Source organism: Rhipicephalus microplus, chromosome 4 (genome assembly GCF_043290135.1).
Source record: "Rhipicephalus microplus isolate Deutch F79 chromosome 4, USDA_Rmic, whole genome shotgun sequence".
Taxonomy (NCBI): domain Eukaryota; kingdom Metazoa; phylum Arthropoda; class Arachnida; order Ixodida; family Ixodidae; genus Rhipicephalus; species Rhipicephalus microplus.
In genome coordinates, this window is record NC_134703.1 from 242,953,871 (window position 1) to 243,025,959 (window position 72,089).

Below are 72,089 nucleotides of genomic sequence, written 5' to 3' on the forward strand. Positions count from 1 at the left end.
GGTTATGTTAGGTTGAGTTATGTTAGTTTAAGCTAGGTAGCGTCGTGAAACCACCAAAAAGGACGTCATCTAACGAGATAGTGTTGTTTTATTGCATGTAGGAAATTGCAATAGGTGAAATGTTGTGAAAGCACAAAAAACGGCATGAACAAGCCAGATACTGCGTGTTGTACCATTACAAGTGTGAAACTGCTATATTGTGGTATTCTCGTTGAAGCGCACGCAAGCATCGTGAAACCCTAAAGAACGATGTCATTTAGCGAGATACAGCGTTCTGTACTGCAATAAGTTGGTGAAAAACTGTGAGGTTATGCAAATATCGTAATTGTGAACGAAACAGTGTAATAGAGCGTTTTTAGATACAAGTGCGAATGTTAGGTTAGGTTAAGATATGAACCGTCGTAAAACCGCATTAAACAATGTCACTTAGTGAGATGCTGTGTTTTTCACCATTACAAGTCGGGAACTGCGATATCTAATGTGAAAGCGCATGAAACCATCGTAATGTTGTAGAGAGCATTGTAAAGTAGTGAGTAAAACGTTTGTTAACGATAGAAGTGCGAAGGTTATGTTAGGTTGAGTTATGTTAGTTTAAGCTAGGTAGCGTCGTCAAACTACCAACAACGACGTCATCTAAAGAGATAGTGTTGTTTTATTGCGAGTACGAAACTGCGATAAGTGAAATGTTGTGAAAGCACACAAAACGGCATGAACAAGCCAGATACTGCGTGTTGTACCGTTACAAGTGCGAAACTGCTATGTTGTGATATTCTCGTTAAAGCGCATGCAAGCATCGTGAAACCTTAAAGAACGATGTCATTTAGCGAGATACAGCTTTCTGTACTGTAATAAGTTGGTGAAAAACTGTGAGGTCATGCAAATATCGTAATTGTGAACGAAACAGTGTAATATAGCGTTTTTAGATACAAGTGCGAATGTTAGGTTAGGTTAAGACATTAACCGTCGTAAAACCGCATTAAACAATGTCACTTAGTGAGATGCAGTGTTTTTCACCATTACAAGTCGGGAAATGCCATATCTAATGTGAAAGCGCATGAAACCGTCGTAAGTTTGTAGAGAGCATTGTAAAGTAGCGAGTAAAACGTTTTCTAACGATAGAAGTGCGAAGGATATGTTAGGTTGAGTTATGTTAGTTTAAGCTAGGTAGCGTCGTGAAACCACAAAAAAGGACGTCATCTAACGAGATAGTGTTGTTTTATTGCATGTACGAAACTGCTATAGGTGAAATGTTGTGAAAGCACACAAAACGGCATGAACAAGCCAAATACTGGGTGTTGTACCGTTACAAGTGCGAAACTGCTATATTGTGATATTCTCGTTAAAGCGCATGCAAGCATCGTGAAACCATAAAGAACGATGTCATTTAGTGAGATACAGCGTTCTGTACTGTAATACGTTGGTTAAAAACTGTGAGGTCATGCAAATATTCTAAATGTGAACGAAACTGTGTAATAGAGCGTTTTTAGATACAAGTGCGAATGTTAGGTTAGGTTAGGTTATGAAGCGTCGTAAAACCGCATTAAACGATGTCACTTAGTGAGATGCTGTGTTTTTCACCATTACAAGCCGGGAACTGCGATATCTAATTTGAAAGCGCATGAAACCGTCGTAATGTTGTAGAGAGCATTGTAAAGTAGCGAGGAAAACATTTTCTAACGATAGAAGTGCGAAGGTTATGTTAGGTTGAGTTATGTTGGTTGAGGCTAGGTAGCGTCGTGAAACCACCAAAAAGGACGTCATCTAACGAGATAGTGTTGCTTTATTGCATGTAGGAAATTGCAATAGGTGAAATGTTGTGAAAGCACACAAAACGACATGAACAAGCCAGATACTGCGTGTTGTACCGTTACAAGTGCGAAACTGCTATGCTGTGATATTCTCGTTAAAGCGCATGCAAGCATCGTGAAACCTTAAAGAACGATGTTATTTAGCGAGATACAGCGTTCTGTACTGTAATAGGTTGGTGAAAAACTGTGAGGTCATGCAAATATCGTAATTGTGAACGAAACAGTGTAGTAGAGCATTTTGAGATACAAGTGCGAATGTTAGGTTAGGTTAAGATATGAACCGTCGTAAAACCGCATTAAACAATGTCACTTAGTGAGATGCAGTGTTTTTCACCATTACAAGTCGGGAACTGCGATATCTAATGTGAAAGCGCTTGTAACCGTCGTTAGGTTAGGTTAGGTTAGGTTAGGTTTGGTTGGGTTAGGTTAGGTTAGGTTGGGTTGGGTTGGGTTAGGTTGGGTTGAGTTGGGTTGGGTTGGGTTAGGTTAGGTTGGGTTAGGTTAGGTTAGGTTAGGTTACCCTAGGTTAGGTTAGGTTAGATTAGGTTAGGTTAGGTTAGGTTGGGTTAGGCTGGGTTGGGTTGGGTTAGGTTAGGTTGGGTTGGGTTGGCTTAGGTTAGGTTAGGTTAGGTTGGGTTGGGTTAGGTTAGATTAGGTTAGGTTAGGTTGGGTTAGGCTAGGTTAGGGTAGGTTAGTTTGGGTTGGGTAGGGTTAGGCTAGGTTAGGTTAGGTTGGGTTGGGTTGGGTTAGGTTAGGTAAGTAAAGTTAGTTTAGGTTAGGTTAGGTTAAGTTAGGTTAGGTGAGATTAGGTTAGGTTAGGTTAGGTTAGGTTAAGATATGAACCGTCGTAAAACAGCATTAAACAATGTCACTTAGTGGGATGCAGTGTTTTTCACCCATACAAGTCGGGAACAGCGATATCTAATGTGAAAGTGCTTGAAACCGTCGTAATGTTGTAGAAAGCAATGTAAATTAGTGAGTAAAACGTTTTCTAACGATAGAAGTGCGAAGGTTATGTTAGGTTGAGTTAGTTTAAGCTAGGTAGCGTCGTGAAACCACCAAAAACGACGTCATCAAACGAGATAGTGTTGTTTTAAGGCGACTACAAAACTGCGATAGGTGTAATATTGTGAAAGGACACAAAACGGCTTGAACTAGCTATGTACTGCGTGTTGTACCGTTACAAGCGCGAAACTGCTATATTGTCATATTTTCGTTAAAGCGCATGCAAGCATCGTTAAACCTTAAAGAACAATGTCATTTAGCGAGATACAGCGTTCTGTACTGTATAAGTTGGTGAGAAACTGTGAGGTCATGCAAATATCCTAAATGTTAACGAAACAGTGTAATAGAGCGTTTTTAGATACAAGTGCGAATGTTAGGTTAGGTTAAGACATTAACCATCGTAAAACCGCATTAAACAATGTCACTTAGTGAGATGCAGTGTTTTTCACCATTACAAGTCGGGAACTGCGATATCTAATGTGAAAGCGCATGAAACCGTCGTAATGTTGTAGAGAGCATTGTAAAGTAGCGAGTAAAACGTTTTCTAACGATAGAAGTGCGAAGGTTATATTAGGTTGAGTTATGTTAGTTTAGGCTAGGTAGCGTCGTGAAACCACCAAAAAGGACGTCATCTAACGAGATAGTGTTGTTTTATTGCATGTAGGAAATTGCAATAGGTGAAATGTTGTGAAAGAACACAAAAAGGCATGAACAAGCCAGATACTGCGTGTTGTACCGTTACAAGTGTGATACTGCTATATTGTGATATTCTCATTAACGCGCATGCAAGTATCGTGAAACCTTAAAGAACGATGTCATTTAGCGAGATACAGCGTTCTGTACTGCAATAAATTGGTGAAAAACTGTGAGGTTATGCAAATATCGTAATTGTGAACGAAACAGTGTAATAGAGCGTTTTTAGATACAAGTGCGAATGTTAGGTTAGGTTAAGATATCAACCGTCGTAAAACCGCAATAAACAATGTCACTTAGTGAGATGCAGTGTTTTTCACCATTACAAGTCGGGAAATGCCATATCTAATGTGAAAGCGCATGAAACCGTCGTAAGCTTGAAGAGAGCATTGTAAAGTAGCGAGTAAAACGTTTTCTAACGATAGAAGTGCGAAGGATATGTTAGGTTGAGTTATGTTAGTTTAAGCTATGTACCGTCGTGAAACCACCAAAAAGGACGTCATCTAACGAGATAGTGTTGTTTTATTGCATGTAGGAAATTGCAATAGGTGAAATGTTGTGAAAGCACACAAAACGGCATGAACAAGCCAGATACTGCGTGTTGTACCGTTACAAGTGTGAAACTGCTATATTGTGATATTCTCGTTGAAGCGCACGCAAGCATCGTGAAACCTTAAAGAACGATGTCATTTAGCGAGATACAGCGTTCTGTACTGCAATAAATTGGTGAAAAACTGTGAGGTTATGCAAATATCGTAATTGTGAACGAAACAGTGTAATAGAGCGTTTTTAGATACAAGTGCGAATGTTAGGTTAGGTTAAGATATCAACCGTCGTAAAACCGCATTAAACAATGTCACTTAGTGAGATGCAGTGTTTTTCACCATTACAAGTCGGGAAATGCCATATCTAATGTGAAAGCGCATGAAACCGTCGTAAGTTTGTAGAGAGCATTGTAAAGTAGCGAGTAAAACGTTTTCTAACGATAGAAGTGCGAAGGATATGTTAGGTTGAGTTATGTTAGTTTAAGCTAGGTAGCCTCGTGAAACCACAAAAAAGGACGTCATCTAACGAGATAGTGTTGTTTTATTGCATGTACGAAACTGCTATAGGTGAAATGTTGTGAAAGCACACGAAACGGCATGAACAAGCCAAATACTGGGTGTTGTACCGTTACAAGTGCGAAACTGCTATATTGTGATATTCTCGTTAAAGCGCATGCAAGCATCGTGAAACCATAAAGAACGATGTCATTTAGCGAGATAAAGCGTTCTGTACTTTAATACGTTGGTTAAAAACTGTGAGGTCATGCAAATATTCTAAATGTGAACGAAAATGTGTAATAGAGCGTGTTTATATACAAGTGCGAATGTTAGGTTAGGTAAGGTTATGAAGCGTCGTAAAACCGCATTAAACAAAGTCACTTAGTGAGATGCAGTGTTTTTCACCATTACAAGCCGGGAACTGCGATATCTAATTTGAAAGCGCATGAAACCGTCGTAATGTTGTAGAGAGCATTGTAAAGTAGCGAGTAAAACATTTTCTAACGATAGAAGTGCGAAGGTTATGTTAGGTTGAGTTATGTTGGTTTAGGCTAGGTAGCGTCGTGATACCACCAAAAAGGACGTCATCTAACGAGATAGTGTTGCTTTATTGCATGTAGGAAATTGCAATAGGTGAAATGTTGTGAAAGCCCACAAAACGGCATGAACAAGCCAGATACTGCGTGTTGTACCGTTACAAGTGTGAAACTGCTATATTGTGATATTCTCCTTAAAGCGCATGCAAGCATCGTGAAACCTTAAAGAACGATATCATTTAACAAGATACGGCGTTCTGTACTGCAATAAGTTGGTGAAAAACTGTGAGGTTATGCAAATATCGTAATTGTGAACGAAACAGTGTAATAGAGCGTTATTAGATACAAGTGCGAATGTTAGGTTAGGTTAAGATATGAACCGTCGTAAAACCGCATTAAACAATGTCACTTAGTGAGATGCAGTGTTTTTCACCATTACAAGTCGGGAACTGCGATATCTAATGTGAAAGCGCTTGCAACCTTCGTTAGGTTAGGTTAGGTTAGGTTGGGTTAGGTTAGGTTAGGTTAGGTTGGGTTCGGTTGGGTTGGGTTAGGTTGGGTTGGGTTGGGTTGGGTTGGGTTGGGTTAGGTTAGGTTGGGTTAGGTTAGGTTAGGTTAGGTTACCTTAGGTTAGGTTAGGTGAGACTAGGTTAGGTTAGGTTAGGTTGGGTTGGGTTGGGTTAGGTTAGGTTGGGTTGGGTTGGGTTGGGTTGGGTTAGGTTAGGTTAGGTTAGGTTAGGTTGGGTTGGGTTATGTTAGGTTATGTTAGGTTAGGTTAGGTTAGGTTAGGCTGGTTAGGTTAGGTTAGGTTGGGTTGGGTTGGGTTAGGTTAGGTTAGGTTAGGTTGGGTTGGGTTAGGTGAGGTTAGGTAAGGTTAGGTTAGGTTAGGTTAGGTAAGGTTAAGTTGGGTTAGGTTAGATTAGGTTAGGTTAGGTTAGGTTAGGGTAAGATATGAACCGTCGTAAAACAGCATTAAACAATGTCACTTAGTGGGATGCAGTGTTTTTCACCATTACAAGTCGGGAAGTGCGATATCTAACGTGAAAGCGCTTGAAACCGTCGCAATGTTGTAGAAAGCAATGTAAAGTAGCGAGTAAAACGTTTTCCAACAATAGAAGTGCGAAGGTTATGTTAGGTTGAGTTAGTTTAAGCTAGGTAGCGTCGTGAAATCATAAAAACGACGTCATCTAACGAGATAGTGTTGTTTTATTGTGACTACGAAACTGCGATAGGTGAAATATTGTGAAAGGACACAAAACGGATTGAACTAGCCAGGTACTGCGTGTTGCACCGTTACAAGTGCGAAACTGCTATATTGTGATATTCTCCTTAAAGCGCATGCAAGCATCGTGAAACCTTAAAGAACGATATCATTTAACAAGATACGGCGTTCTGTACTGTAATAAGTTGGTGAAAAACTGTGAGGTCATGCAAATATCGTAATTGTGAACGAAACAGTGTAATAGAGCATTTTGAGATACAAGTGCGAATGTTAGGTTAGGTTAAGATATGAACCGTCGTAAAACTGCAATAAACAATGTCACTTAGTGAGATGCAGTGTTTTTCACCATTACAAGTCGGGAACTGCAATATTTATTGTGAAAGCGCTAGAAACCGTCGTAATGTTTTAGAGAGCATTGTAAAGTAGCGAGTAAAACATTTTCTAACGATAGAAGTGCGAAGGTTATGTTAGGTTGGGTTATGTTAGTTTAGGCTAGGTAGCGTCGTGAAACCACCAAAAAGTACGTCATCTAACGAGATAGTGTTGTTTTATTGCATGTAGGAAATTGCAATAGGTGAAATGTTGTGAAAGCCCACAAAACGGCATGAACAAGCCAGATACTGCGTGTTGTACCGTTACAAGTGTGAAACTGCTATATTGTGATATTCTCCTTAAAGCGCATGCAAGCGTCGTGAAACCTTAAAGAACGATATCAATTAACAAGATACGGCGTTATGTACTGTAATAAGTTGGTGAAAAACTGTGAGGTCATGCAAATATCGTAATTGTGAATGAAAAAGTGTAATAGAGCATTTTGAGATACAAGTGCGAATGTTAGGTTAGGTTAAGATATGTACCGTCGTAAAACCGCATTAAACAATGTCACTTAGTGAGATGCAGTATTTTTCACCATTACAAGTCGGGAACTGCAATGTCTAATGTGAAAGCGCATGAAACCGTCGTTATGTTGTAGAGAGCATTGTAAAGTAGCGAGTAAAACGTTTTCTAACGATAGAAGTGCGAAGGATATGTTAGGTTGAGTTATGTTAGTTTAAGCTAGGTAGCGTCGTGAAACCACAAAAAAAGAACGTCATCTAACGAGATAGTGTTGTTTTATTGTGACTACGAAACTGCGATAGGTCAAATATTGTGAAAGGACACAAAACGGATTGAACTAGCCAGGTACTGCGTGTTGCACCGTTACAAGTGCGAAACTGCTATATTGTGATATTCTCCTTAAAGCGCATGCAAGCATCGTGAAACCTTAAAGAACGATATCATTTAACAAGATACGGCGTTCTGTACTGTAATAAGTTGGTGAAAAACTGTGAGGTCATGCAAATATCGTAATTGTGAACGAAACAGTGTAAGAGAGCATTTTGAGATACAAGTGCGAATGTTAGGTTAGGTTAAGATATGAACCGTCGTAAAACTGCAATAAACAATGTCACTTAGTGAGATGCAGTGTTTTTCACCATTACAAGTCGGGAACTGCAATATTTATTGTGAAAGCGCTAGAAACCGTCGTAATGTTTTAGAGAACATTGTAAAGTAGCGAGTAAAACATTTTCTAACGATAGAAGTGCGAAGGTTATGTTAGGTTGGGTTATGTTAGTTTAGGCTAGGTAGCGTCGTGAAACCACCAAAAAGGACGTCATCTAACGAGATAGTGTTGTTTTATTGCATGTAGGAAATTTTAATAGGTGAAATGTTGTGAAAGCCCACAAAACGGCATGAACAAGCCAGATACTGCGTGTTGTACCGTTACAAGTGTGAAACTGCTATATTGTGATATTCTCCTTAAAGCGCATGCAAGCGTCGTGAAACCTTAAAGAACGATATCAATTAACAAGATACGGCGTTATGTACTGTAATAAGTTTGTGAAAAACTGTGAGGTCATGCAAATATCGTAATTGTGAATGAAAAAGTGTAATAGAGCATTTTGAGATACAAATGCGAATGTTAGGTTAGGTTAAGATATGTACTGTCGTAAAACCGCATTAAACAATGTCACTTAGTGAGATGCAGTATTTTTCACCATTACAAGTCGGTAACTGCAATGTCTAATGTGAAAGCGCATGAAACCGTCGTAATGTTGTAGAGAGCATTGTAAAGTAGCGAGTAAAACGTTTTCTAACGATAGAAGTGCGAAGGATATGTTAGGTTGAGTTATGTTAGTTTAAGCTAGGCAGCGTCGTGAAACCACAAAAAAAGAACGTCATCTAACGAGATAGTGTTGTTTTATTGCATGTACGAAACTGCATTAGGTGAAATGTTGTGAAAGCACACAAAACGGCATGAACAAGCCAAATACTGGGTGTTGTACCGTTACAAGTGCGAAACTGCTATATTGTGATATTCTCGTTAAAGCGCATGCAAGCATCGTGAAACCATGAAGAACGATGTCATTTAGCGAGATACAGCGTTCTGTACTGTAATAAGTTGGTGAAAAACTGTGAGGTCTTGCAAATATCCTAAATGTGAACGAAAATGTGTAACAGAGCGTTTTCAGATACAAGTGCGAATGTTAGGTTAGGTTAAAATATGAACTGTCGTAAAACCGCATTAAACAATGTCGCTTAGTGGGATGCAGTGTTTTTCACCATTACAAGCCGGGAACTGCGATATCTAATGTGAAAGCGCATGAAACCGTCGTTAGGTTAGGTTAGGTTAGGTTAGGTTAGGTTGGGTTAGCTTAGGTTAGGTTGGGTTGGGTTGGGTTAGGTTGGGTTGGGTTGGGTTGGGTTAGGTTAGGTTGGGTTAGGTTAGGTTAGGTAAGGTTACCCTAGGTTAGGTTAGGTTAGATTAGGTTAGGTTAGGTTAGGTTAGGTTAGGTTGGGTTGGGTTGGGTTGGGTTGGGTTGGGTTAGGTTGGGTTGGGTTGGGTTGGGTTAGGTTAGTTTAGGTTAGGTTGGGTTGGATTATGTTAGGTAAGGTTAGGTTAGGTTAGGTTAGGTTGGGTTAGGTTAGGTTAGGTTAGGTTAGGTTAGGTTGGGTTGGGTTGGGTTAGGTTAGGTTAGGTTAGGTTGGGTTGGGTTAGGTTTGGTTAGGTAAGGTTAGGTTAGGTTAGGTTAGGTTAAGGTGAATTAGATTAGGTTATATTAGGTTAGGTTAGGTTAAGATATGAACCGTCGTAAAACAGCATTAAACAATGTCACTTAGTGGGATGCAGTGTTTTTCACCATTACAAGTCGGGAAGTGTGATATCTAATGTGGAAGCGCTTGAAACCGTCGCAATGTTGTAGCAAGCAATGTAAAGTAGCGAGTAAAACGTTTTCCAACAATAGAAGTGCGAAGGTGATGTTAGGTTGAGTTAGTTTAAGCTAGGTAGCGTCGTGAAACCATAAAAACGACGTCATCTAACGAGATAGTGTTGTTTTATTGTGACTACGAAACTGCGATAGGTGAAATATTGTGAAAGGACACAAAACGGCTTGAACTAGCCAGGTACTGCGTGTTGCACCGTTACAAGTGCGAAACTGCTATATTGTGATATTCTCCTTAAAGCGCATGCAAGCATCGTGAAACCTTAAAGAACGATATCATTTAACAAGATACGGCGTTCTGTACTGTAATAAGTTGGTGAAAAACTGTGAGGTCATGCAAATATCGTAATTGTGAACGAAACAGTGTAATAAAGCATTTTGAGATACAAGTGCGAATGTTAGGTTAGGTTAAGATATGAACCGTCGTAAAACCGCAATAAACAATGTCACTTAGTGAGATGCAGTGTTTTTCACCATTACAAGTCGGGAACTGCAATATCTGTTGTGAAAGCGCATGAAACCGTCGTAATGTTGTAGGGAGCATTGTAAAGTAGCGAGTAAAACTTTTTCTAACGATAGAAGTGCGAAGGTTATGTTAGGTTGGGTTATGTTAGTTTAGGCTAGGTAGCGTCGTGAAACCACCAAAAAGGACGTCATCTAACGATATAGTGTTGTTTAATTGCATGTAGGAAATTGCAATAGGTGAAATGTTGTGAAAGCCCACAAAACGGCATGAACAAGCCAGATACTGCGTGTTGTACCGTTGCAAGTGTGAAACTGCTATATTGTGATATTCTCCTTAAAGCGCATGCAAGCATCGTGAAACCTTAAAGAACGATATCATTTAACAAGATACGGCGTTCTGTACTGTAATAAGTTGGTGAAAAACTGTGAGGTCATGCAAATATCGTAATTGTGAACGAAACAGTGTAATAGAGCATTTTGAGATACAAGTGCGAATGTTAGGTTAGGTTAAGATATGAACCGTCGTAAAACTGCAATAAACAATGTCACTTAGTGAGATGCAGTGTTTTTCACCATTACAAGTCGGGAACTGCAATATTTATTGTGAAAGCGCTAGAAACCGTCGTAATGTTTTAGAGAGCATTGTAAAGTAGCGAGTAAAACATTTTCTAACGATAGAAGTGCGAAGGTTATGTTAGGTTGGGTTATGTTAGTTTAGGCTAGGTAGCGTCGTGAAACCACCAAAAAGTACGTCATCTAACGAGATAGTGTTGTTTTATTGCATGTAGGAAATTGCAATAGGTGAAATGTTGTGAAAGCCCACAAAACGGCATGAACAAGCCAGATACTGCGTGTTGTACCGTTACAAGTGTGAAACTGCTATATTGTGATATTCTCCTTAAAGCGCATGCAAGCGTCGTGAAACCTTAAAGAACGATATCAATTAACAAGATACGGCGTTATGTACTGTAATAAGTTGGTGAAAAACTGTGAGGTCATGCAAATATCGTAATTGTGAATGAAAAAGTGTAATAGAGCATTTTGAGATACAAGTGCGAATGTTAGGTTAGGTTAAGATATGTACCGTCGTAAAACCGCATTAAACAATGTCACTTAGTGAGATGCAGTATTTTTCACCATTACAAGTCGGGAACTGCAATGTCTAATGTGAAAGCGCATGAAACCGTCGTTATGTTGTAGAGAGCATTGTAAAGTAGCGAGTAAAACGTTTTCTAACGATAGAAGTGCGAAGGATATGTTAGGTTGAGTTATGTTAGTTTAAGCTAGGTAGCGTCGTGAAACCACAAAAAAGAACGTCATCTAACGAGATAGTGTTGTTTTATTGTGACTACGAAACTGCGATAGGTCAAATATTGTGAAAGGACACAAAACGGATTGAACTAGCCAGGTACTGCGTGTTGCACCGTTACAAGTGCGAAACTGCTATATTGTGATATTCTCCTTAAAGCGCATGCAAGCATCGTGAAACCTTAAAGAACGATATCATTTAACAAGATACGGCGTTCTGTACTGTAATAAGTTGGTGAAAAACTGTGAGGTCATGCAAATATCGTAATTGTGAACGAAACAGTGTAATAGAGCATTTTGAGATACAAGTGCGAATGTTAGGTTAGGTTAAGATATGAACCGTCGTAAAACTGCAATAAACAATGTCACTTAGTGAGATGCAGTGTTTTTCACCATTACAAGTCGGGAACTGCAATATTTATTGTGAAAGCGCTAGAAACCGTCGTAATGTTTTAGAGAGCATTGTAAAGTAGCGAGTAAAACATTTTCTAACGATAGAAGTGCGAAGGTTATGTTAGGTTGGGTTATGTTAGTTTAGGCTAGGTAGTGTCGTGAAACCACCAAAAAGGACGTCATCTAACGAGATAGTGTTGTTTTATTGCATGTAGGAAATTTTAATAGGTGAAATGTTGTGAAAGCCCACAAAACGGCATGAACAAGCCAGATACTGCGTGTTGTACCGTTACAAGTGTGAAACTGCTATATCGTGATATTCTCCTTAAAGCGCATGCAAGCGTCGTGAAACCTTAAAGAACGATATCAATTAACAAGATACGGCGTTATGTACTGTAATAAGTTGGTGAAAAACTGTGAGGTCATGCAAATATCGTAATTGTGAATGAAAAAGTGTAATAGAGCATTTTGAGATACAAGTGCGAATGTTAGGTTAGGTTAAGATATGTACTGTCGTAAAACCGCATTAAACAATGTCACTTAGTGAGATGCAGTATTTTTCACCATTACAAGTCGGTAACTGCAATGTCTAATGTGAAAGCGCATGAAACCGTCGTAATGTTGTAGAGAGCATTGTAAAGTAGCGAGTAAAACGTTTTCTAACGATAGAAGTGCGAAGGATATGTTAGGTTGAGTTATGTTAGTTTAAGCTAGGCAGCGTCGTGAAACCACAAAAAAAGAACGTCATCTAACGAGATAGTGTTGTTTTATTGCATGTACGAAACTGCATTAGGTGAAATGTTGTGAAAGCACACAAAACGGCATGAACAAGCCAAATACTGGGTGTTGTACCGTTACAAGTGCGAAACTGCTATATTGTGATATTCTCGTTAAAGCGCATGCAAGCATCGTGAAACCATGAAGAACGAAGTCATTTAGCGAGATACAGCGTTCTGTACTGTAATAAGTTGGTGAAAAACTGTGAGGTCTTGCAAATATCCTAAATGTGAACGAAAATGTGTAACAGAGCGTTTTCAGATACAAGTGCGAATGTTAGGTTAGGTTAAAATATGAACTGTCGTAAAACCGCATTAAACAATGTCGCTTAGTGGGATGCAGTGTTTTTCACCATTACAAGCCACGAACTGCGATATCTAGTGTGAAAGCGCATGAAACCGTCGTTAGGTTAGGTTAGGTTAGGTTAGATTGGGTTAGCTTAGGTTAGGTTGGGTTGGGTTGGGTTAGGTTGGGTTGGGTTGGGTTGGGTTGGGTTAGGTTAGGTTGGGTTAGGTTAGGTTAGGTAAGGTTACCCTAGGTTAGGTTAGGTTAGATTAGGTTAGGTTAGGTTAGGTTAGGTTAGGTTGGGTTGGGTTGGGTTGGGTTGGGTTGGGTTAGGTTGGGTTGGGTTGGGTTGGGTTAGGTTAGTTTAGGTTAGGTTGGGTTGGATTATGTTAGGTAAGGTTAGGTTAGGTTAGGTTAGGTTGGGTTAGGTTAGGTTAGGTTAGGTTAGGTTAGGTTGGGTTGGGTTGGGTTAGGTTAGGTTAGGTTAGGTTGGGTTGGGTTAGGTTTGGTTAGGTAAGGTTAGGTTAGGTTAGGTTAAGTTAAGGTGAATTAGATTAGGTTATATTAGGTTAGGTTAGGTTAAGATATGAACCGTCGTAAAACAGCATTAAACAATGTCACTTAGTGGGATGCAGTGTTTTTCACCATTACAAGTCGGGAAGTGTGATATCTAATGTGAAAGCGCTTGAAACCGTCGCAATGTTGTAGCAAGCAATGTAAAGTAGCGAGTAAAACGTTTTCCAACAATAGAAGTGCGAAGGTGATGTTAGGTTGAGTTAGTTTAAGCTAGGTAGCGTCGTGAAACCATAAAAACGACGTCATCTAACGAGATAGTGTTGTTTTATTGTGACTACGAAACTGCGATAGGTGAAATATTGTGAAAGGACACAAAACGGCTTGAACTAGCCAGGTACTGCGTGTTGCACCGTTACAAGTGCGAAACTGCTATATTGTGATATTCTCCTTAAAGCGCATGCAAGCATCGTGAAACCTTAAAGAACGATATCATTTAACAAGATACGGCGTTCTGTACTGTAATAAGTTGGTGAAAAACTGTGAGGTCATGCAAATATCGTAATTGTGAACGAAACAGTGTAATAAAGCATTTTGAGATACAAGTGCGAATGTTAGGTTAGGTTAAGATATGAACCGTCGTAAAACCGCAATAAACAATGTCACTTAGTGAGATGCAGTGTTTTTCACCATTACAAGTCGGGAACTGCAATATCTATTGTGAAAGCGCATGAAACCGTCGTAATGTTGTAGGGAGCATTGTAAAGTAGCGAGTAAAACATTTTCTAACGATAGAAGTGCGAAGGTTATGTTAGGTTGGGTTATGTTAGTTTAGGCTAGGTAGCGTCGTGAAACCACCAAAAAGGACGTCATCTAACGATATAGTGTTGTTTAATTGCATGTAGGAAATTGCAATAGGTGAAATGTTGTGAAAGCCCACAAAACGGCATGAACAAGCCAGATACTGCGTGTTGTATCGTTGCAAGTGTGAAACTGCTATATTGTGATATTCTCCTTAAAGCGAATGCAAGCATCGTGAAACCTTAAAGAACGATATCATTTAACAAGATACGGCGTTATGTACTGTAATAAGTTGGTGAAAAACTGTGAGGTTATGCAAATATCGTAATTGTGAACGAAACAGTGTAATAGAGCATTTTTAGATACAAGTGCGAATGTTAGATTAGGTTAAATTATGAACCGTCGTAAAACCGCATTAAACAATGTCACTTAGTGAGATGCAGTGTTTTTCACCATTACAAGTCGGGAACTGCGATATCTAATGTGAAAGTGCATGAAACTGTCGTAATGTTGTAGAGAGCATTGTAAAGTAGCGAGTAAAACGTTTTTTAACGATAGAAGTGCGAAGGTTATGTTAGGTTGAGTTATGTTAGTTTAAGCTAGGTAGCGTCATGAAACCACCAAGAACGACGTCATCTAAAGAGATAGTGTTGTTTTATTGCGAGTACGAAACTGCGATAGGTGAAATGTTGTGAAAGCACACAAAATGGCATGAACAAGCCAGATACTGCGTGTTGTACCGTTACAAGTGCGAAACTGCTATGTTGTGATATTCTCGTTAAAGCGCATGCAAGCATCGTGAAACCATAAAGAACGATGTCATTTAACGAAATACAGCGTTCTGTACTGCAATAAGTGGGTGAAAAACTGTGAGGTCATGCAAATATCGTAATTGTTAACGAAACAGTGTAATAGAGCGTTTTTAGATACAAGTGCGAATGTTAGGTTAGGTTAAGATATGAACCGTCGTAAAACCGCATTAAACAATGTCACTTAGTAAGATGCAGTGTTTTTCACCATTACAAGTCGGGAACTGCGATATCTAATGTGAAAGCGCTTGCAACAGTCGTTAGGTTAGGTTAGGTTAGGTTACGTTAGGTTAGGTTGGGTTGGGTTGGGTTAGGTAAGGTTGTGTTGGGTTGGGTGGTTGGGTTAGGTTAGGTTAGGTTACGTTAGGTTAGGTTAGGTTAGGTTAGGTTGGGTTGGCTTAGGTTAGGGTAGGTTAGGTTAGGTTGGGTTGGGTTAGGTTAGGTTAGGATAGGTTAGGTTAGGTTGGGTTAGGTTAGGTTAGGTTAAGTTAGGTTAAGATATGAACCGTCGTAAAACTGCATTAAACAATGTAACTTAGTGAGATGCAGTGTTTTTCACCATTACATGTCGGGAACTGCAATATCTAATGTGAAAGTGCTTGAAACTGTCGTAATGTTGTAGAAAGCAATGTAAAGTAGCGAGTAAAACATTTTCTAACGATAGAAAGGAGAAGGTTATGTTAGGTTGAGTTATGTTAGTTTAAGCTAGGTAGCGTCGTGAAACCACCAAAAACGACGTCTCCTAACGAGATAGTGTTGTTTTATTGCGAGTACGAAACTGCGATAGGTGAAATGTTGTGAAAGTATACAAAACGGCATAAACAAGCCGAATACTGCGTGTTGTACCGTTACAAGTGCGAAACTGCTATGTTGTGATATTCTGGTGAAAGCGCATGCAAGCATCGTGGAACCTTAAAGAACGATGTCATTTAGCGAGATACAGCGCTCTGTACTGTAATAAGTTGGTGAAAAACTGTGAGGTCATGCAAATATCGTAATTGTTAACGAAACAGTGTAATAGAGCGTTTTTAGATACAAGTGCGAATGTTAGGTTAGGTTAAGATATGAACCGTCGTAAAACCGCATTAAACAATGTCACTTAGTGAGATGCAGTGTTTTTCACCATTACAAGTCAGGAACTGCGATATCTAATGTGAAAGCGCTTGCAACTGTCGTTAGGTTAGGTTAGGTTAGGTTAGGTTAGGTTAGGTTAGGTTGGGTTAGGTTAGGTTAGGTTAGGTTGGGTTGGGTTGGGTTGGGTTAGGTTGGGTTGGGTCTGGTTGGGTTGGGTTAGGTTAGGTTGGGTTAGGTTAGGTTAGGTTAGGTTACGTTAGGTTAGGTTAGGTTAGGTTAGGTTGGGTTGGGTTGGGTTAGGTTAGGTTGGGTTGGGTTGGGTAGGGTTAGGATAGGTTAGGTTAGGTTGGGTTAGGTTAGGTTAGGTTAGGTTAGGTTGGGTTGGGTTGGGTTAGGTTAGGTTATGTTAGGTTAGGTTGGGTTAGGTTCGGTTAGGTTAGGTAAGGTTAGGTTAGGTTAGGTTAAGTTATGTTAGGTTAGATTAGGTTAGGTTAGGTTAGGTTAGGTTAAGATATTAACCGTCGTAAAACAGCATTAATCAATGTCACTTAGTGGGATGCAGTGTTTTTCACCATTACAAGTCGGGAACTGCGATATCTAATGTGAAAGCGGTTGAAACCGTCGTAATGCTGTAGACAGCAATGTAAAGTAGCGAGTAAAAGGTTTTCCAAAAATAGAAGTGCGAAGGTTATGTTAGGTTGAGTTATTTTAAGCTAGGTAGCGTCGTGAAACCATAAAAACGACGTCATCTAACGAGATAGTGTTGTTTTATTGTGACTACGAAACTGCGATAGGTGAAATATTGTGAAAGGACACAAAACGGCTTGAACTAGCCAGGTACTGCGTGTTGCACCGTTACAAGTGCGAAACTGCTATATTGTGATATTCTCCTTAAAGCGCATGCAAGCGTCGTGAAACCTTAAAGAACGATATCAATTAACAAGATACGGCGTTATGTACTGTAATAAGTTGGTGAAAAACTGTGAGGTCATGCAAATATCGTAATTGTGAATGAAAAAGTGTAATAGAGCATTTTGAGATACAAGTGCGAATGTTAAGTTAGGTTAAGATATATACCGTCGTAAAACCGCATTAAACAATGTCACTTAGTGAGATGCAGTATTTTTCACCATTACAAGTCGGTAACTGCAATGTCTAAAGTGAAAGCGCATGAAACCGTCGTAATGTTGTAGAGAGCATTGTAAAGTAGCGAGTAAAACGTTTTCTAACGATAGAAGTGCGAAGGATATGTTAGGTTGAGTTATTTTAGTTTAAGCTAGGTAGCGTCGTGAAACCACAAAAAAAAACGTCATCTAACGAGATAGTGTTGTTTTATTGCATGTACGAAACTGCATTAGGTGAAATGTTGTGAAAGCACACAAAACGGCATGAACAAGCCAAATACTGGGTGTTGTACCGTTACAAGTGCGAAACTGCTATATTGTGATATTCTCGTTAAAGCGCATGCAAGCATCGTGAAACCATGAAGAACGATGTCATTTAGCGAGATACAGCGTTCTGTACTGTAATAAGTTGGTGAAAAACTGTGAGGTCATGCAAATATCCTAAATGTGAACGAAAATGTGTAACAGAGCGTTTTCAGATACAAGTGCGAATGTTAGGTTAGGTTAAAATATGAACTGTCGTAAAACCGCATTAAACAATGTCGCTTAGTGGGATGCAGTGTTTTTCACCATTACAAGCCGGGAACTGCGATATCTAATGTGAAAGCGCATGAAACCGTCGTTAGGTTAGGTTAGGTTAGGTTAGGTTAGGTTGGGTTAGCTTTAGTTAGGTTGGCTTGGGTCGGGTTGGGTTGGGTTAGGTTAGGTTGGGTTAGGTTAGGTTAGGTTAGGTTAGATTAGGTTAGGTTAGGTTAGGTTGGGTTGGGTTGGGTTGGGTTGGGTTGGGTTAGGTTGGGTTGGGTTGGGTTGGGTTAGGTTAGTTTAGGTTAGGTTGGGTTGGATTATGTTAGGTAAGGTTAGGTTAGGTTAGGTTAGGTTGGGTTAGGTTAGGTTAGGTTAGGTTAGGTTAGGTTGGGTTGGGTTGGGTTAGGTTAGGTTAGGTTAGGTTGGGTTGGGTTAGGTTAGGTTAGGTAAGGTTAGGTTAGGTTAGGTTAGGTTAAGGTAAATTAGATTAGGTTATATTAGGTTAGGTTAGGTTAAGATATGAACCATCGTAAAACAGCATTAAACAATGTCACTTAGTGGGATGCAGTGTTTTTCACCATTACAAGTCGGGAAGTGTGATATCTAATGTGAAAGCGCTTGAAACCGTCGCAATGTTGTAGCAAGCAATGTAAAGTAGCGAGTAAAACGTTTTCCAACAATAGAAGTGCGAAGGTGATGTTAGGTTGAGTTAGTTTAAGCTAGGTAGCGTCGTGAAACCATAAAAACGACGTCATCTAACGAGATAGTGTTGTTTTATTGTGACTACGAAACTGCGATAGGTGAAATATTGTGAAAGGATACAAAACAGCTTGAACTAGCCAGGTACTGCGTGTTGCACCGTTACAAGTGCGAAACTGCTATATTGTGATATTCTCCTTAAAGCGCATGCAAGCATCGTGAAACCTTAAAGAATGATATCATTTAACAAGATACGGTGTTCTGTACTGTAATAAGTTGGTGAAAAACTGTGAGGTCATGCAGATATCGTAATTGTGAACGAAACAGTGTAATGAAGCATTTTGAGATACAAGTGCGAATGTTAGGTTAGGTTAAGATATGAACCGTCGTAAAACCGCAATAAACAATGTCACTTAGTGAGATGCAGTGTTTTTCACCATTACAAGTCGGGAGCTGCAATATCTATTGTGAAAGCGCATGAAACCGTCGTAATGTTGTAGGGAGCATTGTAATGTAGCGAGTAAAACATTTTCTAACGATAGAAGTGCGAAGGTTATGTTAGGTTGGGTTATGTTAGTTTAGGCTAGGTAGCGTCGTGAAACCACCAAAAAGGACGTCATCTAACGATATAGTGTTGTTTAATTGCATGTAGGAAATTGCAATAGGTGAAATGTTGTGAAAGCCCACAAAACGGCATGAACAAGCCAGATACTGCGTGTTGTACCGTTACAAGTGTGAAACTGCTATATTGTGATATTCTCCTTAAAGCGAATGCAAGCATCGTGAAACCTTAAAGAACGATATCATTTAACAAGATACGGCGTTATGTACTGTAATAAGTTGGTGAAAAACTGTGAGGTTATGCAAATATCGTAATTCTGAACGAAACAGGGTAATAGAGCGTTTTTAGATACAAGTGCGAATGTTAGGTTAGGTTAAATTATGAACCGTCGTAAAACCACATTAAACAATGTCACTTAGTGAGATGCAGTGTTTTTCACCATTACAAGTCGGGAACTGCGATATCTAATGTGAAAGTGCATGAAACTGTCGTAATGTTGTAGAGAGCATTGTAAAGTAGCGAGTAAAACGTTTCTTAACGATAGAAGTGCGAAGGTTATGTTAGGTTGAGTTATGTTAGTTTAAGCTAGGTAGCGTCGTGAAAACACCAAGAACGACGTCATCTAAAGAGATAATGTTGTTTTATTGCGAGTACGAAACGGCGATAGGTGAAATGTTGTGAAAGCACACAAAACGGCATGAACAAGCCAGATACTGCGTGTTGACCGTTACAAGTGCGAAACTGCTATGTTGTGATATTCTCGTTAAAGCGCATGCAAGCATCGTGAAACCATAAAGAACGATGTCATTTAGCGAGATACAGCGTTCTGTACTGTAATAGGTTGGTGAAAAACTGTGAGGTCATGCAAATATCCTAAGTGTGAACGAAAATGTGTAACAGAGCGTTTTCAGATACAAGTGCGAATGTTAGGTTAGCTTAAGATATGAACTGTCGTAAAACCACATTAAACAATGTCACTTAGTGAGATGCAGTGTTTTTCACCATTACAAGCCGGGAACTGCGATATCTAATGTGAAAGCGCATGAAACCGTCGTTAGGTTAGGTTAGGTTAGGTTAGGTTAGGTTGGGTTAGGTTAGGTTAGGTTAGGTTGGGTTGGGTTGGGTTAGGTTGGGTTGGGTTGGGTTGGGTTGCGTTAGGTTAGGTTGGGTTAGGTTAGGTTACCCTAGGTTAGGTTAGGTTAGATTAGGTTAGGTTAGGTTAGGTTGGGTTGGGTTGGGTTATGTAAGGTAAGGTTAGGTTAGGTTAGGTTAGGTTGGGTTAGGTTAGGTTAGGTTAGGTTAGGTATGTTAGGTTGGGTTGGGTTGGGTTAGGTTAGGTTAGGTTAGGTTAGGTTGGGTTAAATTAGGTTAGGTTAGGTTAGGTTAGGTTAAGATATGAACCGTCGTAAAACAGCATTAAACAATGTCACTTAGTGGGATGCAGTGTTTTTCACCATTACAAGTGGAACTGCGATATCTAATATGAAAGCGCTTGAAACCGTCGCAATGTTGTAGAAAGCATTGTAAAGTAGCGAGTAAAACATTTTCCAACGATAGAAGTGCGAAGGTTATGTTAGGTTGAGTGAGTTTAAGCTAGGTAGCGTCGTGAAACCACCAAAAACGACGTCATCTAACGAGATAGTGTTGTTTTATTGCGACTACGAAACTGCGATAGGTGAAATATTGTGAAAGGACACAAAACGGCTTGAACTAGCCAGGTACTGCGTGTTGTACCGTTACAAGTGCGAAACTGCTATATTGTGATATTCTCGTTAAAGCGCATGCAAGCATCGTGAAACCTTGAAGAACGATGTCATTTAGCGAAATACAGCGTTCTGTACTGCAATAAGTTGGTGAAAAACTGTGAGGTTATGCAAATATCGTAATTGTGAACGAAACAGTGTAATAGAGCGTTTTTAGATACAAGTGCGAATGTTAGGTTAGGTTAAGATATGAACCGTCGTAAAACCGCATTAAACAATGTCACTTAGTAAGATGCAGTGTTTTTCACCATTACAAGTCGGGAACTGCGATATCTAATGTGAAAGCGCTTGCAACAGTCGTTAGGTTAGGTTAGGTTAGGTTAGGTTAGGTTAGGTTGGGTTGGGTTGAGTTAGGTTAGGTTGGGTTGGGTTGGGTTGGGTTGGGTTAGGTTAGGTTAGGTTACATTAGGTTAGGTTAGGTTGGGTTGGGTTAGGTTAGGGTAGGTTAGGTTAGGTTAGGTTGGGTTGGGTTAGGTTAGGTTAGGATAGGTTAGGTTAGGTTGGGTTAGGTTAGGTTAAGTTAAGTGTAATGATAATAAATAGTGGGGCTCAGGCAAGGGCGCAGGCAGGGTGACGGAAGCCGAGGAAGACGAAGCAGAATAAGAACAGCCGGCCTGCAGCAAAGGCGTTGTCTCTTATTTCTCGTCGTTACAATGGCGCAGTCGACGAAGAAAACGGCTTACGTCTCGGTTTCGTCATCCAGAACGCCCGCCGACGTGCAGCCGCGGTAAGCGTCGCTTGAGGACGGCGTCAAGCCCTCCTCGGCAGCTGTTTACTGACACCACCGTTCGGGGACGGCGTCAAGGCCTCCTCGGCGGCTCCAGCACCCGTTACCGGTACCAGTTCACGATAAGGAACGCCGTCACGCTTCTTCGCTGATGGAACCCGCAAGGCGTCCGTCGCGGCCAGCATCGATCCCAGCACCGACGGATGGCGTCCAGGCCTCCGTTGTGGTTCCGGGAAACTTGTCCTGGGACGCGACACGTCGCGGCAACCATGCGCACGGGCCTCTCTCACCTAGGGATGGCGTACATGCCTCCTCCATACCTGGCAACCTGTCGGCGCTTCAAGCACCCACCGTGTACGGCGTCGAGGCCTACCCGGCGGCGCAAGACCGCTTCATCTACGCCACAGTACCAGGTCACAACTCATCACACGGGTTCCGCTTGCCTGGGAACGTCGTTGACGCTTCCAGCGCCCTGGAACCCATGTCCACGATTCCTACCACAGCTGGATTTCCAAGGGACGCCGTCCACGCGTCCTTGGTCAGCAATTGTACCACCTCGAGTACCGCAGTCACTGTATCCTCCGCAGAGGCGGGCCTTGGCTCTTCGTGCGGATCACACGACAGCGCAGCGGAGCTGCAGCATACCATCGCGCAACTCCGCGTCACGACCAACGCCCTCATAGCGTCGAGCTCCCAGCTATGTCCTGCCATCTTGCCAACATTGTGCGCACTCAATGCCATGTTGGCTGCGGCCGCCTCACAAAACTTCGAGGTAAGCTCGCCCGAGAACCGTCGCAATCTCGGGCGTTCTCTCACGGAGGTATCAGAGCAAGTGAACTGCTTGGCGTGGGCACATTTCGGAGTTTTGCCCGCAGTCCCGCCATCGCCGATTTCCTTCGAGCTACCGGAGTTTCGCGGCTTCCAGGACGATGCCAAGGAATGGGTGGCAACCGTCAACGCTGTCGGAGATCACGCAGCGTGGACGGACCAAAAGAAGTGGGGCATGGCCATAGACCGCCTTCGGAATGCTGCCGCGGCTTGGCATCGATACGAAGGCGTGCGGCAGACATCCTGGGTGGACTGGAGTGACAAGCTCATAGCTGCTTTTGGACGGAGTCACCATCACCTCTCCACGACCACCCAGTCTTACGCGACCGCTACCGAGAATAGATCCCAGAAGGAGACCACCCTCGCGGCTTCAGCTGTATTTTGCAGCTTCCCGACAGCCAATTTAACCACCTACCCTGGGACGAACAACCCTACAGTGTTGACCCTCACTTCGAAGCGACATCTCCTGATATCACGTCAGTCTGTGGCCGAGTGTGCGGACGTCTGCCACACGCTAAGCGCCGCCTCCTTCAAAGTCACTGTCAGCAAAGACCTACCAGAGAAGGTAATACTTCCGGTTAGTGACAGGTCATCTGACAATGAAGGCTCTACTGCACGTGAAACTATAGGAATAAGCAGCTTGAGCATGAGTCCGACAAAGGCAGTGCTGCAAGAGCACGCGTTGCCTCTCAAGCTGCAACCTGAACTCGGCTCTCAGATGACTACAAAGACACCCCGACGCCCCTTGCCACACCGCAAGCAACGCAGGCGTCGACGCTCAGTGCAGCAGGTGACGGTGCAGCGTGGACTATTTCCAGCATTTGTAACACGACTGCGACAGGATGCTCAAACCGACGAGATTAAACCAACGCGGCCACTTTGCAGGAGTCTGTATCTCCTGCTAGCGGCATCTTGTCCAAGTCAACAGCGTTGGCCCCATCGTGGACGACGCCTGCACCGACCATCACGTCACAGCCAGTGTCGTCCTCCGGAATCTCCTTCAACAAACTTCCATGTGAAATATCAGCTTGGCCGAGCCCGGCCACCCCGGAATAGTCAATGCCGCCCACCGGAGACATTGTCGGTAACCCACGAGGCTCGCAGTCGGGGCCGAGTGTAATGATAATAAATAGTGGGGCTCAGGCAAGGGCGCAGGCAGGGTGACGGAAGCCGAGGAAGACGAAGCAGAATAAGAACAGCCGGCCTGCAGCAAAGGCGTTGTCTCTTATTTCTCGTCGTTACATAAGTTAGGTTAAGATATGAACCGTCGTAAAACTGCATTAAACAATGTAACTTATTGAGATGCAGTGTTTTTCACCATTACATGTCGGGAACTGCAATATCTAATGTGAAAGTGCTTGAAACTGTCGTAATGTTGTAGAAAGCAATGTAAAGTAGCGAGTAAAACATTTTCTAACGATAGAAAGGAGAAGGTTATGTTAGGTTGAGTTATGTTAGTTTAAGCTAGGTAGCGTCGTGAAACCACCAAAAACGACGTCTCCTAACGAGATAGTGTTGTTTTATTGCGAGTACGAAACTGCGATAGGTGAAATGTTGTGAAAGTATACAAAACGGCATAAACAAGCCGAATACTGCGTGTTGTACCGTTACAAGTGCGAAACTGCTATGTTGTGATATTCTGGTGAAAGCGCATGGAAGCATCGTGGAACCTTAAAGAACGATGTCATTTAGCGAGATACAGCGCTCTGTACTGTAATAAGTTGGTGAAAAACTGTGAGGTCATGCAAATATCGTAATTGTTAACAAAACAGTGTAATAGAGCGTTTTTAGATACAAGTGCGAATGTTAGGTTAGGTTAAGATATGAACCGTCGTAAAACCGCATTAAACAATGTCACTTAGTGAGATGCAGTGTTTTTCACCATTACAAGTCAGGAACTGCGATATCTAATGTGAAAGCGCTTGCAACTGTCGTTAGGTTAGGTTAGGTTAGGTTAGGTTAGGTTAGGTTGGGTTAGGTTAGGTTAGGTTAGGTTAGGTTGGGTTGGGTTGGGTTGGGTTAGGTTGGGTTGGGTCTGGTTGGGTTGGGTTAGGTTAGGTTGGGTTAGGTTAGGTTAGGTTAGGTTACGTTAGGTTAGGTTAGGTTAGGTTAGGTTGGGTTGGGTTGGGTTAGGTTAGGTTGGGTTGGGTTGGGTAGGGTTAGGATAGGTTAGGTTAGGTTGGGTTAGGTTAGGTTAGGTTAGGTTGGGTTAGGTTAGGTTAGGTTAGGTTAGGTTAGGTTGGGTTGGGTTGGGTTAGGTTAGGTTATGTTAGGTTAGGTTGGGTTAGGTTCGGTTAGGTTAGGTAAGGTTAGGTTAGGTTAGGTTAGGTTAAGTTATGTTAGGTTAGATTAGGTTAGGTTAGGTTAGGTTAGGTTAAGATATTAACCGTCGCAAAACAGCATTAATCAATGTCATTTAGTGGGATGCAGTGTTTTTCACCATTACAAGTCGGGAACTGCGATATCTAATGTGAAAGCGGTTGAAACCGTCGTAATGTTGTAGACAGCAATGTAAAGTAGCGAGTAAAAGGTTTTCCAAAAATAGAAGTGCGAAGGTTATGTTAGGTTGAGTTAGTTTAAGCTAGGTAGCGTCGTGAAACCATAAAAACGACGTCATCTAACGAGATAGTGTTGTTTTATTGTGACTACGAAACTGCGATAGGTGAAATATTGTGAAAGGACACAAAATGGCTTGAACTAGCCAGGTACTGCGTGTTGCACCGTTACAAGTGCGAAACTGCTATATTGTGATATTCTCCTTAAAGCGCATGCAAGCGTCGTGAAACCTTAAAGAACGATATCAATTAACAAGATACGGCGTTATGTAATGTAATAAGTTGGTGAAAAACTGTGAGGTCATGCAAATATCGTAATTGTGAATGAAAAAGTGTAATAGAGCATTTTGAGATACAAGTGCGAATGTTAGGTTAGGTTAAGATATGTACCGTCGTAAAACCGCATTAAACAATGTCACTTAGTGAGATGCAGTATTTTTCACCATTACAAGTCGGTAACTGCAATGTCTAATGTGAAAGCGCATGAAACCGTCGTAATGTTGTAGAGAGCATTGTAAAGTAGCGAGTAAAACGTTTTCTAACGATAGAAGTGCGAAGGATATGTTAGGTTGAGTTATTTTAGTTTAAGCTTGGTAGCGTCGTGAAACCACAAAAAAAGAACGTCATCTAACGAGATAGTGTTGTCTTATTGCATGTACGAAACTGCATTACGTGAAATGTTGTGAAAGCACACAAAACGGCATGAACAAGACAAATACTGGGTGTTGTACCGTTACAAGTGCGAAACTGCTATATTGTGATATTCTCGTTAAAGCGCATGCAAGCATCGTGAAACCATGAAGAACGATGTCATTTAGCGAGATACAGCGTTCTGTACTGTAATAAGTTGGTGAAAAACTGTGAGGTCATGCAAATATCCTAAATGTGAACGAAAATGTGTAACAGAGCGTTTTCAGATACAAGTGCGAATGTTAGGTTAGGTTAAAATATGAACTGTCGTAAAACCACATTAAACAATGTCGCTTAGTGGGATGCAGTGTTTTTCACCATTACAAGCCGGGAACTGCGATATCTAATGTGAAAGCGCATGAAACCGTCGTTAGGTTAGGTTAGGTTAGGTTAGGTTAGGTTGGGTTAGCTTAGGTTTGGTTGGGTTGGGTTGGGTTGGGTTGGGTTAGGTTAGGTTGGGTTAGGTTAGGTAAGGTAAGGTTACCCTAGGTTAGGTTAGGTTAGATTAGGTTAGGTTAGGTTAGGTTAGGTTGGGTTGGGTTGGGTTGGGTTAGGTTGGGTTGGGTTGGGTTGGGTTAGGTTAGTTTAGGTTAGGTTGGGTTGGATTATGTTAGGTAAGGTTAGGTTAGGTTAGGTTAGGTTGGGTTAGGTTAGGTTAGGTTAGGTTAGGTTGGGTTGGGTTAGGTTAGGTTAGGTAAGGTTAGGTTAGGTTAGGTTAGGTTAAGGTAAATTAGATTAGGTTATATTAGGTTAGGTTAGGTTAAGTTAAGATATGAACCGTCGTAAAACAGCATTAAACAATGTCACTTAGTGGGATGCAGTGTTTTTCACCATTACAAGTCGGGAAGTGTGATATCTAATGTGAAAGCGTTGAAACCATCGCAATGTTGTAGCAAGCAATGTAAAGTAGCGAGTAAAACGTTTTCCAACAATAGAAGTGCGAAGGTGATGTTAGGTTGAGTTAGTTTAAGCTAGGTAGCGTCGTGAAACCATAAAAACGACGTCATCTAACGAGATAGTGTTGTTTTATTGTGACTACGAAACTGCGATAGGTTAAATATTGTGAAACGATACAAAACGGCTTGAACTAGCCAGGTACTGCGTGTTGCACCGTTACAAGTGCGAAACTGCTATATTGTGATATTCTCCTTAAAGCGCATGCAAGCATCGTGAAACCTTAAAGAACGATATCATTTAACAAGATACGGCGTTCTGTACTGTAATAAGTTGGTGAAAAACTGTGAGGTCATGCAAATATCGTAATTGTGAACGAAACAGTGTAATAAAGCATTTTGAGATACAAGTGCGAATGTTAGGTTAGGTTAAGATATGAACCGTCGTAAAACCGCAATAAACAATGTCACTTAGTGAGATGCAGTGTTTTTCACCATTACAAGTCGGGAACTGCAATATCTATTGTGAAAGCGCATGAAACCGTCGTAATGTTGTAGGGAGCATTGTAAAGTAGCGAGTAAAACATTTTCTAACGATAGAAGTGCGAAGGTTATGTTAGGTTGGGTTATGTTAGTTTAGGCTAGGTAGCGTCGTGAAACCACCAAAAAGGACGTCATCTAACGATATAGTGTTGTTTAATTGCATGTAGGAAATTGCAATAGGTGAAATGTTGTGAAAGCCCACAAAACGGCATGAACAAGCCAGATACTGCGTGTTGTACCGTTACAAGTGTGAAACTGCTATATTGTGATATTCTCCTTAAAGCGAATGCAAGCATCGTGAAACCTTAAAGAACGATATCATTTAACAAGATACGGCGTTATGTACTGTAATAAGTTGGTGAAAAACTGTGAGGTTATGCAAATAACGTAATTCTGAACGAAACAGTGTAATAGAGCGTTTTTAGATACAAGTGCGAATGTTAGGTTAGGTTAAATTATGAACCGTCGTAAAACCGCATTAAACAATGTCACTTAGTGAGATGCAGTGTTTTTCACCATTACAAGTCAGGAACTGCGATATCTAATGTGAAAGTGCATGAAACTGTCGTAATGTTGTAGAGAGCATTGTAAAGTAGCGAGTAAAACGTTTTTTAACGATAGAAGTGCGAAGGTTATGTTAGGTTGAGTTATGTTAGTTTAAGCTAGGTAGCGTCGTGAAAACACCAAGAACGACGTCATCTAAAGAGATAGTGTTGTTTTATTGCGAGTACGAAACTGCGATAGGTGAAATGTTGTGAAAGCACACAAAACGGCATGAACAAGCCAGATACTGCGTGTTGTACCGTTACAAGTGCGAAACTGCTATGTTGTGATATTCTCGTTAAAGCGCATGCAAGCATCGTGAAACCATAAAGAACGATGTCATTTAGCGAGATACAGCGTTCTGTACTGTAATAGGTTGGTGAAAAACTGTGAGGTCATGCAAATACCCTAAATGTTAACGAAAATGTGTAACAGAGCGTTTTCAGATACAAGTGCGGATGTTAGGTTAGGTTAAGATATGAACTGTCGTAAAACCACATTAAACAATGTCACTTAGTGAGATGCAGTGTTTTTCACCATTACAAGCCGGGAACTGCGATATCTAATGTGAAAGCGCATGAAACCGTCGTTAGGTTAGGTTAGGTTAGGTTAGGTTGGGTTAGGTTAGGTTAGGTTAGGTTGGGTTGGGTTGGGTTATGTTGGGTTGGGTTGGGTTGGGTTGCGTTAGGTTAGGTTGGGTTAGGTTAGGTTAGGTTAGGTTACCCTAGGTTAGGTTAGGTTAGATTAGGTTAGGTTAGGTTAGGTTGGGTTGGGTTGGGTTGGGTTGGGTTGGGTTAGGTTAGGTTAGGTTAGGTTGGGTTGGGTTATGTAAGGTAAGGTTAGGTTAGGTTAGGTTAGGTTGGATTAGGTTAGGTTAGGTTAGGTAAGGTTAGGTTGGGTTGGGTTGGGTTAGGTTAGGTTAGGTTAGGTTAGGTTGGGTTAAATTAGGTTAGGTTAGATTAGGTTAGGTTAGGTTAGGTTAGGTTAAGATATGAACCGTCGTAAAACAGCATTAAACAATGTCACTTAGTGGGATGCAGTGTTTTTCACCATTACAAGTGGAACTGCGATATCTAATATGAAAGCGCTTGAAACCGTCGCAATGTTGTAGAAAGCATTGTAAAGTAGCGAGTAAAACGTTTTCCAACGATAGAAGTGCGAAGGTTATGTTAGGTTGAGTGAGTTTAAGCTAGGTAGCGTCGTGAAACCACCAAAAACGACGTCATCTAACGAGATAGTGTTGTTTTATTGTGACTACGAAACTGCGATAGGTTAAATATTGTGAAAGGATACAAAACGGCTTGAACTAGCCAGGTACTGCGTGTTGCACCGTTACAAGTGCGAAACTGCTATATTGTGATATTCTCCTTAAAGCGCATGCAAGCATCGTGAAACCTTAAAGAACGATATCATTTAACAAGATACGGCGTTCTGTATTGTAATAAGTTGGTGAAAAACTGTGAGCTCATGCAAATATCGTAATTGTGAACGAACCAGTGTAATAAAGCATTTTGAGATACAAGTGCGAATGTTAGGTTAGGTTAAGATATGAACCGTCGTAAAACCGCAATAAACAATGTCACTTAGTGAGATGCAGTGTTTTTCACCATTACAAGTCGGGAACTGCAATATATATTGTGAAAGCGCATGAAACCGTCGTAATGTTGTAGGGAGCATTGTAAAGTAGCGAGTAAAACATTTTCTAACGATAGAAGTGCGAAGGTTATGTTAGGTTGGGTTATGTTAGTTTAGGCTAGGTAGCGTCGTGAAACCACCAAAAAGGACGTCATCTAACGATATAGTGTTGTTTAATTGCATGTAGGAAATTGCAATAGGTGAAATGTTGTGAAAGCCCACAAAACGGCATGAACAAGCCAGATACTGCGTGTTGTACCGTTACAAGTGTGAAACTGCTATATTGTGATATTCTCCTTAAAGCGAATGCAAGCATCGTGAAACCTTAAAGAACGATATCATTTAACAAGATACGGCGTTATGTACTGTAATAAGTTGGTGAAAAACTGTGAGGTTATGCAAATATCGTAATTCTGAACGAAACAGTGTAATAGAGCGTTTTTAAATACAAGTGCGAATGTTAGGTTAGGTTAAATTATGAACCGTCGTAAAACCGCATTAAACAATGTCACTTAGTGAGATGCAGTGTTTTTCACCATTACAAGTCGGGAACTGCGATATCTAATGTGAAAGTGCATGAAACTGTCGTAATGTTGTAGAGAGCATTGTAAAGTAGCGAGTAAAACGTTTTTTAACGATAGAAGTGCGAAGGTTATGTTAGGTTGAGTTATGTTAGTTTAAGCTAGGTAGCGTCGTGAAAACACTAAGAACGACGTCATCTAAAGAGATAGTGTTGTTTTATTGCGAGTACGAAACTGCGATAGGTGAAATGTTGTGAAAGCACACAAAACGGCATGAACAAGCCAGATACTGCGTGTTGTACCGTTACAAGTGCGAAACTGCTATGTTGTGATATTCTCGTTAAAGCGCATGCAAGCATCGTGAAACCATAAAGAACGATGTCATTTAGCGAGATACAGCGTTCTGTACTGTAATAGGTTGGTGAAAAACTGTGAGGTCATGCAAATATTCTAAATGTGAACGAAAATGTGTAACAGAGCGTTTTCAGATACAAGTGCGAATGTTAGGTTAGGTTAAGATATGAACTGTCGTAAAACCACATTAAACAATGTCACTTAGTGAGATGCAGTGTTTTTCACCATTACAAGCCGGGAACTGCGATATCTAATGTGAAAGCGCATGAAACCGTCGTTAGGTTAGGTTAGGTTAGGTTAGGTTAGGTTGGGTTAGGTTAGGTTAGGTTAGGTTGGGTTGGGTTGGGTTATGTTGGGTTGGGTTGGGTTGGGTTACGTTAGGTTAGGTTGGGTTAGGTTAGGTTAGGTTAGGTTACCCTAGGTTAGGTTAGGTTAGATTAGGTTACGTTAGGTTAGGTTGGGTTGGGTTGGGTTGGGTTGGGTTGGGTTAGGTTAGGTTAGGTTAGGTTGGGTTGGGTTATGTAAGGTAAGGTTAGGTTAGGTTAGGTTAGGTTGGGTTAGGTTAGGTTAGGTAAGGTTAGGTTGGGTTAGGTTAGGTTAGGTTAGGTTAGGTTGGGTTAAATTAGGTTAGGTTAGATTAGGTTAGGTTAGGTTAGGTTAGGTTAAGATATGAACCGTCGTAAAACAGCATTAAACAATGTCACTTAGTGGGATGCAGTGTTTTTCACCATTACAAGTGGAACTGCGATATCTAATATGAAAGCGCTTGAAACCGTCGCAATGTTGTAGAAAGCATTGTAAAGTAGCGAGTAAAACGTTTTCCAACGATAGAAGTGCGAAGGTTATGTTACGTTGAGTTATGTTAGTTTAAGCTAGGTAGCGTCGTGAAACCACCAAAAACGACGTCATCTAACGAGATAGTGTTGTTTTATTGCGACTACGAAACTGCGATAGGTGAAATATTGTGAAAGGACACAAAACGGCTTGAACTAGCCAGGTATTGCGTGTTGTACCGTTACAAGTGCGAAACTTCTATATTGTGATATTCTCGTTGAAGCGCATGCAAGCATCGTGAAACCTTGAAGAACGATGTCATTTAGCGAAATACAGCGTTCTGTACTGCAATAAGTTGGTGAAAAACTGTGAGGTTATGCAAATATCGTAATTGTGAACGAAACAGTGTAATAGAGCGTTTTTAGATACAAGTGCGAATGTTAGGTTAGGTTAAGATATGAACCGTCGTAAAACCGCAATAAACAATGTCACTTAGTAAGATGCAGTGTTTTTCACCATTACAAGTCGGGAACTGCGATATCTAATGTGAAAGCGCTTGCAACAGTCGTTAGGTTAGGTTAGGTTAGGTTAGGTTAGGTTGGGTTGGGTTGGGTTAGGTTAGGTTGGGTTGGGTTGGGTTGGGTTGGGTTAGGTTAGGTTAGGTTACGTTAGGTTAGGTTAGGTTAGGTTAGGTTGGGTTGGGTTAGGTTAGGGTAGGTTAGGTTAGGTTAGGTTGAGTTGGGTTAGGTTAGGTTAGGATAGGTTAGGTTAGGTTAGGTTGGGTTAGGTTAGGTTAGGTTAAGTTAGGTTAAGATATGAACCGTCGTAAAACTGCATTAAACAATGTAACTTAGTGAGATGCAGTGTTTTTCACCATTACATGTCGGGAACTGCAATATCTAATGTGAAAGTGCTTGAAACTGTCGTAATGTTGTAGAAAGCAATGTAAAGTAGCGAGTAAAACATTTTCTAACGATAGAAAGGAGAAGGTTATGTTAGGTTGAGTTATGTTAGTTTAAGCTAGGTAGCGTCGTGAAACCACCAAAAACGACGTCTCCTAACGAGATAGTGTTGTTTTATTGCGAGTACGAAACTGCGATAGGTGAAATGTTGTGAAAGCATACAAAACGGCATAAACAAGCCGAATACTGCGTGTTGTACCGTTACAAGTGCGAAACTGCTATGTTGTGATATTCTGGTGAAAGCGCATGCAAGCATTGTGGAACCTTAAAGAACGATGTCATTTAGCGACATACAGCGCTCTGTACTGTATTAAGTTGGTGAAAAACTGTGAGGTCATGCAAATATCGTAATTGTTAACGAAACAGTGTAATAGAGCGTTTTTAGATACAAGTGCGAATGTTAGGTTAGGTTAAGATATGAACCGTCGTAAAACCGCATTAAACAATGTCACTTAGTGAGATGCAGTGTTTTTCACCATTACAAGTCAGGAACTGCGATATCTAATGTGAAAGCGCTTGCAACTGTCGTTAGGTTAGGTTAGGTTAGGTTGGGTTAGGTTAGGTTAGGTTAGGTTGGGTTGGGTTGGGTTGGGTTAGGTTGGGTTGGGTCTGGTTGGGTTGGGTTAGGTTAGGTTGGGTTAGGTTAGGTTAGGTTAGGTTACGTTAGGTCAGGTTAGGTTAGGTTAGGTTGGGTTGGGTTGGGTTAGGTTAGGTTGGGTTGGGTTGGGTAGGGTTAGGATAGGTTAGGTTAGGTTAGGTTGGGTTAGGTTAGGTAGGTTAGGTTAGGTTGGGTTAGGTTAGGTTAGGTTAGGTTAGGTTGGGTTGGGTTGGGTTAGGTTAGGTTATGTTAGGTTAGGTTGGGTTAGGTTAGGTTAGGTAAGGTTAGGTTAGGTTAGGTTAAGTTATGTTAGGTTAGATTAGGTTAGGTTAGGTTAGGTTAGGTTAAGATATTAACCGTCGTAAAACAGCATTAATCAATGTCACTTAGTGGGATGCAGTGTTTTTCACCATTACAAGTCGGGAACTGCGATATCTAATGTGAAAGCGGTTGAAACCGTCGTAATGTTGTAGACAGCAATGTAAAGTAGCGAGTAAAAGGTTTTCCAAAAATAGAAGTGCGAAGGTTATGTTAGGTTGAGTTAGTTTAAGCTAGGTAGCGTCGTGAAACCATAAAAACGACGTCATCTAACGAGATAGTGTTGTTTTATTGTGACTACAAAACTGCGATAGGTGAAATATTGTGAAAGGACACAAAACGGCTTGAACTAGCCAGGTACTGCGTGTTGCACCGTTACAAGTGCGAAACTGCTATATTGTGATATTCTCCTTAAAGCGCATGCAAGCATCGTGAAACCTTAAAGAACGATATCAATTAACAAGATACCGCGTTATGTACTGTAATAGGTTGGTGAAAAGCTGTGAGGTCATGCAAATATCGTAATTGTGAACGAAAATGTGTAACAGAGCGTTTTCAGATACAAGTGCGAATGTTAGGTTAGGTTAAGATATGTACTGTCGTAAAACCGCCTTAAACAATGTCACTTAGTGAGATGCAGTATTTTTCACCATTACAAGTCGGGAACTGCAATATCTAATGTGAAAGCGCATGAAACCGTCGTAATGTTGTAGAGAGCATTGTAAAGTAGCGAGTAAAACGTTTTCTAACGATAGAAGTGCGAAGGATATGTTAGGTTGAGTTATGTTAGTTTAAGCTAGGTAGCATCGTGAAACCACAAAAAAAGAACGTCATCTAACGAGATAGTGTTGCGTTATTGCATGTACGAAACTGCAATGGGTGAAATGTTGTGAAAGCACACAAAACGGCATGAACAAGCCAAATACTGGGTGTTGTACCGTTACAAGTGCGAAACTGCTATATTGTGATATTCTCGTTAAAGCACATGCAAGCATCGTGAAACCATGAAGAACGATGTCATTTAGCGAGATACAACGTTCTGTACTGTAATAAGTTGGTGAAAAACTGTGAGGTCATGCAAATATCCTAAATGTGAACGAAAATGTGTAACAGAGCGTTTTCAGATACAAGTGCGAATGTTAGGTTAGGTTAAAATATGAACTGTCGTAAAACCGCATTAAACAATGTCGCTTAGTGAGATGCAGAGTTTTTCACCATTACAAGCCGGGAACTGCGATATATAATGTGAAAGCGCATGAAACCGTCGTTAGGTTAGGTTAGGTCAGGTTAGGTTAGGTTGGGTTAGGTGAGGTTAGGTAAGTTGGGTTGGGTTGGGTTAGGTTGGGTTGGGTTGGGTTGGGTTAGGTTAGGTTGGATTAGGTTAGGTTAGGTTAGGTTACCCTAGGTTAGGTTAGGTTAGATTAGGTTAGGTTAGGTTAGGTTAGGTTGGGTTGGGTTGGGTTGGGTTAGGTTGGGTTGGGTTGGGTTGGGTTAGGTTAGGTTAGGTTAGGTTGGGTTGGGTTATGTTAGGTAAGGTTAGGTTAGGTTAGGTTAGGTTGGGTTAGGTTAGGTTAGGTTAGGTTAGGTAAGGTTAGGATGGGTTGGGTTGGGTTAGGTTAAGTTAGGTTAGGTTGGGTTGGGTTAGGTTAGGTTAGGTAAGGTTAGGTTAGGTTAGGGTAAATTAGGTTAGGTTAGATTAGGTTAGGTTAGGTTAAGATATGAACCGTCGTAAAACAGCATTAAACAATGTCACTTAGTGGGATGCAGTGTTTTTCACCATTACAAGTCGGGAAGTGCGATATCTAATGTGAAAGCGCTTGAAACCGTCGCAATGTTGTAGCAAGCAATGTAAAGTAGCGAGTAAAACGTTTTCCAACATTAGAAGTGCGAAGGTTATATTAGGTTGAGTTAGTTTAAGCTAGGTAGCGTCGTGAAACCATAAAAACGACGTCATCTAACGAGATAGTGTTGTTTTATTGTGACTAAGAAACTGCTATAGGTGAAATATTGTGAAAGGACACAAAACGGCTTGAACTAGCCAGGTACTGCGTGTTGCACCGTTACAAGTGCGAAACTGCTATATTGTGATATTCTCCTTAAAGCGCATGCAAGCATCGTGAAACCTTAAAGAACGATATCATTTAACAAGAAACGGCGTTCTGTACTGTAATAAGTTGGTGAAAAACTGTGAGGTCATGCAAATATCCTAAATGTGAACGAAACAGTGTAATAGAGCGTTTTTAGATACAAGTGCGAATGTTAGGTTAGGTTAAGATATGAACCGTCGTAAAACCGCATTAAACAATGTCACTAATTGAGATGCAGTGTTTTTCACCATTACAAGTCGGGAACTGCGATATATATTGTGAAAGCGCTTGAAACCGTCGCAATGTTGTAGAAAGCAATGTAAAGTAGCGAGTAAAACGTTTTCCAACGACAGAAGTGCGAAGGTTAAGTTAGGTTGAGTTAGTTTAAGCTAGGTAGCGTAGTGAAACCACCAAAAACGACGTCATCTAACGAGATAGTGTTGTTTTATTGCGACTACGAAACTGCGATAGGTGAAATGTTGTGAAAGGACACAAAACGGCATGAACAAGCCAGATACGGCGTGTTGTACCGTTACAAGTGTGAAACTGCTATATTGTGATATTCTCCTTAAAGCGAATGCAAGCATCGTGAAACCTTAAAGAACGATATCATTTAACAAGATACGGCGTTATGTACTGTAATAAGTTGGTGAAAAACTGTGAGGTTATGCAAATATCGTAATTGTGAACGAAACAGTGTAATAGAGCGTTTTTAGATACAAGTGCGAATGTTAGGTTAGGTTAAATTATAAACCGTCGTAAAACCGCATTCAACAATGTCACTTAGTGAGATGCAGTGTTTTTCACCATTACAAGTCGGGAACTGCGATATCTAATGTGAAAGCGCATGAAACCGTCGTAATGTTGTAGAGAGCATTGTAAAGTAGCGAGTAAAACGTTTTTTAACGATAGAAGTGCGAAGGTCATGTTAGGTTGAGTTATGTTAGTTTAAGCTAGGTAGCGTCGTGAAACCACCAAGAACGACGTCATCTAAAGAGATAGTGTTGTTTTATTGCGAGTACGAAACTGCGATAGGTGAAATGTTGTGAAAGCACACAAAACGGCATGAACAAGCTAAATACTGGGTGTTGTACCGTTACAAGTGCGAAACTGCTATGTTGTGATATTCTCGTTAAAGCGCATGCAAGCATCGTGAAACCTTAAAGAACGATGTCATTTAGCGAGATACAACGTTCTGTACTGTAATAAGTTGGTGAAAAACTGTGAGGTCATGCAAATATCGTAATTGTGAGCGAAACAGTGTAATAGAACATTTTGAGATACAAGTGCGAATGTTAGGTTAGGTAAAGATATGTACCGTCATAAAACCGCATTAAACAATGTCACTTAGTGAGATGCAGTAGTTTTCACCATTACAAGTCGGGAACTGCAATATCTATTGTGAAAGCGCATGAAACCGTCGTAATGTTGTAGAGAGCATTGTAAAGTAGCGAGTAAAACGTTTTCTAACGATAGAAGTGCGAAGGATATGTTAGGTTGAGGTATGTTAGTTTAAGCTAGGTAGCGTCGTGAAACCACAAAAAAGGACGTCATCTAACGAGATAGTGTTGTTTTATTGCATGTACGAAACTGCAATAGGTGAAATGTTGTGAAAGCACACAAAACGGCAAGAACAAGCTAAATACTGGGTGTTGTACCGTTACAAGTGCGAAACTCCTATATTGTGATATTCTCGTTAAAGCGCATGCAAGCATCGTGAAACCATAAAGAACGATGTCATTTAGCAAGATACAGCGTTCTGTACTGTAATAGGTTGGTGAAAAACTGTGAGGTCATGCAAATATCCTAATTGTGAACGAAAATGTGTAACAGAGCGTTTTCAGATACAAGTGCGAATGTTAGGTTAGGTTAAGATATGAACTGTCGTAAAACCGCATTAAACAATGTCACTTAGTGAGATGCAGTGTTTTTCACCATTACAAGCCGGGAACTGCGATATCTAATGTGAAAGCGCATGAAACCGTCGTTAGGTTAGGTTAGGTCAGGTTAGGTTAGGTTGGGTTGGGTTAGGTTAAGTTAGGTTAGGTTGGGTTGGGTTAGGTTAGGTTAGGTAAGGTTAGGTTAGGTTAGGTTAGGGTAAATTAGGTTAGGTTAGATTAGGTTAGGTTAGGTTAAGATATGAACCGTCGTAAAACAGCATTAAACAATGTCACTTAGTGGGATGCAGTGTTTTTCACCATTACAAGTCGGGAAGTGCGATATCTAATGTGAAAGCGCTTGAAACCGTCGCAATGTGGTAGCAAGCAATGTAAAGTAGCGAGTAAAACGTTTTCCAACATTAGAAGTGCGAAGGTTATATTAGGTTGAGTTAGTTTAAGCTAGGTAGCGTCGTGAAACCATAAAAACGACGTCATCTAACGAGATAGTGTTGTTTTATTGTGACTACGAAACTGCTATAGGTGAAATATTGTGAAAGGACACAAAACGGCTTGAACTAGCCAGGTACTGCGTGTGGCACCGTTACAAGTGCGAAACTGCTATATTGTGATATTCTCCTTAAAGCGCATGCAAGCATCGTGAAACCTTAAAGAACGATATCATTTAACAAGAAACGGCGTTCTGTACTGTAATAAGTTGGTGAAAAACTGTGAGGTCATGCAAATATCGTAATTGTGAACGAAACAGTGTAGTAGAGCAGTTTGAGATACAAGTGCGATTGTTAGGTTAGGTTAAGATATGAACCGTCGTAAAACCGCAATAAACAATGTCACTTAGTGAGATGCAGTGTTTTTCACCATTACAAGTCGGGAACTGCAATATCTATTGTGAAAGCGCATGAAACCGTCGTAATGTTGTAGGGAGCATTGTAAAGTAGCGAGTAAAAGATTTTCTAACGATAGAAGTGCGAAGGTTATGTTAGGTTGGGTTATGTTAGTTTAGGCTAGGTAGCGTCGTGAAACCACCAAAAAGGACGTCATCTAACGATATAGTGTTGTTTATTGCATGTAGGAAATTGCAATGGGTGAAATGTTGTGAAAGCCCACAAAACGGCATGAACAAGCCAGATACGGCGTGTTGTACCGTTACAAGTGTGAAACTGCTATATTGTGATATTCTCCTTAAAGCGAATGCAAGCATCGTGAAGCCTTAAAGAACGATATCATTTAACAAGATACGGCGTTATGTACTGTAATAAGTTGGTGAAAAACTGTGAGGTTATGCAAATATCGTAATTGTGAACGAAACAGTGTAATAGAGCGTTTTTAGATACAAGTGCGAATGTTAGGTTAGGTTAAATTATAAACCGTCGTAAAACCGCATTCAACAATGTCACTTAGTGAGATGCAGTGTTTTTCACCATTACAAGTCGGGAACTGCGATATCTAATGTGAAAGCGCACGAAACCGTCGTAATGTTGTAGAGAACATTGTAAAGTAGCGAGTAAAACGTTTTTTAACAATAGAAGTGCGAAGGTTATGTTAGGTTGAGTTATGTTAGTTTAAGCTAGGTAGCGTCTTGAAACCACCAAGAACGACGTCATCTAAAGAGATAGTGTTGTTTTATTGCGAGTACGAAACTGCGATAAGTGAAATGTTGTGAAAGCACACAAAACGGCATGAACAAGCTAAATACTGGGTGTTGTACCGTTACAAGTGCGAAACTGCTATGTTGTGATATTCTCGTTAAAGCGCATGCAAGCATCGTGAAACCTAAAGAACGATGTCATTTAGCGAGATACAGCGTTCTGTACTGTAATAAGTTGGTGAAAAACTGTGAGGTCATGCAAATATCGTAATTGTGAGCGAAACAGTGTAATAGAGCATTTTGAGATACAAGTGCGAATGTTAGGTTAGGTTAAGATATGTACCGTCATAAAACTGCATTAAACAATGTCACTTAGTGAGATGCAGTATTTTTCACCATTACAAGTCGGGAACTGCAATATCTAATGTGAAAGCGCATGAAACCGTCGTAATGTTGTAGAGAGCATTGTAAAGTAGCGAGTAAAACGTTTTCTAACGATAGAAGTGCGAAGGATATGTTAGGTTGAGGTATGTTAGTTTAAGCTAGGTAGCGTCGTGAAACCACAAAAAAGGACGTCATCTAACGAGATAGTGTTGTTTTATTGCATGTACGAAACTGCAATAGGTGAAATGTTGTGAAAGCACACAAAACGGCATGAACAAGCTAAATACTGGGTGTTGTACCGTTACAAGTGCGAAACTGCTATATTGTGATATTCTCGTTAAAGCGCATGCAAGCATCGTGAAACCATAAAGAACGATGTCATTTAGCAAGATACAGCGTTCTGTACTGTAATAGGTTGGTGAAAAACTGTGAGGTCATGCAAATATCCTAAATGTGAACGAAAATGTGTAACAGAGCGTTTTCAGATACAAGTGCGAATGTTAGGTTAGGTTAAGATATGAACTGTCATAAAACCGCATTAAACAATGTCACTTAGTGAGATGCAGTGTTTTTCACCATTACAAGCCGGGAACTGCGATATCTAATGTGAAAGCGCATGAAACCGTCGTAATGTTGTAGAGAGATTGTAAAGTAGCGAGTAAAACGTTTTCCAACGATAGAAGTGCGAAGGTTATGTTAGGTTGAGTGAGTTTAAGCTAGGTAGCGTCGTGAAACCACCAAAAACGACGTCATCTAACGAGATAGTGTTGTTTTATTGCGACTACGAAACTGCGATAGGTGAAATATTGTGAAAGGACACAAAACGGCTTGAACTAGCCAGGTACTGCGTATTGTACCGTTACAAGTGCGAAACTGCTATATTGTGATATTCTCGTTAAAGCGCATGCAAGCATCGTGAAACCTTTAAGAACGATGTCATTTAGCGAAATACAGCGTTGTGTACTGTAATAAGTAGGTGTAAAAGTGTGAGGTCATGCAAATATCCTAAATGTGAACGAAACAGTGTAATAGAGCGTTTTTAGATACAAGTGCGAATGTTAGGTTAGGTTAAGACATTAACCGTCGTAAAACCGCATTAAACAATGTCACTTAGTGAGATGCAGTGTTTTTCACCATTACAAGTCGGGAACTGCGATATCTAATGTGAAAGCACATGAAACCGTCGTAATGTTGTAGAGAGCATTGTAAACTAGCGAGTAAAACGTTTTCTAACGATAGAAGTGCGAAGGATATGTTAGGTTGAGGTATGTTAGTTTAAGCTAGGTAGCGTCGTGAAACCACAAAAAAGGACGTCATCTAACGAGATAGTGTTGTTTTATTGCATGTACGAAACTGCAATAGGTGAAATGTTGTGAAAGCACACAAAACGGCATGAACAAGCTAAATACTGGGTGTTGTACCGTTACAAGTGCGAAACTGCTATATTGTGATATTCTCGTTAAAGCGCATGCAAGCATCGTGAAACCATAAGGAACGATGTCCTTTAGCGAGATACAGCGTTCTGTACTGTAATAGGTTGGTGAAAAACTGTGAGGTCATGCAAATATTCTAAATGTGAACGAAAATGTGTAACAGAGCGTTTTCAGATACAAGTGCGAATGTTAGGTTAGGTTAAGATATGAACTGTCGTAAAACCGCATTAAACAATGTCACTTAGTGAGATGCAGTGTTTTTCACCATTACAAGCCGGGAACTGCGATATCTAATGTGAAAGCGCATGAAACCGTCTTTAGGTTAGGTGAGGTTAGGTTAAGTTAGGTTGGGTTAGGTTAGGTTAGGTTAGGTTGGGTTGGGTTAGGTTTGGTTGGGTTGGGTTGGGTTGCGTTAGGTTAGGTTGGGTTAGGTTAGGTTAGGTTAGGTTACCCTAGGTTAGGTTAGGTTAGCTTAGGTTAGGTTAGGTTGGGTTGGGTTGGGTTGGGTTGGGTTCGGTTGGGTTAGGTAAGGTTAGGTTAGGTTGGGTTGGGTTATGTAAGGTAAGGTTAGGTTAGGTTAGGTTGGGTTAGGTTAGGTTAGGTAAGGTTAGGTTGGGTTGGGTTGGGTTAGGTTAAGTTAGGTTAGGTTAGGTTGGGTTAAATTAGGTTAGGTTAGATTAGGTTAGGTTAGGTTAGGTTAGGTTAAGATATGAACCGTCGTAAAACAGCATTAAACAATGTCACTTAGTGGGATGCAGTGTTTTTCACCATTACAAGTCGGGAACTGCGATATCTAATGTGAAAGCGCTTGAAACCGTCGCAATGTTGTAGAAAGCATTGTAAAGTAGCGAGTAAAACGTTTTCCAACGATAGAAGTGCGAAGGTTATGTTAGGTTGAGCGAGTTTAAGCTAGGTAGCGTCGTGAAACCGCCAAAAACGACGTCATCTAACGAGATAGTGTTGTTGTATTGCGACTACGAAACTGCGATAGGTGAAATATTGTGAAAGGACACAAAATGGCTTGAACTAGCCAGGTACTGCGTGTTGTACCGTTACAAGTGCGAAACTGCTATATTGTGATATTCTCGTTAAAGCGCTTGCAAGCATCGTGAAACCTTAAAGAACGATGTCATTTAGCGAGATACAGCGTTCTGTACTGCAATAAGTTGGTGAAGAACTGTGAGGTTATGCAAATATTGTAATTGTGAACGAAACAGTGTAATAGAGCGTTTTTAGATACAAATGCGAATGTTAGGTTAGGTTAAGATATGAACCGTCGTAAAACCGCAATAAACAATGTCACTTAGTGAGATGCAGTGTTTTTCACCATTACAAGTCGGGAACTGCGATATCTAATGTGAAAGCGCTTGCAACAGTCGTTAGGTTAGGTTAGGTTTGGTTAGGTTAGGTTGGGTTGGGTTGGGTTGGGTTAGGTTAGGTTAGGTTACGTTAGGTTAGGTTAGGATAGGTTAGGTTGGGTTGGGTTAGGTTAGGGTAGGTTAGGTTAGGTTAGGTTGGGTTGGGTTAGGCTAGGTTAGGATAAGTTAGGTTAGGTTCGTTTGGGTTAGGTTAGGTTAGGTTAGGTTAAGATATGAACCGTCGTAAAACTGCATTAAACAATGTAACTTAGTGAGATGCAGTGTTTTTCACCTTTACAAGTCGGGAACTGCAATATCTAATGTGAAAGCGCTTGAAACTGTCGTAATGTTGTAGAAAGCAATGTAAAGTAGCGAGTAAAACGTTTTCTAACGATAGAAAGGAGAAGGTTATGTTAGGTTGAGTTATGTTAGTTTAAGCTAGGTAGCGTCGTGAAACCACCAAAAACGACGTCTCCTAACGAGATGGTGTTGTTTTATTGCGAGTACGAAACTGCGAGAGGTGAAATGTTGTGAAAGTATACAAAACGGCATAAACAAGCCGAATACTGCGTGTTGTACCGTTACAAGTGCGAAACTGCTATGTTGTGATATTCTGGTGAAAGCGCATGCAAGCATCGTTGAACCTTAAAGAACGATGTCATTTCGCGAGATACAGCGCTCTGTACTGTAATAAGTTGGTGAAAACTGTGAGGTCATGCAAATATCGTAATTGTTAACGAAACAGTGTAATAGAGCGTTTTTAGATACAAGTGCGAATGTTAGGTTAGGTTAAGATATGAACCGTCGTAAAACCGCATTAAACAATGTCACTTAGTGAGATGCAGTGTTTTTCACCATTACAAGTCGGGAACTGCGATATCTAATGTGAAAGCGCATGAAACCGTCGTAATGTTGTAGAGAGCATTGTAAAGTAGCGAGTAAAACGTTTTCTAACGATAGAAGTGCGAAGGATATGTTAGGTTGAGGTATGTTAGTTTAAGCTAGGTAGCATCGTGAAACCACAAAAAAGGACGTCATCTAACGAGATAGTGTTGTTTTATTGCATGTACAAAACTGCAATAGGTGAAATGTTGTGAAAGCACACAAAACTGCATGAACAAGCTAAATACTGGGTGTTGTACCGTTACAAGTGCAAAACTGCTATATTGTGATATTCTCGTTAAAGCGCATGCCAGCATCGTGAAACCATAAAGAACGATGTCATTTAGCGAGATACAGCGTTCTGTACTGTAATAGGTTGGTGAAAAACTGTGAGGTCATGCAAATATTCTAAATGTGAACGAAACAGTGTAATAAAGCGTTTTTAGATACAAGTGCGATTGTTAGGTTAGGTTAAGATATGAACCGTCGTAAAACCGCATTAAACAATGTCACTTAGTGAGATGCAGTGTTTTTCACCATTACAAGTCGGGAAATGCCATATCTAATGTGAAAGCGCATGAAACCGTCGTAAATTTCTAGAGAGCATTGTAAAGTAGCGAGTAAAACGTTTTCTAACGATAGAAGTGCGAAGGATATGTTAGGTTGAGTTATGCTAGTTTAAGCTAGGTAGCGTCGTGAAACCACAAAAAAGGACGTCATCTAAGGAGATAGTGTTGTTTTATTACATGCATGAAACTGCAATAGGTGAAATGTTGTGAAAGCACACAAAACGGCATGAACAAGCCAAATACTGGGTGTTGTACCGTTACAAGTGCGAAACTGCTATATTGTGATATTCTCGTTAAAGCGCATGCGAGCATCGTGAAACCATAAAGAACGATGTCATTTAGCGAGATACAGCGTTCTGTACTGTAATAAGTTGGTGAAAAACTGTGAGGTCATGCAAACATCCTAAATGTGAACGAAAATGTGTGATAGAGCATTTTTAGATACAAATGCGAATGTTAGGTTAGGTTAGGTTATGAACCGTCGTAAAACCGCATTAAACGATGTCACTTAGTCAGATGCAGTGTTTTTCACCATTACAAGCCGGGAACTGCGATATCTAATGTGAAAGCGCATGAAACCGTCGTAATGTTGTAGAGAGCTTTGTAAAGTAGCGAGTAAAACATTTTCTAACGATAGAAGTGCGAAGGTTATGTTAGGTTGAGTTATGTTAGTTTAGGCTAGGTAGCGTCGTGAAACCACCAAAAAGGACGTCATTTAACGAGATAGCATTGTTTTATTGCATGTAGGAAATTGCAATAGGTGAAATGTTGTGAAAGCCCACAAAACGGCATGAACAAGCCAGATACTGCGTGTTGTACCGTTACAAGTGTGAAACTGCTATATTGTGATATTCTCCTTAAAGCGCATGCAAGCATCGTGAAACCTTTAAGAACAAAATCATTTAACAATATACGGCGTTCTGTACTGCAATAAGTTGGTGAAAAACTGTTAGGTTATGCAAATATCGTAATTGTGAACGAAACAGTGTAATAGAGCGTTTTTAGATACAAGTGCGAATGTTAGGTTAGGTTAAGATATGAACCGTCGTAAAACCGCATTAAACAATGTCACTTAGTGAGATGCAGTGTTTTTCACCATTACAAGTCGGGAACAGCGATATCTAATGTGAAAGCGCTTGCAACCGTCGTTAGGTTAGGTTAGGTTAGGTTAGGTTAGGTTGGGCTAGGTTAGGTTAGGTTAGGTTGGGTTGGGTTGGGTTGGGTTAGGTTAGGTTGGGTTAGGTTAGGTTAGGTTACCTTAGGTTAGGTTAGGTTAGATTAGGTTAGGTTAGGTTAGGTTTGGTTGGGTTGGGTTAGGTTAGGTTGGGTTGGGTTGGGTTGGGTTGGGCTGGGTTAGGTTATGTTAGGTTAGGTAAGGTTAGGTTGGGTTGGGTTATGTTAGGTTATGTTAGGTTAGGTTAGGTTGGGTTAGGTTAGGTTAGGTTAGGTTAGGCTGGTTAGGTTAGGTTAGGTTGGGTTGGGTTTGGTTAGCTTAGCTTAGGTTAGGTTAGGTTAGGTTGGGTTGGGTTAGGTGAGGTTAGGTAAGGTTAGGTTAGGTTAGGTTAGGTTAGGTTAAGTTAGGTTAGGTTAGATTAGGTTAGGTTAGGTTCGGTTAGGTTAGGTTAAGATATGAACCGTCGTAAAACAGCATTAAACAATGTCACTTAGTGGGATGCAGTGTTTTTCACCATTACAAGTCGGGAAGTGCGATATCTAATGTGAAAGCGCTTGAAACCGTCGCAATGTTGTAGAAAGCAATGTAAAGTAGCGAGTAAAACGTTTTCCAACAATACAAGTGCGAAGGTTATGTTCGGTTGAGTTAGTTTAAGCTAGGTAGCGTCGTGAAACCACCAAAAACGACGTCATCTAACGAGATAGTGTTGTTTTATTGTGACTACGAAACTGCGATAGGTGAAATATTGTGAAAGGACACAAAACGGCTTGAACTAGCCAGGTACTGCGTGTTGCACCGTTACAAGTGCGAAACTGCTATATTGTGATATTCTCCTTAAAGCGCATGCAAGCATCGTGAAACCTTAAAGAACGATATCATTTAACAAGATACGGCGTTCTGTACTGTAATAAGTTGGTGAAAAACTGTGAGGTCATGCAAATATCGTAGTTGTGAACGAAACAGTGTAATAGAGCATTTTGAGATACAAGTGCGAATGTTAGGTTAGGTTAAGACATTAACCGTTGTAAAACCGCATTAAACAATGTCACTTAGTGAGATGCAGTGTTTTTCACCATTACAAGTCGGGAACTGCGATATCTAATGTGAAAGCGCATGAAACCGTCGTAATGTTGTAGCGAGCATTGTAGAGTAGCGAGTAAAACGTTTTCTAACGATAGAAGTGCGAAGGTTATGTTAGGTTAAGTTATGTTAGTTTAGGCTAGGTAGCGTCGTGAAACTACCAAAAAGGACGTCATCTAACGAGATAGTGTTGTTTTATTGCATGTAGGAAATTGCGATAGGTGAAATGTTGTGAAAGCACACAAAACGGCATGAACAAGCCAGATACTACGTGTTGTACCGTTACAAGTGCGAAACTGCTATAATGTGATATTCTCGTTAAAGCGCATGCAAGCATCGTGAAACCTTAAAGAACGATGTCATTTAGCGAGATACAGCGTTCTGTACTGCAATAAGTTCGTGAAAAACTGTGAGGTTATGCAAATATCGTAATTGTGAACGAAACAGTGTAATAGAGCGTTTTTAGATACAAGTGCGAATGTTAGGTTAGGTTAAGATATGAACCGTCGTAAAACCGCATTAAACAATGTCACTTAGTGAGATGCAGTGTTTTTCACCATTACAAGTCGGGAACTGCGATATCTAATGTGAAAGCGCTTGCAACCGTCGTTAGCTTAGGTTAGGTTAGGTTAGGTTGGGTTAGGTTAGGTTAGGTTAGCTTGGGTTGGGTTGGGTTAGGTTGGGTTGGGTTGGGTTAGGTTAGGTTGGGTTAGGTTAGGTTAGGTTAGGTTACGTTATGTTAGGTTAGGTTCGATTAGGTTAGGTTAGGTTAGGTTAGGTTGGGTTGGGTTGGGTTAGGTTGGGTTGGGTTGGTTTGGGTTGGGTTAGCTTAGGTTAGGTTAGTTTGGGTTAGGTTAGGTTAGGTTGGGTTAGGTTAGGTTAGGTTAGGTTAGGTTGGGTTGGAATGGGTTAGGTCAGGTTAGGTTAGATTAGGTTAGGTTGGGTTGGGTTGGGTTAGGTTAGGTTAGGTTAGCTTAGGTTAAGTTAGGTTAGGTTAGGTTAGGTTAGGTATGAATCGGTTACGTTGGACTGGGTTGGGTTAGGTTAGGGTAGGTTAGGTTAGGTTGGGTTAGGTTAGGTTAGGTTAGGTTAGGTAAGGTTAGGTTGCTTTAGGTTAGGTTAGATTAAATTAGGTTAGGTTAGGTTAGGTTAAGATATGAACCATCGTAAAACAGCATTAAACAAAGTCACTTAGTGGGATGCAGTGTTTTTCACCATTATAAGTCGGGAACTGTGATATCTAAGGTGAAAGCGGTTGAAACCGTCGTAATGTCATAGAAAGCAATGTAAAGTAGCGAGTAACACGTTTTCTAACATTAGAAGTGCGAAGGTTTTGTTAGGTTGAGTCAGTTTAAGCTAGGTAGCGTCGTTAAACCACCAAAAACGACGTCATCTAACGAGATAGTGTTGCTTTATTGCGACTACGAAACTGCGATAAGTGAAATATTGTGAAAGGACACAAAACGGCTTGAACTAGCCAGGTACTGCGTGTTGTACCGTTACAAGTGCGAAACTGCTATATTGTGATATTCTCGTTAAAGCGCATGCAAGCATCGTGAAATCTTAAAGAACGATGTCATTTAGCGAGATACAGCGTTCTGTACTGTAATAAGTTGGTGAAAAACTGTGAGGTCATGCAAATATCCTAAATGTGAACGAAACAGTGTAATAGAGCGTTTTTAGATACAAGTGCGAATGTTAGGTTAGGTTAAGATATGAACCGTCGTAAAACCGCATTAAACAATGTCACTTAGTGAGATGCAGTGTTTTTCACCATTACAAGTCGGGAAATGCGATATCTAAAGTGAAAGCGCTTGCAACCGTCGTTAGGTTAGGTTAGGTTAGGTTAGGTTAGGTTAGGTTAGGTTGGGTTGGGTTGGGTTAGGTTAGGTTGGGTTGGGTTAGGTTAGGTTTGGTTTGGTTAGGTTAGGTTAGGTTATGTTAGGTTAGGTTAGGTTAGGTTAGGTTAGGTTGGGTTGGGTTAGGTTAGGTTAGGATAGGTTAGGTTAGGTTAAGTTAGGTTAGGTTAGGTTGGGTTAGGTTAGGTTAGGTTAGGTTAAGATATGAACCGTCGTAAAACTGCATTAAATAATGTCACTTAGTGAGATGCAGTGTTTTTCACCATTACAAGTCGGGAACTGCAATATCTATTGTGAAAGCGCTTGAAACTGTCGTAATGTTGTAGAAAGCAATGTAAAGTCGCGAGTAAAACGTTTTCTAACGATAGAAAGGAGAAGGTTATGTTAGGTTGAGTTATGTTAGTTTAAGCTAGGTAGCGTCGTTAAACCACCAAAAACGACGTCATCTAACGAGATAGATTTGTTTTATTGCGAGTACGAAACTGCGATAGGTGAAATGTTGTGAAAGCACACGAAACGGCATAAACATGCCGAATACTGCGTGTTGTACCGTTACAAGTGCGAAACTGCTATGTTGTGATATTCTGGTGAAAGCGCATGCAAGCATCGTGGAACCTAATAGAACGATGTCATTTAGCGAGATACAGCGCTCTGTACTGTAATAAGTTGGTGAAAACTGTGAGGTCATGCAAATATCGTAATTGTTAACGAAACAGTGTAATAGAGCGTTTTTAGATACAAGTGCGAATGTTAGGTTAGGTTAAGATATGAACCGTCATAAAACCGCATTAAACAATGTCACTTAGTGAGATTCAGTGTTTTTCAACATTAAAAGTGTGGAACTGCGATATCTAATGTGAAAGCGCATGAAACTGTCGTAATGTTGTGAAAAGCACGGTAATGTTGCGAGTAAAACGTTTTCTAACAATAGAAGTGCGAAGGTTATGTTATGTTGAGTTAGTTTAAGCTAGGTAGCGTCGTGAAACCACCGAAAACGACGTCATCTAACGAGATAGTGTTGTTTTATTGCGAGTACGAAACTGGGATAGGTGAAATGTTGTGAAAGCACACAAAACGGCATGAACAAGCCAGATACTGCGTGTTGTATCGTTACAAGTGCGAAACTGCTATATTGTGATATTCTCGTTAAAGCGCATGCAAGCATCGTGACACGTTAAAGAAAGATGTCATTTAGCGAGATACAGCGTTCTGTACTGTAATAAGTTGGTGAAAAACTGTGAGGTCATGCAAATATCCTAAATGTGAACGAAACAGTGTAATAGAGCGTTTTTAGATACAAGTGCGAATGTTAGGTTAGGTTAAGATACGAACCGTCGTAAAACCGCATTAAACAATGTCACTAAGTGAGATGCAGTGTTTTTCATCATTACAAGACGGGAACTGCGATATATATTATGAAAGCGCTTGAAACCGTCGCAATGTTGTAGAAAGCAATGTAAAGTAGCGAATAAAACGTTTTCCAACGACAGAAGTGCGAAGGTTAAGTTAGGTTGAGTTAGTTTAAGCTAGGTAGCGTAGTGAAACCACCAAAAACGACGTCATCTAACGAGATAGTGTTGTTTTATTGCGACTACGAAACTGCGATAGGTGAAATGTTGTGAAAGGACACAAAACGGCTTGAACTAGCCAGGTACTGCGTGTTGTACCGTTACAAGAGCGAAACTGCTATATTGTGATATTCTCGTTAAAGCGCATGCAAGCATCGTGAAACCTTAAAGAAAGATGTCATTTAGCGAGATACAGCGTTCTGTACTGTAATAAGTTGGTGAAAAACTGTGAGGTCATGAAAATATTCTAAATGTGAACGAAACAGTGTAATAAAGCGTTTTTAGATACAAGTGCGATTGTTAGGTTAGCTTAAGATATGAACCGTCGTAAAACCGCATTAAACAATGTCACTTAGTGAGATGCAGTGTTTTTCACCATTACAAGTCGGGAAATGCCATATCTAATGTGAAAGCGCATGAAACCGTCGTAAATTTCTAGAGAGCATTGTAAAGTAGCGAGTAAAACGTTTTCTAACGATAGAAGTGCGAAGGATATGTTAGGTTGAGTTATGTTAGTTTAAGCTAGGTAGCGTCGTGAAACCACAAAAAAGGACGTCATCTAACGAGATAGTGTTGTTTTATTGCATGCATGAAACTGCAATAGGTGAAATGTTGTGAAAGCACACAAAACGGCATGAACAAGCCAAATACTGGGTGTTGTACCGTTACAAGTGCGAAACTGCTATATTGTGATATTCTCGTTAAAGCGCATGCGAGCATCGTGAAACCATAAAGAACGATGTCATTTAGCGAGATACAGCGTTCTGTACTGTAATAAGTTGGTGAAAAACTGTGAGGTCATGCAAATATCCTAAATGTGAACGAAAATGTGTGATAGAGCATTTTTAGATACAAATGCGAATGTTAGGTTAGGTTAGGTTATGAACCGTCGTAAAACCGCATTAAACGATGTCACTTAGTCAGATGCAGTGTTTTTCACCATTACAAGCCGGGAACTGCGATATCTAATGTGAAAGCGCATGAAACCGTCGTAATGTTGTAGAGAGCTTTGTAAAGTAGCGAGTAAAACATTTTCTAACGATAGAAGTGCGAAGGTTATGTTAGGTTGAGCTATGTTAGTTTAGGCTAGGTAGCGTCGTGAAACCACCAAAAAGGACGTCATTTAACGAGATAGCATTGTTTTATTGCATGTAGGAAATTGCAATAGATGAAATGTTGTGAAAGCCCACAAAACGGCATGAACAAGCCAGATACTGCGTGTTGTACCGTTACAAGTGTGAAACTGCTATATTGTGATATTCTTCTTAAAGCGCATGCAAGCATCGTGAAACCTTTAAGAACGAAATCATTTAACAAGATACGGCGTTCTGTACTGCAATAAGTTGGTGAAAAACTGTTAGGTTATGCAAATATCGTAATTGTGAACGAAACAGTGTAATAGAGCGTTTTTAGATACAAGTGCGAATGTTAGGTTAGGTTAAGATATGAACCGTCGTAAAACCGCATGAAACAATGTCACTTAGTGAGATGCAGTGTTTTTCACCATTACAAGTCGGGAACAGCGATATCTAATGTGAAAGCGCTTGACACCGTCGTTAGGTTAGGTTAGGTTAGGTTAGGTTAGGTTGGGCTAGGTTAGGTTATGTTAGGTTGGGTTGGGTTGGGTTAGGTTGGGTTGGGTTGGGTTGGGTTAGGTTAGGTTGGGTTAGGTTAGGTTAGGTTACCTTAGGTTAGGTTAGGTTAGATTAGGTTAGGTTAGGTTAGGTTTGGTTGGGTTGGGTTAGGTTAGGTTGGGTTGGGTTGGGTTGGGTTGGGCTGGGTTAGGTTATGTTAGGTTAGGTAAGGTTAGGTTGGGTTGGGTTATGTTAGGTTATGTTAGGTTAGGTTAGGTTGGGTTAGGTTAGGTTAGGTTAGGTTAGGCTGGTTAGGTTAGGTTAGGTTGGGTTGGGTTTGGTTAGCTTAGCTTAGGTTAGGTTAGGTTAGGTTGGGTTGGGTTAGGTGAGGTTAGGTAAGGTTAGGTTAGGTTAGGTTAGGTTAGGTTAAGTTAGGTTAGATTAGGTTAGGTTAGGTTCGGTTAGGTTAGGTTAAGATATGAACCGTCGTAAAACAGCATTAAACAATGTCACTTAGTGGGATGCAGTGTTTTTCACCATTACAAGTCGGGAAGTGCGATATCTAATGTGAAAGCGCTTGAAACCGTCGCAATGTTGTAGAAAGCAATGTAAAGTAGCGAGTAAAACGTTTTCCAACAATACAAGTGCGAAGGTTATGTTCGGTTGAGTTAGTTTAAGCTAGGTAGCGTCGTGAAACCACCAAACACGACGTCATCTAACGAGATAGTGTTGTTTTATTGTGACTACGAAACTGCGATAGGTGAAATATTGTGAAAGGACACAAAACGGCTTGAACTAGCCAGGTACTGCGTGTTGCACCGTTACAAGTGCGAAACTGCTATATTGTGATATTCTCCTTAAAGCGCATGCAAGCATCGTGAAACCTTAAAGAACGATATCATTTAACAAGATACGGCGTTCTGTACTGTAATAAGTTGGTGAAAAACTGTGAGGTCATGCAAATATCGTAGTTGTGAACGAAACAGTGTAATAGAGCATTTTGAGATACAAGTGCGAATGTTAGGTTAGGTTAAGATATGAACCGTCGTAAAACCGCAATAAACAATGTCACTTAGTGAGATGCAGTGTTTTTCACCATTACAAGTCGGGAACTGCAATATCTAATGTGAAAGCGCATGAAACCGTCGTAATGTTGTAGGAAGCATTGTAAAGTAGCGAGTAACACATTTTCTAACAATAGAAGTGCGAAGGTTATCTTAGGTTGAGTTAGTTTAAGCTAGGTAGCGTCGTGAAACCACCAAAAACGACGTCATCTAACGAGATAGTGTTGTTTTATTGCAACTACGAAACTGCGATAGGGGAAATATTGTGAAAGGACACAAAACGGCTTGAACTAGCCAGGTACTGCGTGTTGTACCGTTACAAGTGCGAAACTGCTATATTGTGATATTCTCGTTAAAGCGCATGCAAGCATCGTGAAACCTTAAAGAACGATGTCATTTAGCGAGATACAACGTTCTGTACTGTAATAAGTTGGTGAAAAAGTGTGAGGTCATGCAAATATCCTAAATGTGAACGAAACAGTGTAATAGAGCGTTTTTAGATACAAGTGCGAATGTTAGGTTACGTTAAGACATTAACCGTTGTAAAACCGCATTAAACAATGTCACTTAGTGAGATGCAGTGTTTTTCACCATTACAAGTCGGGAACTGCGATATCTAATGTGAAAGCGCATGAAACCGTCGTAATGTTGTAGCGAGCATTGTAGAGTAGCGAGTAAAACGTTTTCTAACGATAGAAGTGCGAACGTTATGTTAGGTTAAGTTATGTTAGTTTAGGCTAGGTAGCGTCGTGAAACTACCAAAAAGGACGTCATCTAACGAGATAGTGTTGTTTTATTGCATGTAGGAAATTGCGATAGGTGAAATGTTGTGAAAGCACACAAAACGGCATGAACAAGCCAGATACTACGTGTTGTACCGTTACAAGTGCGAAACTGCTATAATGTGATATTCTCGTTAAAGCGCATGCAAGCATCGTGAAACCTTAAAGAACGATGTCATTTAGCGAGATACAGCGTTCTGTACTGCAATAAGTTGGTGAAAAACTGTGAGGTTATGCAAATATCGTAATTGTGAACGAAACAGTGTAATAGAGCGTTTTTAGATACAAGTGCGAATGTTAGGTTAGGTTAAGATATGAACCGTCGTAAAACCGCATTAAACAATGTCACTTGGTGAGATGCAGTGTTTTTCACCATTACAAGTCGGGAACTGCGATATCTAATGTGAAAGCGCTTGCAACCGTCGTTAGCTTAGGTTAGGTTAGGTTAGGTTGGGTTAGGTTAGGTTAGGTTAGCTTGGGTTGGGTTGGGTTAGGTTGGGTTGGGTTGGGTTGGGTTAGGTTAGGTTGGGTTAGGTTAGGTTAGGTTAGGTTACGTTATGTTAGGTTAGGTTAGATTAGGTTAGGTTAGGTTAGGTTAGGTTGGGTTGGGTTGGGTTAGGTTGGGTTAGGTTAGGTTAGGTTAGGTTAGGTTGGGTTGGAATGGGTTAGGTCAGGTTAGGTTAGATTAGGTTAGGTTGGGTTGGGTTGGGTTAGGTTAGGTTAGGTTAGCTTAGGTTAAGTTAGGTTAGGTTAGGTTAGGTTAGGTTAGAATCGGTTACGTTGGGTTGGGTTGGGTTAGGTTAGGGTAGGTTAGGTTAGGTTGGGTTAGGTTAGGTTAGGTAAGGTTAGGTTGCTTTAGGTTAGGTTAGATTAAATTAGGTTAGGTTAAATTAGGTTAAGATATGAACCATCGTAAAACAGCATTAAACAAAGTCACTTAGTGGGATGCAGTGTCTTTCACCATTATAAGTCGGGAACTGTGATATCTAATGTGAAAGCGGTTGAAACCGTCGTAATGTCATAGACAGCAATGTAAAGTAGCGAGTAACACGTTTTCTAACATTAGAAGTGCGAAGGTTTTGTTAGGTTGAGTCAGTTTAAGCTAGGTAGCGTCGTTAAACCACCAAAAACGACGTCATCTAACGAGATAGTGTTGCTTTATTGCGACTACGAAACTGCGATAAGTGAAATATTGTGAAAGGACACAAAACGGCTTGAACTAGCCAGGTACTGCGTGTTGTACCGTTACAAGTGCGAAACTGCTATATTGTGATATTCTCGTTAAAGCGCATGCAAGCATCGTGAAATCTTAAAGAACGATGTCATTTAGCGAGATACAGCGTTCTGTACTGTAATAAGTTGGTGAAAAACTGTGAGGTCATGCAAATATCCTAAATGTGAACGAAACAGTGTAATAGAGCGTTTTTAGATACAAGTGCGAATGTTAGGTTAGGTTAAGATATGAACCGTCGTAAAACCGCATTAAACAATGTCACTTAGTGAGATGCAGTGTTTTTCACCATTACAAGTCGGGAAATGCGATATCTAAAGTGAAAGCGCTTGCAACCGTCGTTAGGTTAGGTTAGGTTAGGTTAGGTTAGGTTAGGTTAGGTTAGGTTGGGTTGGGTTGGGTTAGGTTAGGTTGGGATGGGTTAGGTTAGGTTTGGTTTGGTTAGGTTAGGTTAGGTTATGTTAGGATAGGTTAGGTTAGGTTAGGTTAGGTTGGGTTTGGTTGGGTTAGGTTAGGTTAGGATAGGTTAGGTTAAGTTAGGTTAGGTTAGGTTGGGTTAGGTTAGGTTAGGTTAGGTTAAGATATGAACCGTCGTAAAACTGCATTAAATAATGTCACTTAGTGAGATGCAGTGTTTTTCACCATTACAAGTCGGGAACTGCAATATCTAATGTGAAAGCGCTTGAAACTGTCGTAATGTTGTAGAAAGCAATGTAAAGTCGCGAGTAAAACGTTTTCTAACGATAGAAAGGAGAAGGTTATGTTAGGTTGAGTTATGTTAGTTTAAGCTAGGTAGCGTCGTTAAACCACCAAAAACGACGTCATCTAACGAGATAGATTTGTTTTATTGCGAGTACGAAACTGCGATAGGTGAAATGTTGTGAAAGCACACGAAACGGCATAAACATGCCGAATACTGCGTGTTGTACCGTTACAAGTGCGAAACTGCTATGTTGTGATATTCTGGTGAAAGCGCATGCAAGCATCGTGGAACCTAATAGAACGATGTCATTTAGCGAGATACAGCGCTCTGTACTGTAATAAGTTGGTGAAAACTGTGAGGTCATGCAAATATCGTAATTGTTTACGAAACAGTGTAATAGAGCGTTTTTAGATACAAGTGCGAATGTTAGGTTAGGTTAAGATATGAACCGTCATAAAACCGCATTAAACAATGTCACTTAGTGAGATTCAGTGTTTTTCACCATTACAAGTCGGGAACTGCGATATCTAATGTGAAAGCGCATGAAACCGTCGTAATGTTGTAGAGGGCATTATAAAGTAGCGAGTAAAACGTTTTCTAACGATAGAAGTGCGAAGGTTATGTTAGGTTGAGTTATGTTAGTTTAAGCTAGGTAGCGTCGTGAAACCACCAAAAAGGACGTCATCTAACGAGATGGTGTTGTTTTATTGCATGTACGAAACTGCAATAGGTGAAATGTTGTGAAAGCACACAAAACGGCATGAACAAGCCAGATACTGCGTGTTGTACCGTTAAGGTCTGAAACTGCTATATTGTGATATTCTCGTTAAAGCGCATGCAAGCATCGTGAAAAATTAAACGATATCATTTAGTGAGATACGGCGTTCTGTACTGCAATAAGTTGGTGAAAAACTGTGAGGTTATGCAAATATTGTAATTGTGAACGAAACAGTGTAATAGAGCGTTTTTAGATACCAGTGCGAATGTTAGGTTAGGTTAAGATATGAACTGTCGTAAAACCGCAATAAACAATGTCACTTAGTGAGATACAGTGTTTTTCACCATTACAAGTCGGGAACTGCGATATCTAATGTGAAAGCGCTTGCAACCGTCGTTAGGTTAGGTTAGGTTAGGTTAGGTTGGGTTAGGTTAGGTTAGGTTAGCTTGGGTTGGGTTGGGTTAGGTTGTGTTGGGTTGGGTTGGGTTAGGTTAGGTTGCTTTAGGTTAGGTTAGGTTAGGTTACGTTAGGTTAGGTTAGGTTAGATTAGGTTAGGTTAGGTTAGGTTGGGTTGGGTTAGGTTGGGTTGGGTTGGTTTGGGTTGGGTTAGGTTAGGTTAGGTTAGGTTAGGTTGGGTTAGGTTAGGTTAGGTTTGGTTAGGTTAGGTTAGGTTAGGTTGGGTTGGATTGGGTTAGGTTAGGTTAGGTTAGATTAGGTAAGGTTGGGTTGGGTTGGGTTAGGTTAGGTTAGGTTAGGTTAGCTTAGGTTAAGTTAGGTTAGGTTAGGTTAGGTTAGAATCGGTTAGGTTGGACTGGGTTGGGTTAGGTTAGGGTAGGTTAGGTTAGGTTGGGTTAGGTTAGGTTAGGTTAGGTAAGGTTAGGTTGCTTTAGGTTAGGTTAGATTAGGTTAGGTTAGGTTAGGTTAGGTTAGGTTAAGATATGAACCATCGTAAAACAGCATTAAAAATGTCATTTAGTGGGATGCAGTGTTTTTCACCATTATAAGTCGGGAACTGTGATATCTAATGTGAAAGCGGTTGAAACCGTCGTAATGTGATAGAGAGCAATGTTAAGTAGCGAGTAACACGTTTTCTAACATTAGAAGTGCGAAGGTTTTGTTAGGTTGAGTTAGTTTAAGCTAGGTAGCGTCGTGAAACCACCAAAAACGACGTCATCTAACGAGATAGTGTTGCTTTATTGCGACTACGAAACTGCGATAGGTGAAATATTGTGAAAGGACACAAAACGGCTTGAACTAGCCAGGTACTGCGTGTTGTACCGTTACAAGTGCGAAACTGCTATATTGTGATATTCTCGTTAAAGCGCATGCAAGCATCGTGAAACCTTAAAGAACGATGTCATTTAGCGAGATACAGCGTTCTGTACTGTAATAAGTTGGTGAAAAACTGTGAGGTCATGCAAATATCCTAAATGTGAACGAAACAGTGTAATAGAGCGTTTTTAGATACAAGTGCGAATGTTAGGTTAGGTTAAGATATTAACCGTCGTAAAACCGCATTAAACAATGTCACTTAGGGAGATGCAGTGTTTTTCACCATTACAAGTCGGGAACTGCGATATCTAATGTGAAAGCGCATGAAACCGTCGTAATGTTGTAGAGAGCATTGTAAAGTAGCGAGTAAAACGTTTTCTAACGACAGAAGAGCGAAGGTTATGTTAGGTTGAGTTATGTTAGTTTAGGCTAGGTAGCGTCGTGAAACCACCAAAAAGGACGTCATCTAACGAGATAGTGTTGTTTTATTGCATGTAGGAAATTGCAATAGGTGAAATATTGTGAAAGCCCACAAAACGGCATGAACAAGCCAAATACTGCGTGTTGTACCGTTACAAGTGGGAAACTGCTATATTGTGATATTCTTGTTAAAGCGCATGCAAGCATCGTGAAACCTTAAAGAAAGATGTCATTTAGCGAGATACAGCGTTCTGTTCTGTAATAAGTTGGTGAAAAACTGTGAGGTCATGCAAATATCCTAAATGTGAAAGAAACAGTGTAATAGAGCGTTTTTAGATACAAGTGCGAATGTTAGGTTAGGTTAAGATATGACCCGTCGTAAAACCGCATTAAACAATGTCACTTAGTGAGATGCAGTGTTTTTCACCATTACAAGTCGGGAACTGCGATATCTAATGTGAAAGCGCATGAAACCTTCGTAATGGTGTAGAGAGCATTGCAAAGTAGCGAGTAAAACGTTTTCTAACGATAGAAGTGCGAAGGTTATGTTAGGTTGAGTTATGTTAATTTAAGCTAGGTAGCGTCGCGAAACTACCAAAAAGGACGTCATCTAACGAGATAGTGTTGTTTTCTTGCATGTACGAAACTTCAATAGGTGACATGTTGTGAAAGCACACAAAACGCCATGAACAAGCCAGATACTGCGTGTTGTACCGTTTCAAGTGTGAAACTGCTATATTGTGATATTCTCGTTAAAGCGCATGCAAGCATCGTGAAACGTTAAAGACCGATATCAATTAGCGAGATACAGCGTTCTGTACCGCAATAAGTTGGTGAAAAACTGTGAGGTTATGCAAATATTGTAATTGTTAACAAAACAGTGTAATAGACCGTTTTTAGACACAAGTGCGAATGTTAGGTTAGGTTAAGATATGAACCGTCGTAAAACCGCATTAAACAATGTCACTTAGTGAGATGCAGTGTTTTTCACCATTACAAGTCGGGAACTGCGATATCTAATGTGAAAGCGCTTGCAACCGTCGTTAGGTTAGGTTAGGTTAGGTTAGGTTGGGTTAGGTTAGGTTAGGTTAGGTTGGGTTGTTGGGTTGGGTTAGGTTGGGTTGTGTTGGGTTGGGTGAGGTTAGGTTGGGTTAGGTTAGGTTAGGTTACGTTAGGTTAGGTTAGATTAGGTTGTGTTAGGTTAGGTTAGGTTGGGATGGGTTGGGTTGGGTTAGGTTAGGTTGGGTTGGGTTGGGTTGGGTTGGGTTGGGTTGGGTTAGGATAGGTTAGGTTAGGTTAGGTTGGGTTAGGTTAGGTTAGGTTACGTTGGGTTAGGTTAGGTTAGGTTAGGTTATGTTAGGTTGGGTTGGTTTGGGTTACGTTAGGTTAGGTTAGGTTGGGTTGGGTTGGGTTAGGTTAGGTTAGGTTAGGTTAGCTTAGGTTAAGTTACGTTATGTTAGGTTAGGTTAGGTTAGGTTGGATTGGGTTAGGTTAGGTTAGGTTACGTTAGGTTGGGTTAGGTTAGGTTAGGTTAGGTAAGGTTAGGTTAGGTTAGATTAGGTTAGGTTAGGTTAAGTTAGGTTAGGTTAGATTAGGTTAGGTTAGGTTAGGTTAAGATATTAACCGTCGTAAAACAGCATTAAACAATGTCACTTAGTGAGATGCAGTGTTTTTCACCATTACAAGTCGGGAACTGCGATATCTAATGTGAAACCGGTTGGAACCATCGTAATGTTGTAGACAGCAATGTAAAGTAGCGAGTAAAACGTTTTCTCACGATAGAAGTGAAAAGGTTATGTTAGGTTGAGTTAGTTTAAGCTAGGTAGCGTCATCAAAACAACCAAAATGGACGTCATCTAACGAGATAGTGTTAATTTATTGCATGTAGGAAGTTGCAATACGTGAAATGTTGTGAAAGCACACAAAACGGCATGAACAAGCCAGATACTGCGTGTTGTACCGTTACAAGTGTGAAACTGCTATATTGTGATATTCTCGTTAAAACGCATGCAAGCATCCTGAAACCTTAAAGAACGATGTCATTTAGCGAGATACAGCGTTCTGTACTGCAATAAGTTGGTGAAAAACTGTGAGGTTACGCAAATATCGTAATTGTGAACGAAACAGTGCGATAGAGCGTTTTTAGATACAAGTGCGAATGTTAGGTTAGGTTAAGATATCAACCGTCGTAAAACCGCATTAAACAATGTCACTTAGTGAGATGCAGTGTTTTTCAACATTACAAGTCTGGAACTGCGATATCTAATGTGAAAGTGCGTGAAACTGTCGTAATGTTGTAGAGAGCATTGTAATGTAGCGAGTAAAACGTTTTCTTACGATAGAATTGCGAAGGTTCTGTTAGGTTGAGTTATGTTAGTTTAAGCTTGGTAGCGTCGTGAAACCACCAATAACGACGTCATCTAACGAGATAGTAATGTTTTATTGCGAGTACGAAACTGAGATAGGTGAAATGTTGTGAAAGCACACAAAACGGCATGAAAAAGCCGAATACTGCGTGTTGTACCGTTACAAGTGCAAAACTGCTATGTTGTGATATTCTCGTGAAAGCGCATTCAAGCATCGCGGAACCTCAAAGAACGACGTCATTTAGCGAGATACAGCGCTCTGTACTGTAATAAGTTGGTGAAAAACTGTGAGGTCATGCAAATATCTTAATTGTTAACGAAACAGTGTAATAGAGCGTTTTTAGATACAAGTGCGAATGTTGGGTTAGGTTAAGATATGAACCATCGTGAAACCGCATTAAACAATGTCACTTGGCGAGATTCAGTGTTTTTCACCATTACAAGTCGGGAACTGCGATATCTAATGTGAAAGCGCTTGCAACCGTCGTTAGGTTAGGTTAGGTTAGGTTAGGTTGGGTTAGGTTAGGTTAGGTTAGGTTGGGTTGGGTTGGGTTGGGTTAGGTTGGGTTGGGTTGGGTTGGGTTAGGTTAGGTTGGGTTAGGTTAGGTTTGGTTAGGTGACGTTAGGTTAGGTTAGGTTAGATTAGGTTGGGTTGGGTTAGGTTAGGTTGGGTTGGGTTGGGTTGGGTTAGGTTAGCTTAGGTTAGGTTAGGTTGGGTTAGGTTAGGTTAGCTTAGGTTATGTTAGGTTGGGTTGAATTGGGTTAGGTTAGGTTAGGTTAGGTTACGTTAGGTTAGGTTAGGTTAGGTTAGATGAGGTTAGGTTGGGTTGGGTTGGGTTGGGTTAGGTTAGGTTAGGTTAGGTTGGGTTGGCTTAGGTTAGGATAGGTTAGGTTAGGTTGGGTTAGGTTAGGTTAGGTTAGTTTAGGTTAAGTTAGGTTAGGTTAGGTTAGGTTAGGTTAAGATATGAACCGTCGTAAAACAGCATTAAACAATGTCACTTAGTGGGATGCAGTGTTTTTCACCATTACAAGTCGGGAAGTGCGATATCTAATGTGAAAGCGCTTGAAACCGTCGCAATGTTGTAGAAAGCAATGTAAAGTAGCGAGTAAAACGTTTTCCAACAATAGAAGTGCGAAGGTTATGTTAGGTTGAGTTAGTTTAAGCTAGGTAGCGTCGTGAAACCACCAAAAACGACGTCATCTAACGAGATAGTGTTGTTTTATTGTGACTACAAAACTGCGATAGGTGAAATATTGTGAAAGCCCACAAAACGGCATGAACAAGCCAGATACTGCGTGTTGTACCGTTACAAGTGTGAAACTGCTATATTGTGATATTCTTCTTAAAGCGCATGCAAGCATCGTGAAACCTTAAAGAACGATATCATTTAACAAGATACGGCGTTCTGTACTGTAATAAGTTGGTGAAAAACTGGGAGGTAATGCAAATATCATAATTGTGAACGAAACAGTGCAATAGAGCGTTTTTAGATACAACTGCGAATGTTAGGTTAGGTTAAGATATGAACCGTCGTAAAACCGCAATAAACAATGTCACTTAGTGAGATGCAGTCTTTTTCACCATTACAAGTCGGGAACTGCGATATGTAATGTGAAAGCGCATGAAACCGTCGTAATGTTGTAGAGAGCATTGTAAAGTAGCGAGTAAAACGTTTGTAACGATAGAAGTGCGAAGGTTATGTTAGGTTGAGTTATGTTAGTTTAAGCTAGGCAGTGTCGTGAAACCACCAAGAACGACGTCATCTAAAGAGATAGTTTTGTCTTATTGCGAGTACGAAACTGCGATAGGTGAAATGTTGTGAAAGCACACAAAACGGCATGAACAAGCCAGATACTGCGTGTTGTACCGTTACAAGTGCTAAACTGCTATGATGTGATATTCTCGTTAAAGCGCATGCAAGCATCGTGAAACCTTAAAGAACGATGTCATTTACCGAGATACAGCGTTCTGTACTGTAATAAGTTGGTGAAAACTGTGAGGTCATGCAAATATCGTAATTGTGAACGAAACAGTGTAATAGAGCATTTTGAGATACAAGTGCGAATGTTAGGTTAGGTTAAGATATGAACCGTCGTAAAACCGCATTAAACAATGTCACTTAGTGAGATGCAGTATTTTTCACCATTACAAGTCGGGAACTGCAATATCTAATGTGAAAGCGCATGAAACCGTCGTAATGTTGTAGAGAGCATTGTAAAGTAGCGAGTAACACATTTTCTAACGACAAAAGAGCGAAGGTTATGTTAGGTTGAGTTATGTTAGTTTAGGCTAGGTAGCGTCGTGAAACCACCAAAAAGGACGTCATCTAACGAGATATTGTTGTTTTATTGCATGTAGGATATTGCAATAGGTGAAATGTTGTGAAAGCCCACAAAACGGCATGAACAAGCCAGATACTGCGTGTTGTACCGTTACAAGTGCAAAACTGCTATGTTGTGATATTCTCGTTAAAGCGCATGCAAGCATCGTGAAACCTTAAAGAACGATGTCATTTAGCGAGATACAGCGTTCTGTACTGTAATAAGTTGGTGAAAAACTGTGAGGTCATGCAAATATCCTCAATGTGAACGAAAATGTGTAATAGAGCGTTTTTAGATACAAGTGCGAATGTTAGGTTAGGTTAAAATATCAACCGTCGTAAAACCGCATTAAACAATGTCACTTATTGAGATGCAGTGTTTTTCAACATTACAAGTCTGGAACTGCGATATCTAATGTGAAAGCGCGTGAAACTGTCGTAATGTTGTAGAGAGCATTGTAATGTAGCGAGTAAAACGTTTTCTTACAATAGAAGTGCGAAGGTTCTGTTAGGTTGAGTTATGTTAGTTTAAGCTTGGTAGCGTCGTGAAACTACCAAAAAGGACGTCATCTAACGAGATAGTGTTGTTTTCTTGCATGTACGAAACTTCAATAGGTGACATGTTGCGAAGTACACAAAACGGCATGAACAAGCCAGATACTGCGTGTTGTACCGTTTCAAGTGTGAAACTGCTATATTGTGATATTCTCGTTAAAGCGCATGCAAGCATCGTGAAACGTTAAAGACCGATATCAATTAGCGAGATACAGCGTTCTGTACCGCAATAAGTTGGTGAAAAACTGTGAGGTCATGCAAATATCTTAATTGTTAACGAAACAGTGTAATAGAGCGTTTTTAGATACAAGTGCGAATGTTAGGTTAGGTTAAGATATGAACCATCGTGAAACAGCATTAAACAATGTCACTTGGCGAGATTCAGTGTTTTTCACCATTACAAGTCGGGAACTGCGATATCTAATGTGAAAGCGCTTGCAACCGTCGTTAGGTTAGGTTAGGTTAGGTTAGGTTAGGTTAGGTTGGGTTATGTTAGGTTAGGTTAGGTTGGGTTGGGTTGGGTTAGGTTGGGTTGGGTTGGGTTGGGTTGGGTTAGGTTAGGTTGGGTTAGGTTAGGTTAGGTTAGGTTACGTTAGGTTAGGTTAGGTTAGATTAGGTTGGGTTGGGTTAGGTTAGGTTGGGTTGGGTTGGGTTAGGTTAGCTTAGGTTAGGTTAGGTTGGGTTAGGTTAGGTTAGGTTAGGTTGGGTTAGGTTACGTTAGCTTAGGTTATGTTAGGTTGGGTTGAATTGGGTTAGGTTAGGTTAGGTTAGGTTACGTTAGGTTAGGTTAGGTTAGGTTAGATTGGGTTGGGTTGGCTTGGGTTGGGTTAGGTTAGGTTAGGTTAGGTTGGGTTGGCTTAGGTTAGGATAGGTTAGGTTAGGTTAGGTTGGGTTAGGTTAGGTTAGGTTAGTTTAGGTTAAGTTAGGTTAGGTTAGGTTAGGTTAGGTTAAGATATGAACCGTCGTAAAACAGCATTAAACAATGTCACTTAGTGGGATGCAGTGTTTTTCACCATTACAAGTCGGGAAGTGCGATATCTAATGTGAAAGCGCTTGAAACCGTCGCAATGTTGTAGAAAGCAATGTAAAGTAGCGAGTAAAACGTTTTCCAACAATAGAAGTGCGAAGGTTATTTTAGGTTGAGTTAGTTTAAGCTAGGTAGCGTCGTGAAACCACCAAACACGACGTCATCTAAAGAGATAGTGTTGTCTTATTGCGAGTACGAAACTGCGATAGGTGAAATGTTGTGAAAGCACACAAAACGGCATGAACAAGCCAGATACTGCGTGTTGTACCGTTACAAGTGCGAAACTGCTATGTTGTGATATTCTCGTTAAAGCGCATGAAAGCATCGTGAAACCTTAAAGAACGATGTCATTTACCGAGATACAGCGTTCTGTACTGTAATAAGTTGGTGAAAACTGTGAGGTCATGCAAATATCGTAATTGTGAACGAAACAGTGTAATAGAGCATTTTGAGATACAAGTGCGAATGTTAGGTTAGGTTAAGATATGAACCGTCGTAAAACCGCATTAAACAATGTCACTTAGTGAGATGCAGTCTTTTTCACCATTACAAGTCGGGAACTGCGATATCTAATGTGAAAGCGCATGAAACCGTCGTAATGTTGTAGAGAGCATTGTAAAGTAGCGAGTAAAACGTTTTTTAACGATAGAAGTGCGAAGGTTATGTTAGGTTGAGTCATGTTAGTTTAGGCTAGGTAGCGTCGTGAAACCACCAAAAAGGACGTCATCTAACGAGATAGTGTTGTTTTATTGCATGTAGGAAATTGCAATAGGTGAAATGTTGTGAAAGCTTACAAAACGGCATGAACAAGCCAGATACTGCGTGTTCTACCGTTGCAAGTGCAAAACTGCTATGTTGTGATATTCTCGTGAAAGCGCATGCAAGCATCGTGGAACCTTAAGGAACGATGTCATTTAGCAAGATACAGCGCTCTGTACTGTAATAAGTTGGTGAAAAACTGTGAGGTCATGCAAATATCGTAATTGTTAACGAAACAGTGTAATAGAGCGTTTTTAGATACAAGTGCGAATGTTAGGTTAGGTTAAGATATAAACCGTCGTGAAACCGCATTAAACAATGTCACTTAGCGAGATTCAGTGTTTTTCACCATTACAAGACGGGAACTGCGATATTTAATGTGAAAGCGCATGAAACCGTCGTAATGTTGTAGAGAGCATTGTAATGTAGCGAGTAAAACGTTTTTTAACTATAGAAGTGCAAAAGTTATGTTAGGTTGAGTTATGTTAGTTTAAGCTAGGTAGCGTCGTGAAACCACCAAAAAGGACGTCATCTAACGAGATAGTGTTGTTTTATTGCATGTACGAAACTGCAATAGATGAAATGTTGTGAAAGTACACAAAACGGCATGAACAAGCCAGATACTGCGTGTTGTACCGTTACAAGTGCAAAACTGCTATATTGTGATATTCTCGTTAAAGCGCATGCAAGCATCGTGAAACCTTAAAGAACGGTGTCGTTTAGCAAGATGCAGCGTTCTGTACTGCAATAAGTTGGTGAAAAACTGTGAGGTCATGCAAATATCCTAAATGTGAACGAAAATGTGTAATAGAGCGTTTTTAGATACAAGTGCGAATGTTAGGTTAGGTTAAAATATCAACCGTCGTAAAACCGCATTAAACAATGTCACTTAGTGAGATGCAGTGTTTTTCAACATTACAAGTCTGGAACTGCGATATCTAATGTGAAAGCGCGTGAAACTGTCGTAATGTTGTAGAGAGCATTGTAATGTAGCGAGTAAAACGTTTTCTTACAATAGAAGTGCGAAGGTTCTGTTAGGTTGAGTTATGTTAGTTTAAGCTTGGTAGCGTCGTGAAACTACCAAAAAGGACGTCATCTAACGAGATAGTGTTGTTTTCTTGCATGTACGAAACTTCAATAGGTGACATGTTGTGAAGTACACAAAACGGCATGAACAAGCCAGATACTGCGTGTTGTACCGTTTCAAGTGTGAAACTGCTATATTGTGATATTCTCGTTAAAGCGCATGCAAGCATCGTGAAACGTTAAAGACCGATATCAATTAGTGACATACAGCGTTCTGTACCGCAATAAGTTGGTGAAAAACTGTGAGGTCATGCAAATATCCTAATTGTTAACGAAACAGTGTAATAGAGCGTTTTTAGATACAAGTGCGAATGTTAGGTTAGGTTAAGATATGAACCATCGTGAAACAGCATTAAACAATGTCACTTGGCGAGATTCAGTGTTTTTCACCATTACAAGTCGGGAACTGCGATATCTATTGTGAAAGCGCTTGCAACCGTCGTTAGGTTAGGTTAGGTTAGGTTAGGTTAGGTTCGGTTAGGTTAGGTTAGGTTAGGTTGGGTTGGGTTGGGTTAGGTTGGGTTGGGTTGGGTTGGGTTAGGTTAGGTTGGGTTAGGTTAGGTTAGGTTAGGTTACGTTAGGTTAGGTTAGGTTAGATTAGGTTGGGTTGGGTTAGGTTAGGTTGGGTTGGGTTGGGTTGGGTTAGGTTAGCTTAGGTTAGGTTAGGTTGGGTTAGGTTAGGTTAGGTTAGGTTGGGTTAGGTTAGGTTAGCTTAGGTTATGTTAGGTTGGGTTGAATTTGGTTAGGTTAGGTTAGGTTAGGTTACGTTAGGTTAGGTTAGGTTAGGTTAGGTTGGGTTGGGTTGGCTTGGGTTGGGTTAGGTTAGGTTAGGTTGGGTTGGCTTAGGTTAGGATAGGTTAGGTTAGGTTAGGTTGGGTTAGGTTAGGTTAGGTTAGTTTAGGTTAAGTTAGGTTAGGTTAGGTTAGGTTAGGTTAAGATATGAACCGTCGTAAAACAGCATTAAACAATGTCACTTAGTGGGATGCAGTGTTTTTCACCATTACAAGTCGGGAAGTGCGATATCTAATGTGAAAGCGCTTGAAACCGTCGCAATGTTGTAGAAAGCAATGTAAAGTAGCGAGTAAAACGTTTTCCAACAATAGAAGTGCGAAGGTTATGTTAGGTTGAGTTAGTTTAAGCTAGGTAGCGTCGTGAAACCACCAAACACGACGTCATCTAACGAGATAGTGTTGTTTTATTGTGACTACGAAACTGCGATAGGTGAAATATTGTGAAAGCCCAAAAAACGGCATGAACAAGCCAGATACTGCGTGTTGTACCGTTACAAGTGTCAAACTGCTATATTGTGATATTCTTCTTAAAGCGCATGCAAGCATCGTGAAACCTTGAAGAACGATATCATTTAACAAGATACGGCGTTCTGTACTGTAATAAGTTGGTGAAAAACTGGGAGGTAATGCAAATATCGTAATTGTGAACGAAACAGTGCAATAGAGCGTTTTCAGATACAAGTGCGAATGTTAGGTTAGGTTAACATATGAACCGTCGTAAAACCGCATTAAACAATGTCACTTAGTGAGATGCAGTCTTTTTCACCATTACAAGTCGGGAACTGCGATATCTAATGTGAAAGCGCATGAAACCGTCGTAATGTTGTAGAGAGCATTGTAAAGTAGCGAGTAAAACGTTTTTTAACGATAGAAGTGCGAAGGTTATGTTAGGTTGAGTTATGTTAGTTTAGGCTAGGTAGCGTCGTGAAACCACCAAAAAGGACGTCATCAAACGAGATAGTGTTGTTTTATTGCATGTAGGAAATTGCAATAGGTGAAATGTTGTGAAAGCTTACAAAACGGCATGAACAAGCCAGATACTGCGTGTTCTACCGTTACAAGTGCAAAACTGCTATGTTGTGATATTCTCGTTAAAGCGCATGCAAGCATCGTGAAACCTTAAAGAACAATGTCATTTAGCGAGATACAGCGTTCTGTACTGTAATAAGTTGGTGAAAAACTGTGAGGTCATGCAAATATCCTAAATGTGAACGAAAATGTGTAATAGAGCGTTTTTAGATACAAGTGCGATTGTTAGGTTAGGTAAATTATCAACCGTCGTAAAACCGCTTTAAACAATGTCACTTAGTGAGATGAAGTGTTTTTCAACATTACAAGTCTGGAACTGCGATATCTAATGTGAAAGCGCGTGAAACTGTCGTAATGTTGTAGAGAGCATTGTAATGTAGCTAGTAAAACGTTTTCTTACGATAGAAGTGCGAAGGTTCTGTTAGGTTAGGTTATTTTAGTTTAAGCTTGGTAGCGTCGTGAAACCACCAAAAACGACGTCGTCTAACGAGATAGTGTTGTTTTATTGCGAGTACGAAACTGCGATAGGTGAAATGTTGTGAAAGCACACAAAACAGCAAGAACAAGTCGAATACTGCGTGTTGTACCGTTACAAGTGCGAAACTGCTATGTTGTGATATTCTCGTGAAAGCGCATGCAAGCATCGTGGAACCTTTAGGAACGATGTCATTTAGCAAGATACAGCGCTCTGCACTGTAATAAGTTGGTGAAAAACTGTGAGGTCATGCAAATATCGTAATTGTTAACGAAACAGTGTAATAGAGCGTTTTTAGATACAAGTGCGAATGTTAGGTTAGGTTAAGATATAAACCGTCGTGAAACCGCATTAAACAATGTCACTTAGCGAGATTCAGTGTTTTTCACCATTACAAGACGGGAACTGCGATATTTATAGTGAAAGCGCATGAAACCGTCGTAATGTTGTAGAGAGCATTGTAATGTAGCGAGTAAAACGTTTTTTAACGATAGAAGTGCAAAGGTTATGTTAGGTTGAGTTATGTTAGTTTAAGCTAGGTAGCGTCGTGAAACCACCAAAAAGGACGTCATCTAACGAGATAGTGTTGTTTTATTGCATGTACGAAACTGCAATAGGTGAAATGTTGTGAAAGTACACAAAACGGCATGAACAAGCCAGATACTGCGTGTTGTACCGTTACAAGTGCGAAACTGCTATATTGTGATATTCTCGTTAAAGCGCATGCAAGCATCGTGAAACCTTAAAGAACGATGTCGTTTAGCAAGATGCAGCGTTCTGTACTGCAATAAGTTGGTGAAAAACTGTGAGGTTATGCAAATATCGTAATTGTGAACGAAACAGTGTAATAGAGCGTTATTAGATACAAGTGCGAATGTTAGGTTAGGTTAAGATATGAACCGTCGTAAAACCGCAATAAACAGGGTCACTTAGTGAGATGCAGTGTTTTTCAACATTAAAAGTCTGGAACTGCGATATCTAATGTGAAAGCGCATGAAACCGTCGTGATGTTGTGAAAAGCACTGTAATGTTTCGAGTAAAACGCTTTCTAACAATAGAAGTGCGACAGGTTATGTTAGGTTGAGTTAGTTTAAGCTAGGTAGCGTCGTGAAACCACCAAAAACGACGTCTTCTGACGAGATAGTGTTGTTTTATTGCGAGTACGAAACTATGATAGGGGAAATGTTGTGAAAGCACACAAAACGGCATGAACAAGCCAGATACTGCGTGTTGTATCATTACAAGTGCGAAACGGCTGTATTGTGATATTCTAGTTAAAGCGTATGCCAGCATCGTGACACCTTAAAGAACGATATCAATTAGCGAGATACAGCGTTCTGTGTTGCAATAAGTTGGTGAAAAACTGTGAGGTTATGCAAATATTGTAATTGTGAACGAAACAGTGTAATAGAGCGTTTTAGTTACAAGTGCGAATGTTAGGTTAGGTTAAGATATGAACCGTCGTAAAACCGCATTAAACAATGTCACTTAGTGAGATGCAGTGTTTTTCACCATTACAAGTCGGGAACTGCGATATCTAATGTGAAAGCGCTTGCAACCGTCGTTAGGTTAGGTTAGGTTAGGTTAGGTTAGGTTAGGTTGCGTTGGGTTGGGTTGGGTTAAGTTGGGTTGGGTTGGGTTGGGTTAGGTTAGTTTGGGTTAGGTTAGGTTAGGTTACGTTAGGTTAGGTTAGGTTAGGTTGGGTTGGGTTGGGTTAGGTTAGGTTGGGTTGGGTTGGGTTGGGTTAGGTTAGCTTAGGTTAGTAAGGTTAGGTTGGGTCAGTTAGGTTAGGTTAGGTTGGGTTAGGTTAGGTTAGGAGGTTGTGTTAGGTTGGGTTGGGTTGGGTTAGGTTAGGTTAGGTTAAGTTAGGTTAGGTTACGTTAGGTTAGGTTAGGTTAGGTTAGGTTGGGTTGGGTTGGGTTGGGTTGGGTCAGGTTAGGTTAGGTTAGGTTAGGTTAGGTTGGGTTGGGTTAGGTTAGGATAGGTTAGTTTAGGTTAGGTTAGGTTGGGTTAGGTTAGGTTCGGTTAGTTTAGGTTAGCTTAGTTTAGGTTAAGTTAGGTTAGGTTAGGTTAGGTTAAGATATGAACTGTCGTAAAACAGCATTAAACAATGTCACTTAGTGGGATGCAGTGTTTTTCACCATTACAAGTCAGGAAGTGCGATATCTAATGTGAAAGCGCATGAAACCGTCGTAATGTTGTAGAGAGCATTGTAAAGTAGCGAGTAAAACGTTTGTTAACGATTGCAGTGCGAAGGTTATGTTAGGTTGAGTTATGTTAGTTTAAGCTAGGTAGCGTCGTGAAACCACCAAGAACGATGTCATCTAAAGAGATAGTGTTGTTTTATTGCGAGTACGAAACTGCGATAGGTGAAATGTTGTGAAAGCACACAAAACGGCATGAACAAGCCAGATACTGCGTGTTGTACCGTTACAAGTGCGAAACTGCTATAATGTGATACTCTCGTTAAAGCGCATGCAAGCATCGTGAAACCTTAAAGAACAATGTCATTTAGCGAGATACAGCGTTCTGTACTGTAATAAGTTGGTGAAAAACTGTGAGGTCATGCAAATATCCTAAATGTGAAGGAAAATGTGTAATAGAGCGTTTTTAGATACAAGTGCGAATGTTAGGTTAGGTTAAGATATGAACCGTCGTAAAACCGCAATAAACAATGTCACTTAGTGAGATGCAGTGTTTTTCACCATTACAAGTCGGGAACTGCAATATCTAATGTGAAAGCGCTTGCAACCGTCGTTAGGTTAGGTTAGGTTAGGTTAGGTTGGGTTAGGTTAGGTTAGGTTAGGTTAGGTTGGGTTGGGTTGGGTTCGGTTGGGTTGGGTTGGGTTGGGTTAGGTTAGGTTGGGTTAGGTTAGGTTAGTTTAGGTTACCCTAGGTTAGGTTAGGTTAGATTAGGTTAGGTTAGGTTAGGTTAGGTTGGGTTGGGTTGGGTTGGGTTAGGTTGGGTTGGGTTGGGTTGGGTTAGGTTAGGTTAGGTTGGGTTGGGTTATGTTAGGTAAGGTTAGGTTAGGTTATGTTAGGTTGGGTTAGGTTAGGTTAGGTTAGGTAAGGTTAGGTTGGGTTGGGTTGGGTTAGGTTAGGTTAGGTTAGGTTAGGTTGGGTTGGGTTAGGTTAGGTTAGGTAAGGTTAAGTTGGGTTAGGTTAGGTTAGGTTAAATTAGGTTAGGTTAGGTTAGGTTAAGATATGTACCGTCGTAAAACCGCATTAAACAATGTCACTTAGTGAGATTCAGTGTTTTTCACCATTACAAGTCGGGAACTGCGATATTTAATGTGAAAGCACATGAAACCGTTTTACGACGGTTCATATCTTACCCTAACCTAACATTCGCACTTGTATCTCAAAATGCTCTATTACACTGTTTCGTTCACAATTACGATATTTGCATGACCCAACAGTTTTTCACCAACTTATTGCAGTACAGAACGCTGTATCTCGCTAAATGACATCGTTCTTTAAGAATTCACGATGCTTGCATGTGCTTTAACGAGAATATCACAGCATAGCAGTTTCGCACTTGTAACGGTACAACACGCAGTATCTGGCTCGCTCATGTCGTTTTGTGTGCTTTCACAACATTTCACCTATCGCAGTTTCGTACTCGCAATAAAACAACACTATTTCGTTAGATGACGTCGTTTTTGGTGGTTTCGCGACGCTACCTAGCTTAAACTAACATAACTCAACCTAACATAACCTTCCCACTTTTATCGTTAAAAAACCTTTTACTCGCTACTTTACAATGCTCTCTACAACATTACGACGGTTTTGTGCGCTTTCACATTAGATATCGCACATCCCGACTTGTAAAGGTGAAAAACACTGCATCTCACTAAGTGACATTGTTTATTGCTGTTTTACGACGGTTCATATCTTAACCTAACCTAACCTAACCTAACGTAACCTAACCTAACCTAACCTTACCTAACCTAACCTAACCTAACCCAACCTAACCTAACTTAACCCAACCCAACCCAACCCAACCCAACCTAACCTAACCTAACTTAACCTAACCTAACTTAACCTAACCTAACCTAACCTAACCCAACCCAACCCAACCTAACATAACCTAACCTAACCTAACCCAACCCAACCCAACCTAGCCTAACCTAACCTAACCTAACCCAACCTAACCTAACCTAACCTAACCTAACCCAACCCAGCCCAACCTAACCTAACCTAACCCAACCCAACCCAACCCAACCCAACCTAACCTAACCTAACCTAATCTAACCTAACGTAACCTGACCTAACCCAACGTAACCTAACCCAACCAAACCTAACCTAACCCAACCACACCCAACCTAACCTAACCTAACCTAACCTAACATCGGTTGCAATCGCTTTCACATGAGATATCGCAGTTCCCGACTTGTAATGATGAAGAACAATGCATCTCACTAAGTGACCTTGTTTAATGCGGTTTTACGACGGTTAATATCTTAACCTATCCTAACATTCGCACTTGTATCTAAAAACACTCTATTACACTGTTTCGTTCACACTTACGATATTTGCATAAACTCACAGTTTTTCACCAACTTATTGCAGTACAGAACGCCGTATCTCGCTAAATGATATCGTTCTTTAAGGTTTCACGATGCTTGCATGCGCTTTAACGAGAATATCACAACATAGCAGTTTCGCACTTGTAACGGTACAACAGGCAGTATTTGGCTTGTTCATGCCGTTTTGTGTGCTTTCACAACATTGCACCTATTGCAATTTCCTACATGCAATAAAACAACACTATCTCGTTAGATGACGTCCTTTTCGGTGGTTTCACGACGCTACCTAGCCTAAACTAACATACCTCAACCTAACATAACCTTCGCACTTCTATCGTTAGAAAACGTTTTACTCGCTACTTTACAATGCTCTCTACAACATTACGACGGTTTCATGCGCTTTCACATTAGATATCGCAGTTCCCGACTTGTAATAGTGAAAAACACTGCATCTGACTAAGTGACATTGTTTAATGCGGTTTTACGACGGTTCATATCTTAACCTAACCTAACATTCGCACTGGTATCTAAAAACGCTCTACACATAAAAGAAGTTAACTTCTTTGGCGCAAACAATACGGAAAAAAGGAAAAAAGAAGGCGAGGAAAGAAACAGATTGACGCCAAACTAACAACTACTTTATTCTTCACACAGCAACGCATATATATGCCGAAACCACATACATTGCATGCGCACGCACAGCTTCGTATCGTATACGTAAAAACAAAAAATTCCTAAACCTTAACACATCACACCACACACCTGAATGTACACGCGTGTTGTCATATTACACTTGTAGAACACGATATCTTAACCAAGATGTGTACGCAAAAATTCATATTCGATGGCATGCAAAGAAACGGAAGTATCACTGATACAGTCAGCTCCGCTTTTC